At 47.4% G+C, this 60,948-nt stretch overlaps 2 long non-coding RNA genes and 1 pseudogene across 5 annotated transcripts; 1 reads left to right on the top strand and 2 right to left on the bottom strand.

Moving 5' to 3' along the window:
• Positions 1–1,087: 1,087 nt before the first annotated feature.
• LOC105486852 (uncharacterized) lies at positions 1,088–3,458 on the bottom strand. The gene is made up of 3 exons (XR_011613555.1): positions 3,333–3,458; positions 1,509–1,630; positions 1,088–1,427 (listed from the first exon to the last, which is right to left on the bottom strand). It is a non-coding gene; the product is annotated as an uncharacterized lncRNA (long non-coding RNA).
• On the top strand, positions 2,739–45,706 carry LOC105486851 (uncharacterized). 4 transcript variants are annotated; one of them, XR_011613554.1, is made up of 5 exons: positions 2,739–3,797; positions 18,940–19,089; positions 20,496–20,567; positions 36,590–36,773; positions 44,704–45,706. It is a non-coding gene; the product is annotated as an uncharacterized lncRNA (long non-coding RNA). The 4 variants fall into 4 exon arrangements; XR_011613553.1 differs by lacking the exon at positions 18,940–19,089 and adding an exon at positions 11,803–11,869 and having other exon boundaries at positions 36,593–36,773; XR_011613552.1 differs by lacking the exon at positions 18,940–19,089 and adding an exon at positions 11,803–11,869 and having other exon boundaries at positions 45,102–45,706.
• LOC112427572 (U6 spliceosomal RNA) lies at positions 12,203–12,302 on the bottom strand (annotated as a pseudogene).
• Positions 45,707–60,948: the final 15,242 nt, after the last annotated feature.

Below are 60,948 nucleotides of genomic sequence, written 5' to 3'. Positions count from 1 at the left end.
CGCTGCCTAATAAACAACTACAAAATCTTAGTGACATATAAAAGTAACATCTGCTTTTAGTCACAAGTCTACCAGCTGGTTGGTCGGTTGATTGGTTCTGCTGATTTATATTGGGCTCTGTTGACTTTGCCTGGGGTCATTCACTTGTAGAAAGGCAGCTGGTGGTTAGTTGGGGCTGGCAGAGCTTTTAGGACTCAGCTGGTATCACTTGGCTCTGCTTCATGTGGTCTCTTATCCTCCATCAGGCAGGCCAGATTGGGCTGTTCTCAGGATGGCTGGGCAGGGTTTTGCAACACGGCAGAAACCCCAGGCCTCCTGAGACCCAGGATCAGAACTGTATAATGTCACTTCTACCTCATTTTGTTGGACAAAGCATGTCACAAGATCATCTCAGTGGTGGTGAAATTATTATTATTATTTTGAGACAGAGTCTTACTTTGTCACCCAGGCTGGAGTGCAGTGGCGTGATCTTAGCTGCTCACTACAACCTCTGCCTCCCATGTTCAAGGGATTCTCATGCCTCAGCCTCACCAAGTAGCTGAGATTACAGGTGCATGCTACCACGCCCGCTAAATTTTGTGTGTGTGTGTTTTTTTTTTTTTTTTTTTTTAGTAGAGATGGAGTTTCGCCATGTTGGCCAGGCTGGTCTCGAACCTCAAGTGATCTGCCCGCCTCGACCTCCCAAAGTGCTGGGACTACAGGCATGAGCCACCCTGCCCGGCCATGGTGAAATTATTAATTCAACCTCCTGGTAGAAGAAACTGGGGCTATCTTAGCAATACCTCACAGTTTCTGTCCTTGATTTTTAGAGGCTTTGTTCAAATATCCACTAATCTTTTGTTATTTTTTGTTTGATTTTTTAAAATCCATATGCATATTTTACTGGGGTAAAAATATAAATTTAAAAGTATTTATACCTTGTATTTGGAATTTATATACCATATTTCCTGCAATGTTATTTCATTTTATTTCCTGTAATACAATGAAAACATGGAAAATTCTAAGTGTCCCAATAATGAGAGAACCATTCAGTAAATTATGTTATTTATTAAATGGAATATTATGCAGCCATTGAGAATAATATCCTTGAAGTTTTAAATGCTCAAGATCTCTCTCTCTTTTCTTTTCTTTTTTTTTTTTTGAGATGGAGTCTCACTCTGTTGCCCAGGCTGGAGTGCAATAGCATGATCTCGGCTCTGCCTCCTGGTTGAAGTGATTCTCCTGCCTCAGCCTCCCAAGTAGCTGGGATTACAGGTGCCCGCGACCACATTCAGCCAATTTTTTATATTTTTAGTAGAGATGGGGTTTCACCGTGTTGGCCAGGCTGGTCTCGAACTCCTGACCTCAAGTGACCTGCCAGCCTCGGCCTCCCAGTGTGCTGGGATCACAGGCGTGAGACACTGCACCTGGTCCAATGCTCAAGATCTCTTGTCAAGGGAGAGAAACAGGGTATAAAACTCCATGCATAGTGAAATCCACCTGATGAAGCCCCCAAATCTGTGGCTTACCCAGCACGGTGTCCTTCCTACCAAGAATCCCACTGGTCTGGTGCTCAACAACTGGGCTTGGTGCTCAGGGGTCTGTTATTCTAGGACTGCAGTGAAGGAGCCGTGGCTGGCTGGGGCAAGCTCTTTCCATGGCAGATGGCAGGAGCATAAGAGGAGGAGGGAAACATGCAAGACTTCCTAAGGTCCAGCCTTGGGACAGGCAGCCTGACACTTCTGCCAGCCGATTGGTCAAAACAAGTCACATGGTCAAGCCCAAGGGCAATGTGGGCAGGGAAGTCTTTTCCATGCCCTGGGTTGGGGTTGGGGAAGGCAGGAGGAGAAAATACTTATTGGACAGTAAGACGATCTACCACGCTTCCTCACAAACTCCTTCAGCTCCCTGGCCCCTCTCCCTTTGTAGAGCCCGATCCTGAATGAACACAAATATTTCCCTTCTCTACCTACATATCTGAGCAGCAGAATATTGCTGGAGAAAAGTTTGCAACTTAGCTAATCGGCTAATTTCTTTATAAATGAATTATCTCAAGCATCAACTGGATACTAAACACGGCCTGCCTAACTTCTTTTCCCTCCATGGGTGTATGTATATTTGTGTTAGTTTGGTTGTTTATGATGGTAAGAAAACATGCAACATAAATTTTACCTCAGCCAGTTCTAAGTGTACAATTCAGTAGTGTTAAGTACATTCACATTGCTGTTCAACCAAGCTCCAGAATTTTTTCATCTTTCCAAGCTGAAACTCTATTCCCATTAAAAATCTCCCCATTGCCCACTCCTCCACAAAGCCCCTGCTAATCACCATTCTACTTTCTGTTTCTATGGATTTTATTACTCTAGAGATGCCATATACATGGAACCATACAGTATTTGTCTTTTTGTGGCTGGTTAATATCATTTAGCATAATGTCCTCAAAGTTCATTCATGATATAGCATGTGTCAGAATGTCTTTCCTTTTTTACTTTTTTTTTTTCTTTTTGAGATGAGGTCTCATCTGCCACCTAGGCTGGAGTGCGGTGGCACAATCTCGGCTCACTGCAACCTCCACCTCTCAGGTTCAAGGGATTCTCCTGTCTCAGCCTCCTGAGTAGCTGGGATTAAAGGCATGCACCACCACGCCTGGCTAATTTTTGTATTTTTCGTAGAGACAGGAGTTTACCATGTTGGCCAGGCTGGTCTTGAACTCCTGACCTCAGGTGATCCGCCTGCCTCAGCCTCGCAAAGTTCTGGGATAACAGGTATGAGCCACTGTGCCTGGCTGTCCTTCCTTTTTAAGGCTGAATAATTTGCATTGTATATTCTATATTTTGTTTATCTATTCATCCATCGACAGACAATTGAGTTGCTTCCAGCTCTTGGCTATTGTGAATAGTGCTGCTGTGAACCAGGGTGTATGAATATCTCTTAAAGCTCTGATTTCAATTCTTTTGAGTATAAACCCAGAAGTGAACTTGGTGGATCATATGGTAATTCTATTTTAATTTTTTGAGGAACCACAATACTGTTTTCCACAGTTTACACTCCCACTAACAGTGTGACTAGCTTTTTATATTTCTCCAAGAAGCCTACTTTGCCACTGCCACCAATGACTTTCTCATACTTTCTCTTCCTCTAAACTCCCCTCCTCTCTTCTACTCTTACAGTCAGTTTCACCTGCAGATCTGCCTTATTTTACTGAGAAGACCATAAAATCCAAAAAGAAGCCATCAAATCCAAACACACTCACTCTCCCGATTTCAGACCATATTCATTGTCACCATCTTCTCCTTATTGTCTGTTACAACCAACGAAATGCATCTGCTCCGCATCAGGGCAAATCCCTTTACCTGTGCTCTGATGCCACCTCTCTTGCCAACTCAAGACTTCATTACTTCATTCATTTTTCTAATTTCCTTCCCCGTCATCCAAATTTCCTTCCAATTTCTATCCCCCATGTACTGGATCATTTTTGTTAGCATTTAAGTAGGCTGAGTGTTGTCCACCTTTAACAGAGATTCTCCCTTAAGAGTTCACACCACCTCTGTGATATTCTTGCCAAGAATGTTTAACCTGAATCCAATCATGATGAAACAATCAGGACAATCCAGAATATGGGACATGCTACGTGACAACCAACCCAAACTCTCCAGTGTCAGTGGCATGAAAGACAGAAAAATACAGGGGACTGTTTCTGATTAAAGGAGACTACAGAGACGTGGCAACCAAATGGAATGCATGACTCTTGATCAGATCGTGGACCAGAAAAAAAGCTACAAAGGACATTTTTAAACAGTTGAGGAAATGTGAATATGGTCTGTTTATTAGATAACTTTGATGCTAAATTTCTTTGAGTGGGATATATCATGAGGTCATGTGGGAGAATGAGCTTGTTCTTAGGAAAAGCATGCTGATATACAGGGGGCTCTGCAACTTTATTTCCAGTGATTTACCCCAAAATGAATACATGTGGGTATGTGCATAGAAATTAAATGTGGCAAAGGGTTGACAAATGATTAATTAAAGTGAAGGGTACGGAAGTATTCATTGTTCTGTCCTTTTAACTTTTCTGCAGGTTTTTCATTTTTCAAAATAAAAAGTTGAGCAGAAAAAGAACCTTTCTTTTTCTTCTTCTTCTTTTTTTTTTTTTTTTTTAAGATGGAGTCTCGTTCTATCACCCAGGCTGGAGTGCAGTGGCGAGATGTCGGCTGACTGCAAGCTCCGCCTCCTGGGTTCAAGCAATTTTGTGTTTTTAGTAGAGACAGGGTTTCACCATGTTGACCAGGGTGGTCTCAAACTCCTGACCTCAGGTGATCTACTTGCTTCGGCCTTCCAAACTGTTAGGATTGCCGGTGTGAGCCACTGTGCCTGGCTAAGAACTTTTCTTTGACCTATATCTGCCTATAGCTACATCCAATTTATCTGCTGGTCTTCTCAGCTAAATTTCTGAAGTCATTGACACTCAATGCTCCGACTGACTGCCTCACCTCACATCCACCAGTGGTTTCTGCTCCCACCGCTGCCTTGAAACTGCTCTTATCAGGGCCCAGACAAACTCCATGCTGGCAATTCCAATGGTGGTGTTCCACATAGGTGACTGCTTCCTCATTCTTGAAACAGTCTTGTCTCTTAGCCTCTGGGATAGCTTATCTCTTGGATTTCCTTCTATCTCACTGATCTCTTTCACTCTTCTTTGCTTGTTCCCTTTTCTCCACCCAGCCTGTAGATTCTGGGCACCTCAGAGCTCAGACTCTTCCTTCTTTAAATTCTCATTTGCTGATGTCATCAATTTGTATCAATTTAAAAAAAAACCGAGTTTGTTCCAGTAATACCCAAATATGTACCTCTAGGTTGGATCTTTCCCACACTTGACTACTTGACAACTCTCTTCTTGACACTACTCCTTAGCTATTTCACAGACATCTCAAGTTTAACTGTTAGTCATTTTTTCATTAACTGAGCCTATATTGATGCAGCACCTGCTGTGTACTAAGCAACTGTTCTAAACACTGGGGATATAGGGAGGAAAAACAATACGACTGTACCATGAGAGCACATTCTAGTTGGAAGAGAAGGATGATAAGCAAATAAGTAAGAATTCTTTTGTGGTTAGTGCTATGAAGAGAATAAAATAGGAAATATGTTGAATACATTGGATGGACAGTCTATTTTGGATGATCAGAGAAGACTTCTGAACCTGATGCAGGTGAACCCCAAAATTGGGGCTTAGCCTGGGAGGGTTATTGGCTTTGCTCAAGAAAGAATTGAAGAGTGAGCTGACACTGAAAGAAAGCAAGTTTATTAGAGCAATAGTGTATAGCAAAATGGTGGCTCTGTAGACAGGGCAGGGCTATCCCATAGACAGAGGAGCCCAGAGGAGCCCAGAGGAGCCGTGTACAGCAAAGTGGCTGCTCCACAGAGCAGTCCTGAGCAACAGCGGCAGTGTGAGGCAGCAGTAGCAATGTGGAGAAGGAGTCAGAGCAGGAGCTGCTGCTTGGATTGCTGGAGTTATATTTATACCCACTCTTAATGATATGCGAATTAAGGGGTGAGTCATTCAGAATTTTCTAGAAAAAGGGTGGAGAGTTCCTGGAACCATATAAGGTAACTTCTGGGTCACTGCCATGGTACATTGCTATGGTATTTGTAAACTGTCATGGGACCGGTGGGAGTCTATTTAGTAATGAAAAATGAGGGTAGCCAGAGGTCACTTTGGTGGCCATGTACTGGTTTCAGCTGGCTTCTTTACTGCATCCTCTGTGTGTGTGTGCGTGTGTGTGTGTGTGTGTGTGTGTGTGTTTGCGTATGACGGAGTCTTTCTCTGTCATCCAGGCTGGAGTGCAGTGGCATGATCTTGGCTCACTGCAACCTCCGCCTCCCGGGTTCAAGCAATTCTCCAGCCTCAGCCTCCTGAGTAGCTGGGATTACAGGCACGCGCCACTGCACCTGGCTAACTTTTGAATTTTTAATAGAGACGGGGTTTCACCATGTTGGCTGGGCTGGTCTTGAACTCCTGACCTCAAGTGATCCACCCACCTTGGCTTCCCAAAGTGCTGGAATCACAGGCTACCACGCCTGACCTTGCATCCTGGTTTTGATCACCAGGGTCCTTACAGGTGCTCAGAAAGTGAGTCCTGCTGATCTACCTCAAAGAGACCAAAATGAGACCAAGGTGAGAAGACAGGGCCAGAATAAGGAGGTTTAGAGAGGAGGGCTCTAGGCTGAGGGGAAGGCTAGTTTTGACACCCTGAGGGAGGAATTGCTTGGCTCCAGAACTGAGATGTGTCCAAATCTAGTTTTTAATGTGTCCCCAGGACAAGAGCTTTGATCTCTTCTTTCTCTGGTTTATATCTTTGAATTTCCGGCCACGTAAGACCTGCTCACCAACTCTGTCTGAAAAACCTTTGGTTGACCTTGAATTTCTATTCTGGAATCTTCTTCAAATTAGCAGCAGTTTTTTCTCTGAGCTAGAAAGCTCTTTGATTCTTTTATTGGCAACAAGTCAGGAATTTTAGAACAAGATGCAGGCATTCGTCAGAGTTTTACAGTCCTTCTTTTCCACATGCAAAGTGCAAATAATAATCCTGACGTCTGCTTGAAGGGGAAAGGTTTCCATTGTCCAGGGGGTCTTGGGTCCCACCCCCAGCCCATCCTCTACCCTCCACAGCTGCCTTTGTTTTTCTGGAGGCTGGAGGAGACTGGGGAGACAGAGGTCTTGGGACTGACAGCTGACACTCGCTTAAGCGTAAGCGTCCCTCCAAGCAAAGTAGAAAGGGCGACCTGACCCTGTTCTGTAACCTTCTCTGTAGAAAGTGCAGTGATGCTGACAAAGATGATGATAAAATCTCCTGCACCTCCCTCAGGGCTGACTCCCACTAGGCCTTGCTAATGAGGCACGATCCATTTTCTCCTAAATAGGGGGAAACCACTCCTTAAATAAATTAGAATCACTCTTAGAACCTAGGGTTTTTTGTTTGTTTGTTTTTGAATGGGCAATATATCCATATCTTTCTAAAATTTAAAAAATAAAGATAAAAAAATTTCTAAAAACGTCTTCCCGAGGCCCTGCTCACAACTTCTTGGTTTTCATTCACCTCTATCCCCTGCCCTTCAAATGTGTAACCACTATTATCAGTTTCTCGTGTATCCTTCTGTGTGCGGCCCACTTGGAACTGAAGACTGCCATACATTCTGCCTTTGGGACAGCTTCCACTTTCAGTAGAGGAACCAAGAATAAACCTACCACAAATCTTTTATTTAGGGGAATTTCATGGCCATGAAGAAGACACAGAGACCATTAGCACCTGCATAAATAAACCTCATCACAAACTTCTAAAATATCCTGTTTCTTCTCCTGAAAACCCATTTGTAAACCTATTTGTTCTTCCCATGGTAGCCCTCCTATTCCCCTTCTAAGGCATATAAGCCCCCAGTTCTAATCACTCCATCATTGAGCACTTTCATGGGTCTATGCATGTGTCTGGTAATTAAACTCTTTTTTTCTTGCTAATCTGTCTTTTCTCAGTTTAATTTGCAGTCCCCCAGGTATTGAAACTGAGAGTAAAGTTTGTATTCCCCAACACCTGCAAAGACTTTATGGGGGAGGGTGTATATAAACAAATATATTATTTTACATCCTACCCCGTACACCTTTTTTAAAATTTTGAGACAAGATATTGCTCTGTCGCCCATGCTGGAACGCCGTGGCATAATGACAGCTCACTGTAGCCTCAACATCCTGGGCTCAAGTGACCTTCACACCTCAGCCTCCTGAGTAGCTGGGACTGCAGGCACTCACCACCACACTTGACTTTTTTTTGTATTTTTTGTAGAGATGGGATTTCGCCATGCTGGCCAGGCTGGTCTCAAACTCCTGAGCTCGAGCAATCCTCCTGCCTTGGCCTCCCAAAGTGCTGGGAGGTGTAAGTCTCCCACACCAGGCTTCCATACATATACCTTAAAAAAAAAAAACCAACAAATGATTTTGTACTGTAGGCTGGGCACGGTGGCTCACACCTGTAATCCCAGCGCTTTGGGAGGCCAAGGCGGGAGGATCACTTGAGGTCAGGAGTTTGAGACCAGCCTGGCCAACATGGCAAAACCCTGTCTCTACTAAAAATACAAAAATTATCCAGGTGAGGTGGTGCATGCCTGTAGTCCCAGCTGCTTGGGAGGCTGAGGCATGAGAATCACTTAAACCTGGGAGGCAGAGATTGCAGTGAGCCAAGATTATGTAGCTGTACTCCAGCCTGGGTGACAGAGCAAGGCTCTGTCTCAAAAAAAAGAAAAAGAAAAAGGAAAAACATTTTGTACTATATAACTGTTATGCATCTTGCTTTTTTTTCACTTGGTAATATAACTTGGAAGACTTTTGATGTCTGTATATAGAGATAATCCTGTTTTTTTGTGCCTGAATAGTATCCATTGCATGCATGTGGCTATACATTTTCAAATAAATATTAAATTATGAATAAAGTACAATAAATATTCAATCCCCTCCAAAATTCCTGTTGAAATGAAATGCACCAGTATTAAGAGGTATGTCCCCTGGCAGAGCTCTGCACATCTGTAATCCCAGCTACTTGGGAGGCTGAGACATGAGACTTGCTTGAAACTGGGAGGCAGAGGTCAAGGTGGGCCGAGATTGTGCTGCTGCACTTTAACTTGGGCGACAGAACAAGACTCTGTCTCAAAAAAAAAAAACAAAAAACAAACAAACAAAAAAAACAAACAGCCACGCAAGGTGGCTCACACCTGTAATTTCAGCACTTCAGGAGGCTGAGGTGGGTGGATCACCTGAGGTGAGGAGTTCAAGACCAGTCTGGCCAACATGGCAAAACCCTGTCTCTATTAAAAATACAAAAATTAGCTGGGTGTTGTGATGGGTGCCTGCAATCCCAGCTACTTGAGAGGCTGAGGCAGGAGAACCACTTGAACCTAGGAGGCAGACGTTGTAGTGAGCCGAGATCACGCCATTGCACTCCAGCCTGGGCAACAAGAGTGAAACCCCACCTCAAAAAAAGAAAAAAATTAGTATTTATCTAATGGCCTTGTTGAGGGGTATTTGGGTGTTTTGATCAAACAGCATCGCAGTGAGGCAACAAATAACTATACATGGTTTCATCCATGTACAAGTTTATCTGTAGAATAAATACCTCCTATTGTATTTGTACCTCCAGTGTGTATTTGTAGTTCTGATAGTTTTTGCCAAACTGGCTCCCATGGAAGTAGAACCAAAGTACATTCCCACCAGCAATGCAGGCAGGCGGGAAAGACGGATTCAGTGGGGGCAAGCCAGCGGCATCCCTAGGAATTTGGGGTGGGGAATTCACCTGGCTTATTTAGCTTTCCTCGGTGTCAACATACAATAAACTTCTTATGGAAAAGGGGCATGGGGACTTTTAGCGCACCTTGCGCAGGGGCAGTGGTGAAAATAGCAATATCTATCCCTGTGTAGGAATGAAGATGTGAAAGACAGCGTCAGGAGATTCAGGCCACCAGGTGGATTTTCCCAGGGGTTCTCCTAGCAGCCTCCTGTTGGAGCTCACTCTGCTTCCCCAAGCTCCCTGACAAAGCTGCTGAAGGCTCCCTCTCAGCTCCCTCAGCCCAAGTCACCAACCCCTCAACCCACCTTCAGAACTGGCCTCTCAGGACTGACTTCTCCACTCGAGCCCCATCCTACAGCCCTCTCCAGGCGTTAATCTTACTGGCTGGCCCCCTTGGCTCTTTTGACTCTCTGCTGTCTGTGGCCGCCAAGTTTCTTACTTCTTCGACCCCCAGAGGACTTCATTCTGACCTCTGCCTGTGCATCTCTGCTCATTCTTCCTTTTCTATTCTTCAAGTTCGACAGCTCTTCACGGTTTTCACCTTGGTCCATCTCTCTTCCCATTCTATGTGTTCTTCCTATTTTACTGTTTTATTATTTTTACCACAAAGTCTCTTATTTTTTTCTTTATTTTTCTTTTCTCTATTTTTATTTTATTCTTGTCCTTTTTTCTTTTTTGCTATTTTTTATATTTTTATTTTTGATTCATTTTATTTATTTATTTATTTAGTTAGTTAGTTAGTTAGTTAGTTTTGAGATGGAGTCTTGTCCGGTCACTCAGGCTGGAGTGTAATGGTGCAATCTTGGCTCACTGCAACCTCTGCCTCCTGGGTTCAAGCGATTCTCCTTCCTCAGCCTCCTGAGTAGCTGGGATTACAGGTGCCTGCCACCAAGCCCGGCTAATTTTTTTTTTTTGTATTTTTAGTAGAGACAACGTTTCACCATGTTGGCCTGGCTGGTCTCGAACTCCTGACCTCAGGTGATCCACCTGCCTCAGCCTCCCAAAGTGCTGTTCTGGAGTTACAGGCATAAGCCACTGTACTGGCCAATTCATTTTAATAAATTTTATTGAGTTATAATTTACATACAATAAAATTCATTCATACATTTTAAGCATTCAGTCGGATGACTTGACAAATGCATACACCTAAACAAGATAGAACACCTGTCCATCACCCCAGAAAGTGTTTTAGTTCCCCACTTGCAGTCCCTTCAGTCCCAGTTCATCGTTCATCTGCTTTGTGTAACTATAAATTCGTTCTGTTTGTTTAAAAATTTTATGTAGGCCGGGCGCGGTGGCTCAAGCCTGTAATCCCAGCACTTTGGGAGGCCGAGACAGGTGGATCACGAGGTCAGGAGATCGAGACCATCCTGGCTAACACGGTGAAACCCCGTCTCTACTAAAAAAAAAATACAAAAAAATAGCCGGGCAAGATGGCGGGCGCCTGTAGTCCCAGCTACTTGGGAGGCTGAGGCAGGAGAATGGCGTGGACCCGGGAGGTGGAGCTTGCAGTGAGCTGAGATCCGGCCACTGCGCTCCAGCCTGGGCGACAGAGCGAGACTCTGTCTCAAAAAAAAAAAAAAAAAAAAAAAAAAAAAAAAAAAATTTTTATGTAAATGGAATCATATGGTAGGCACTCTTGCATCCAGCTTTTATTTTACACAGTGATTTTAAGACTCATCCATGTTGTTGCATCTATTAGTAATTTCAATCTTTTTATTACTATCCCTTTCTATGAAGAGACCAAATTTTGTTTACCCATTTCCTAGTTGATGGATTACTTGAATCGTTTCCAATTTTTAGCAATTATGAATAAAGCTGTTATGCACATTTGGATACAAGCCTTTTAAAAAGACAACCTATTATTTCCAGTGTAGACTTCCACCAGCTTTTGAGCAATCAAATGAAACAGCACTATGGTGGCTACTAGCTACTTATGCCTATTCACATTTGTGTACAGGTCATTTTGTGGGCCTATGTTTTTATTGCACTTCAGTAAATATATAACAGTAGAATTGCTGGGTCATATGGTGGGTGTTTGTTTAGATTTAAAATAAACTCCAGTAGTTCTCCCAAGCAGTTGTACTATTTTATTTTATTTGTATTTTTATTTTTTGAGACAGGGTCTTACTCTATCACCCAGGCTGGAGAGCAGTAGTGTGATCATGGCTCACTGCAACCTCGACCTCCCTGGCTTAGGTGATTCTCCCACCTCAGCCTCCTGGGGTGGTTGATATTACAGATGTGAGCCACCACACCCAGCTATTTTTTTTTGTATTTTTGTAGAGATGGGGTTTTGCCATGTTGCCCAGGCTGGTCTCAAACTCCCGGGTTCAAGTAATCTGCCTGCCTTGGCCTCCCAAAGTGCTGGGATTACAGACGTGAGCCACTGCATCCAACCTGTACTATTTTAAGTTCTTGCCAGTGAGCTAGGAGAGTTTCAGCTGCCCTACATTCTAACCAACACTGGTATTACACATCTTTTTAATTTCAGCCATGCTTGTGGTGTGAGGTACATCTTACTGTGGTTTCATTCTGCATCTCCCTGAAGACTACTGAGGGTGAGCATCTCTTCCTGTGGGTGCTGGCAATTTGCATGTCCTTTGTGAAGGGTCTTTGTGAAGTGTCTGTTCATGTCTTTTGCTCAGTTTTCACTGTTTGCCTTCCTATTAGTGAGTTGTATGGATTCTTTATGTATTTGGAATGCAAATCCTTTTTCAGATACAGATGCTGTGAACATTTTCTCCCAGTCTGTAATTTGGCTTTTCAGAGCAGTAAGTTTTCACCCTGATGAAGTCCGACCCTCTGCCATGGTAGGCCTGGCCTTTAGCCCCGCTCACTCCTTTGGGGTCTCCTTTAACTAATTCTTTAAAAAAATTTTTAAAATAATTTTTATTGATATGGAACTTTTCATGAATTTGCGTGTCATCCTTGCAGGGGCCATGCTAATCTTCTCTGTATTGTTCCAATTTTATTTATTTATTTAGAGACAGAGTGTCACTCTGTTACCCAGGCTGGAGTACAGTGGCGTGATCTCGGCTCATTGAAACCTGTGCCTTCTGGGTTCCTGCTTCAGCCTACCGAGTAGCTGGAATTACAGGCAAGCACCACCACGCCCGGCTAGTTTTTGTAGTTTTAGTAGAAACGGAGTTTCACCATGTTGGCCAGACTGGTCTCGAACTCCTGGCCTCCAGTGATCCACCCACTTCAGCCTCCCAAAGTGCTGGGGTTACCGACGTGAGCCACAGTGCCCCCGCCTTCATTCCAATTGTATATATGTGCTGCCAAGGAGAGCACTTTAACTCCTTTCAATCCTTTGCTTTCCTGCTTTGCACATCAGCTTGCCCAGCTCTTGTATCCAGTCTTGCGTAAAACCTTTCTCAGTACTCATTTTTTTAAAAAAGAGAGAGGGTGGATGCTCCTTGGAAAGGAGAGACGATCTTTCAGTCCTTCTCTCACGGTTCTTTCTCTTCCTCCCCATCTGCCCTCTCCTCCCCAGCCCTGCACATCATCTCTTCTTTTCATTCGCTTTATTCCTGCTTTACTTCCTCTCCCCTTCTAAATCTCATCTATCTTGGGCAATAAAATTAACTTTTTAAGGTAAAATCAGGTCCCCCTCCCCATAGAGGCTTTTGTGCAAAGTGTTCTAACAAAAACATCTCCAGCTTCAATATTGCCAGAACAAATTCTCAGGGGTAGGCACCTAGAACCTAAATCCTGCCTTACCAGGAACCCCAAATTGCAGTGTTATGGAAATGAAAAGAGACCCCAGACAGGTCAAATTGAGGAGATGGTATTTCTTCTCCTGTAACGCTCTCACCTGTGTGAGCTCCCTCTCCAGGTGTGTACCTCTTGTCAGATGAGATGATGAGCTTCCATGGCAATGCTAATTACTCTCACCTGCAACAGAGCCACTCACCTGGGTAGCTTTTAATTTCCCCCACTCTCTCCCAGAGCTTGGCTCTACCCATTATACAGTTAGACTCTGGAGGTTTTCAGAGTGTGGTCCCCAGAGCAGCCGCATCTGCACCACCTGGAAACTTGCTAGAAATGCAGTTTCTAATTAGGTCCCACGCTTGCACATGCATCAGAACTCCAGGCAGGGGCTGCTAGAACAGTCAGAACAAAGATTGCCGGGGCCAGCCACGGAATTCAGTGGGTCTGAAGTGGGGCCTGAAAATGTGCATTTCTAACAGGTTCCCAGGTGACAATGTTGCTGTGGCTCCTGGGGGCCCTCTGAGAAACACCACATTAAAAATTCTAATTCAGCTAGTGTGGGTCAGGCAGTCTGGGCATCCCATGTTCCAACGCTCCCCTCTGTTGTGCAGCCGAGGTTGGGAGCTCCTGGTCCATGGTCTGTGTTGCAGCATGGCTAAAGCCGCACATCTGCAGAAGACAAGAAGGATCCTCCTAAAGGGCTTCTTCCTTCAGCTAAGTTTTCATCACAAGCAAACTCCGCATGTCTAGTGTACTTGGGGCTTATAATTTTCCTCCAAGGACCTGTAGGACCCTCTCCAAGTTTGAGCAGGTCTGGCATCGCAGGGTGCTGGGGCCTGCTGGCAGCTCACATGCTTGGCCTCAGGTGCTCTGGGAGCTGTGAGAGTTCGACCCAGAAAGGTGGATCCCTTGAGAGCTCTGGGCAGGGCCATAGCCCCCTTGGTTGGAAAGGGATACGTCCCTTTTGGTGCTGGAGAGCACTAAGCATTGAAGCTGTTGCCAAGGGCCTCTGGAATGTGACTGTTTCTGAGGCTGTTACAAAATTATATTAAATTCCCAAATGACTGTATTCATTGTAACATATGCAAGCTTTTTATGTATCAGCCATGCTTATATCAGGTCACCTAAGAGTTTTGATTGTTTTTACTCTTTTATTGATGCATAATTTGCATAAAGTAAAATGCATAAATCTTCAGTGGATGCTCAGTGAATTTTTACCTATGTACACACCTATGTAACCACCACCCAGATCAGGATAGAGAACATTTCCATCATCCTAGTAAGTTCCTTCAGGTCCTTTCTCACTCAATCCCCATCTCCCACTGCCCTAAACAAGTAGACACTATTCTGACCTCTCTCAACATATGTAGATAAGTCTTGCCTTTTTTTTTTTTTAAGGGTCTTTCTCCTCTGTCACTTGGGCTGGAGTGCAGTTGTGTGATCATAGCTCACTACAGCCTTGAACTCCTGGGCTTAAGAGGTCCCCCCACCCCAGCCTCTCGGGGAACTGGGACTACAGGTGTACACCACCACACCCAGCTAATTAAATTTTTTTTTTTTTTTTGTAGAGATGGGATCAGCCTATGTTGCCCAGGCTGGTCTTAAATTCCTAGACTCAAGGGATTCTCTGGCCTCAGCCTCTCAAGGTTCTAGGATTACAGGTGTGAGCCACTGTGCCTGCCTTGTCTGATTTCTTGCAATCAATATTGTGTTTTTGAGATTCACGTGTATTTATTGTAAGAGCAACTCATTCATTTTTCTTGCTGTGCTGTACACCGAAATGTATTTATCTATTCTTCTGTTGTTGGGCATTTGGGTTGTATTTAGTTTTTGGCTGTTACCAATTTAGTGACAATGCACATTTTTGTACATGTTTTTTGGTGTGCGTAAGCACTCATTTCTTTCAGGGTATATACCCAGGAGTGGAACTGCTTGGTCACATGGTGAGTGCATGTTTAATTTTAGAAGAAACTGCCAAATGGTTCTCCAAAGTGCTTATACTGGTTTATACTTCCACCAGCAGCATGTAAGAGTTCACTTCCTCCACATCCTCACCAATGCTTGATATTTTCAGAGATTTAATTTTAGTCATTCTAGTGAGTGTATAGTCATGGCATATTGTGGGTCTAATTTGCATTTCCATGTAACCATTGAGGTTGAGCATCTTTTTTTTTTTTTTTTTTTCTGAGACAGAGTCTTGCTCTGTTGCCCAGGCTGGAGTGCGCTGGCACAATCTCGGCTCACTGCATCCTTCACCTCCTGGGTTCAAGTGATTCTCCTGCCTCAGCCTCCCAAGTAGCTGGGATTACAGGCGTGTGCCACCATGTCTGGCTAATTTTTTGTGTTTTTAGTAGAGACAGGGTTTCACCATGTTGGCCAGGCTGGTCTTACACTCCTGACCTCAAGTGATCCACCACCTCGACCTCCCAAAGTTCTGGAATTACAGGCATGAGCCACCGCGCCTGGCTGATGTTGAGCATCTTTTTATAAACTTACTGGCCATTTGGATATCCTTTTGTGTGAATGCCTTTTAAATTCATTTGTGCATATTTTTTTCCTGTTGGATACCCGACACCTTTAATAAAGGTAAAAGGGTTATGAAATAGCACCTTATTCATGCCAGCAGTTAAGAGGAAACTGAAGTGGGTTTGTGAAGAAAGTGATGAGGGAGAAAAGGACTCTACATCTCAGATCTCTGAAGCTTATTGGTCTCTGTCTCCCCAGAACCTAGCGCACAGCTCAGCACAAGACAGGAACCCAACAAAAGTTCATCAAATAAGGGGACTGTCCTTGTTTTGGGGGGCTGTTGTGGACTTTGCAATGCATGATCCTCTTTACTATTCCATCTCTCTGAAGCTACACAAGACCCTGGGACCCCTCCAATTCTGGACAGGTGGCCCATAAGTAGCCTCAGGCCATGGCTCACTAAGACAGCCCAGATTCAGTCTTGCTGATTAGCCTGCTTGAATCCCATGGAAAACCTCTCCTGGCACTGGAGTACTCTACAAGCCCCGGGGACTGCACTATTATTTACATCCCAATTTCTTTAAATTCAAGATTTGTATCCAATAGCGTTGTCTCCCTGAACCTGGATCCCCAGGTCCTCAGAAGAGTCAGGGACCACAAGTTGCCCTCACCAGCCCAGATCTCTGCTGAGCACTTGTTCTGCCTGGGATGAGTTCCTGGAGATAAACCTTGTGTGCATTGCGTTATTCTGTGCGCACAACTCAGTTAAGTGGCCTCCAGCGCTACTCATCGTCCCGCCATCTGGCTACCAAGAGGCCCAATCAGTATCTGTGGACCGAGTGGATAAAGAATAATTTAGGGTCCAATCCATTTTCCAATCCAGTAAGCCATCTTTCATTTCTACCATCTTGGGCAAAAGGAAAAAAGAAAAAACGGGAATGTCCTTCCTTCCTCCCTCCTTTCCTCCTTTCCTCCTTTCCTCCTTTCCTCCTTTCCTCCTTTCCTCCTTTCCTCCTTTCCTCCTTTCCTCCTTTCCTCCTTTCCTCCTTTCCTCCTTTCCTCCTTTCCTCCTTTCCTCCTTTCCTCCTTTCCTCCTTTCCTCCTTTCCTCCTTTCCTCCTTTCCTCCTTTCCTCCTTTCCTCCTTTCCTCCTTTCCTCCTTTCCTCCTTTCCTCCTTTCCTCCTTTCCTTCTTTCTTTCTTTCTTTCTTTCTTTCTTTCTTTCTTTCTTTCTTTCTTTCTTTCTTTCTTTCTTTCTTTCTTTCTTTCTTTCTTTCTTTCTTTCTTTCTTTCTTTCTTTCTTTTCTTTCTTGACAGAGTCTCACTCTGTCGCCCAGGGTGGAGTGCAGTGGGATGATCTCAGCCCACTGCAACCTCCGTGTCCCGGGTTCAAGCAATTCTTCTGCCTCAGCCTCTTGAGTAGCTGAGATCACAGATGTACACCACCATGCCTGGCTACCTTTTGTAGTTTTAGTAGAGACGGGTTTCACCATGTTGGCCAGGCTGGTCTCAAACTCCTGGCCTCCAGCGATCTGTCCTCAGCCTCCCAAAGTTCTGGGATTACAGGCATGAGTCACCATGCCTAGCCAGGAACATCTTTTTATGCTTTACCAGAAACTCAAACGTCTTGATGTTTTCTTGTTCTTGATGATTTTGTTAAAGTCCAGACATTCCTTGATCATTGAAGACTTCTGTGTCAGCTAAGTTGTTTGAAGCAGTAAATCCCAGCTCTACATTACCTTCATAATATGTGTGAAACTGAAAAAGAATGTTAAAGAAGACAATAAAATGCTCAATGGTAGAGTTCTGAAATAATCAGAATTAATCAATCAATCATGTATTTATTCAAATGACTAACACTTATTATTATGTATCTCCGTGGAGCCATACATGGCGTGAGGGATGTGACACTGGAGATTTAAGTCTTGTGGTGGATGGGCTTTTGTCTTGAACTCCTGACCTCAAGTGATCTGCCTGCCTCAGCCTCCAAAAGTGCTAGGATTACAAGCGTGAGCCACTGCGCCAGGCCTTGGATGGGCTTTTGTAACCAAGTATGTCTTCCTGGTGCGTTATCCATGATTGTTTCTTGGTATGGGATTTTCTCCCATTCTTGTGAATCCCCTGGTATTCCACCCAAGGCTGCTGAAGCCCAGTCCCTGGCTGGTTCCAGTGTCTGATTGTGCTAGGTTGTAATTCCATGTGCTGCCAGGAGGTGTCTCTCTCTAACACCTGATGCTGCCGCGGCTGAAATGTTGGTTTCTGTGTGACGAATGAGAACAGTGTTAAAGTCAATTTTGTGTTCGAAGTTTTATCTTAAAAATAAGTTAACTGTGAATAAAAAGTTATCTTGGTCAGTGAAGGGTATGTAAATTTTTTTGTTTATTTTTCATTTTTTGTATCTTCATGAACACATGTAAAAGTTTTTGGAATGGCATCGTCCAATAGAACTTTTTGCCGTGTTAGAAACGTTTTACAATCTGCTCTGTCCAATAATTGGAGCCACATGGAGCTAGTCAGCAGTTGAAATGTGGTGAGACTGAGAAACTGAATTTCAGATTTTACTTAATTTTAATTAATTAATTGATAAATTTTTAGAGACAGAGCTTAACTTGGTTGCCCAGGCTGGAGTGCAGTGGCGTGCCATAGCTCACGGCAGCCTCAAATTCCAGTCAAGCTAGGACTACAGGCAAGCATCACCACGTCCAGCTAATTTTAAAATTATTTTTTCTAGGGATGGATCTCACTGTGTTGCCCAGGCTGGTCTTGAACACATGGCCTCAGGCAATTCTCTGCTTTGATTTCCCAAAGTGCTGGGATAACAGGCATGAGCCATCATGCCCAGCCTTATTAAATTTAAACAGCTACATATGGTCACTCTATGGAACATCATAGCTTTATAATATTTTTTTAAAATTAATTAGTTTTGACAATTGACACATTGTCATTGTACATATGTATGGGGTGCAGTTTGATGTTTTAATACATACGTTGTATAATGGTCAAATCAGCGTAGTTAGCATATCAATCACCTAATGCATTTATCATTTCCTTGTGGTGAGAACATTCAAAAGCCTCTCTTCTAGCTATTTTGTAATATACAATATCTTACTGTTAACCATAGCCACCCTACTGTGTAACAGAACCCCAGAATTTATGCCTCCCATCTAATTGTAATTTGTACCTGCCAACTGACCTCTCCCCCATCGTCCACTCTCCCCTGCCCTTCCCGGGCTCTGGTAACCACTGTTCGACTCTCTGATTCTTCTCCTATGAGATCAATTTTTTTTTTTTTAAGATTCCATATATGAGTGAGATCATGCGGTGTTTGTCTCTCTGCATCTGGCTTATTTCACTTAATATGATGTCCTCCAAGTTCATCCATGTTGTTGAAAATGACAGGATATCATTTTTTTATGGCCGGTAGAATCATTTTTGTTTCTATTATTTCAGCAAAGGAGAATCAGGAGAGAAAATGTCAGAACAGAGTACAGCCAGTCGGTCTCCTTACCAGTGTCAGAGCAGATTAGTGTAAGACTGCAGAGTCCTAGAAATTTGTGGGTCAATTCTGGCCTTGCCACTTCATAGCTGCTGTGATGTTAGGTAAGTGAGTTCATCTCTCTGAGCCTCAGTTTCTCCATCTGTAGATTAGGGATTGTAATACCAACCTCAGAAGACTACTGTGAGGACTGAGTGAAGTACTGTGTGAGGCACTCAGGGTATGGGAGCATCGACTTACATAGTGAGGGCTCAGTGAAAGTCCCTCTGCCCCTGCTGGTGGTGATGGTGGCACTGACAGCGGATTGATTATTCACCAAACTGGTCTTCCTGCTCGCTGTCTCTACAGGGGCTAAATCAGGGGGAGGACACAGTCCAAGGTTAAGAGCATCAAGCAAAGAATTAGTCAGCTCACAGCCTAGGAGTCAGGCTCTTGTGTCAACTGCATTAACCCAGAGGTCAGAAGCAAAGGGACTTACAGAAAAATTCTAAGAACAGAAAAAAGGGATTTTTTTTTTAAACTCTTCACCGACATTCCCCAAATATTAACATTTTGCCACATTTGCCTTACTGTTTTCTCTGTCTCTGTGTACAAATATATATATTTTTGTGAACATAGGAGAGTAAATTGCAGATATGATGTCCTCTATCTCCCAAAGCTTCAGTGTATAATTCCTGAAAAGTAAAGGACATTCTGCTACACAGCCACAGTGCAATGACTAAGTCAGGAAACGAACACTGATTCAATACAATTAGCTAATCTACAGACCATATTCAGATTCAGATGTCACCAACTGTCCCAGTAATGTCCTTTATAGCAACACAATATCCCAGACCACATGCTGCAGTTAGTTGCCCTGTCTCTAATCTCCTCCAATCGGCGACAGTTCCTTGGGCTTTCTTTGTCTTTCATGACATTGACATTTTGGAAGAGTCCACACAGTTTTCTTGCATAATGTCCCTCAGTTTGGGTCTGCCTGATGTTTCCTCATGATAAGACTCACGTTGTGAGTATTTTTGGGCAAGAATACTGGGGAAATGATGGCGTGTTCTCAGTGCATCAGATCAGTGGGGACAGGAGGTCCATTTCTTAGTTTGGGAGAATAAATTCTGATGAAAAATATTCCCAGTGAGAAGGAAAATCGAGAGGATCTAAGGAGGCTGGTGTGGTTTGCACAAGCAACTGTGATTCGCTCCCATTTTCAAAGGACAGACGCAAAGGGTGGAAGGCAGAGAACTCCACTCAGAGAGCAAAAGAACGGAGAGAAGAGTGGCTGAAAAGCTGGCCCCAGAAAAGAGCTGAGGCCCTGAAAAATGCTGAAGGCAACCAAACACGCTTCTAAATTGCTTGCTTAAAAAACACTCATTTGTTTTCCTGACAATTAAAAATAGAATGTGCTCATTGTGGAAAATACAAACGGTATAAAGAAGGAAACAGTAACTCCCTAAATCCTACACACCCAGCTGTAGTCACGACTAATATTTTGGGTATTTTCCTTCCCCGCCTCCAGGAAAGGGTTTTAAAGCTGCGCTTGGAGCGTGAAACAAAGTGAGAAAGAGTTGAGCTTCTCGGCGTGGGGAAGGTAATGTCATGGCAGCGGGGGCGGCGGGAAAGGGCTGCCTGTGCTTCCCCTTCACTCTTCACTGTTCACGTGGCTGTGGGCTGGGCAGGAGGGAGCCAAGTCTAGGGTGCATTGGGGAGACTAGAACCACTACTATGCTCTGCAAAACTCTGAGGCGCTTCCAAAGTTTGGAGCTGGGCACGTATTTTACTGATGTCTAAAAATCGTAAGCGGTTGTCTGGGGGGAGGAGAAGGGTGTTGGGGTGACGGGGTGTCGGCGATGGAGACTCAGCTGTGTGCGCCCCTCATTCAGACGAGGGAGACCTGCCAGGGTGGGGCTGGGCAGGGAGCTTCGGGGGAAGAATCCGTCCTGAGGGTGGAGAGCTACAGGGTAAGGGGGCCAGGCTGTCGGCATTAGTGGGGTGTCCGTCTGCGTTTGATTGCAGCCCAGCCCCCAGGCTCCAGAGTCTGGGAACCGCGAAGGAGCCGCCCTTATCAGGCAGTAGGGCGAGCTGCCCCAGGAGACGGTCTCCGTGCTGAGGGCGTTCCTCGGCCTGGGTGGTGGCGCCTACTAGCAGGGGGTTCCCGGATTCCCAGGGCAGGTCTGTCTGGTGTGTGGTGTCCAGCTGGCTTGAGGCCTGCGGCCCTGAAGGCCGGGTGGGCCGGGAGGCTGAGAGGCAACCATGTTTAAAGGGAGCCAGAGCAGGGAGGGAAACGGAGCTCTTCCCCGGCCGTCCCGGGGCTGTTCCTGCCGATAGACAAGGCAGATGTGTACAATGATTGTAGTCTTTTTGTTTGTTTTAAGAGACAACCTTGCTGTGTTGCCCAGGCTGGAGTGAGTGCAGTAGCGTGTTCATAGCTCACTGCAGCCTCGAACCCCTGGGCTCAGGGGATCCTCCCACTTCAGCTTCCCAAGTAGCTGGGACTACAGGTGTGTGCCACCACGCCCGGCTCTTTTTTTTTTTTAGACGGAGTTTTGCTCTTGTTGCGCAGGCTGGAGTGTAATGGCACGATCTCAGCTCACTGCAACCTCTGCCTCCCGGGTTCAAGCAATTCTCCTGCCTCGGCCTCCCGAGTGGCTGGGATTACAGACATGCGCCACCGCCCGGCTCATTCTGTATTTTTAATAAAGGCGGGGTTTCTCCGTGTTGGTCAGGCTGGTCTCGAACTCCTGATCTCAGGTGATCCACCTGTTTCGACCTCCCAAAGTGCTGGGATCACAGGTGTTAGCCGCTGCGCCCAGACGCCCTGCTAATTTTTAGATTATTTATTTATTTTGAGACAGGATCTCACTCTGTCACCCAGGTTGGAGTGCAGTGGCACCATTATAGCTCACTGCAGCCTCAACCTCCAGGGCTCCAGAGATTCTCCTGCTTCAGCCTCCCAAGCAGCTGGGACTATAGGCGTGGGCCAGCCCATCAGACTAATTTTTTTTTTCCCCAAGTCCTCACATCTCAGATGATCATCCAGCTAATTTTAAAAAGTTTTGTAGAGATGGGGGTCTTGCTATGTTGACCAGGCTGGTCTTGAACTCCTGGGCTCAAGCAGCTCTCTTACCTCAGCCTCCCAAAGTGTTAGGATTACAGGTGGGAGCCATCACACCACCCAGCCTGATTATAACATGTTAACTGTGGGCCAGGCACCGTGCTAAGTCTAAGTCTGTATATGTTCAAAGTAACCTTTGCAAATGGTCTATCCAGGTAGGTATTTATCATCCCTGTTTTACAGAGGACTCAATGGTAAATGATATGGCAGATGTGGTCAGTGCCCCAATGTCCCCCGGGCACTGGGAGGTGACCTCAGACCATTCCATGTGTGCTTGTGGCTCCCTGTATCTCTCTACAGGGCATGCTCTATGGCCCTTGGAGTGTTGGGAGTTAATGCCTCAAGAGGGATTCTTAGCTGGCAGGCGAGGGATGGGAGTTGTATGAAAACCCCAGGGTGCTTGCTCCTTGATGAGACAATTTTATTTTTAATTGTGGTTTAAGAAAAAACACACATAGCATAAAATTTACCATCTGAACTGTTTACAAGTGTATAGTACAGTGGTATTAACTGTTTGCACCTTGTTGTGTAATAGAATTTTTCATCTTGCAAAACTGAAACTCTGTACTCATTAAACAACTCCCCATTCCCTCTCTCCGCAGGCCCTGGCAACCACATTCTACTTTCTGTCTGTGAAATTGACACTTTAGGTACCTTGTATGCAGTATGTGTCCTTCTGTGACTGGCTTATTTCACTGAGCATAATGTCCTCAAGATTCATCCATGTTGTAACGTGTGTCTGAATTTCCCCATTAAAAAAAAAAAAAATTGAGGTGGAGTCTCTCTCTGTTGCCCAGTATGGAGTGCAGTGGCACCATCTTGGCTCACTGCAACCTCAGCCTTCCAGGTTCAAGTGATTCTCCTGCCTCAGCCTCCCAAATAGCTGGGATTATAGGCGTCTGCCACCACACCTGGCTACTTTTTTTTTTTTTTTGTATTTTTAGTAGAGATGGGGTTTCACCATGTTAGCCAGGCTGATCTCGAACTCTTGACCTTAGCTGATGCACCTGCCTCGGCCTCCCTAAGTGTTGGAATTATAGGCATGAGCCACTGCGCCCAATTTCCTTCTTTTTAAGTCTGAAAAATATTCCATTGTATGTATATACTACATTTTCTTTAATCATCTGTTGATGGATATATTTTTTAATTTTTAATTTTTGTGGGTACATAGTAGGTGTGTATATTTATGGGGTACATGAGATATTTTGATGCTAGCATACAATGCATAATGATCACATCAGGGTAAATGGGGTATCCATCACTTGAAGCATTTATGTTTTTTTTTTTTTTTGAGATGGAGTCTCGCTCTGTCACCTGGGCTGGAGTGCTGTGGCACGATCTCAGCTCACTGCAACCTCCACCTCCCAGGTTCAAGCGATTATCCTGCTTCAGCCCCCCAAGTAGCTGGGATTACAGTCATGCACCACCACTCCTGGCTACTTTTTTTTCTTTTTCTTTTATTTTTATTTTTTGTATTTTTAGTAGAGATGGGGTTTTACTATGTTGACCAGGCTGGTCTTGAACACCTGACTTCATGATCCACCCGCCTCAGCCTCCCAAAGTGCTGGGATTACAGGCGTGAGCCACCGTTGAACAGAGCTGCAACAAACATGGAAGTGCAGATATCTTTCATTATACTGATTTCCTTTTTTGGGGGTATATTTTTAGCAGTGGAATTGCTGGATCATATGGTAGTTCTATTTTTAGTTTTTTGAGGAACCTCCAAACTGTTCTCCCTAGTGGCTGTACTAATTTATATTCCCACCAACAGTGTACAAATGTTCCCTTTTCTCCACACCCTTACAGCATTTGTTGTTGCCTGTATTTTGGATAAAAGCCATTTTAACTTGGGTGAGATGACATCTCATTGTAGTTTTGATTTGCATCTCTCTGATGATCAGTAATGTTGAGAACCTTTTCATATGCCTGTTTGACATCTGAATGTTTTCTTTCGAGAAATGCCTATTCAGATCTTTTGCCCATTTTTGGTTGGATTATTAGGTTTTTTTCTATAGACTGGTTTGAGTTCCTTATATGTTCTGGCTATGAATTCCTTGTCAGATGAATAGTTTCCAGATATTTTCTCCCATTCTGTGGGTTGTTTCTTTGCTTTGTTGATTGTTTCCTTTGCTTTGCAGAAGCTTTTTAACTTAATATGATTTGTCCATGTTTGCTTTAGTTGTCTGTGCTTGTGGGGTGTTACTCAAGAAATCTTTGCCCAGTCCAATGTCCTGGAGAGTTTTTTCCCAATGTTTTCTTTTAATAGTGTCATAGTTTCAGGTCTTAGATTTAAGTCTTTAATATGTTTTGATTTGATTGTTGTGTATGGCAAGAGATAGGGGTCTAGTTTCATTCTGCATATGGATATCCAGTTTTCCCAGCACCATTTATTGAAGAGACTATCCTTTCCTCAATGTATGTTCTTGGTACCTTTGTGAAAAATGAGTTCACTGTAGATGTATGGTTTTGTCCTGGATTCTCCATTGTTCTCCATTGGTCTGTGTGTCAGTTTTTATGCCAGTGCTGTGCTGTTTTGGTTACTATAGCTCTGTAATATAACTGGAAGTCAGGTTATGTAATTCCTCCAGTTTTGTTCTTTTTGCTCAGGATATCTTTGGCTACTCTGGGTTTTTGTGGCTCCATATAAATTTTAGGATTTTTTTTTTTTCTATTTCTGTGAAGAATGGCATTGGTATTTTGATAGGGATTGTATTGAATCTGTAGATTGCTTGGGATAGTATGAACATTTTAACAATATTGGTTATTTCAATTCATGAACATGTAATATCTTTTCATTTTTTGGTGTCTTCAATTTCTTTCATTAAGATTTTATAGTTTTCATTGTAGAGATCTTTCACTCCTTAGGTTAAGTTATTTCCTAGGTATTTTATTTCATTGGTAACTATTATAAATGGAATTACTTTCTGGATTTCTTTTACAGATTGTTTGCTGTTGGCATGTAGAAATGCTACTGATTTTTGTATGTTGATTTTGTATCCTACAACTTTACTGAATTTATCAATTCTAATAGTTTTTGTTGATTGATATTTTTTGTTTGTTTGTTTCTTGTTTTTTGTATGAGACGAAGTTTCGCTCTTGTTGCCCAGGCTGGAGTGCAACGGTGCCATCTCGGCTCACTGCAACCTCTGCCTCCCAGGCTCAAGCAATTGTCTTGCCTCAGCCTCTCGAGCAGGTGGGATTACAGGCACCCGCCACCATGCCCAGCCAATTCTTTGTATTTTTAGTAGAGACTGGGTTTCACCATGTTGGCCAGGCTGGTCTTGAACTCCTGACCTCAGGTGGGCCACCCGCCTTGGCCTCTCAAAGTGCTGGGATTACAGGCGTGAGCTACCATGCCTGGTTGATATTTATTTGTTTTAACATTTAATTATTATTATTTTTTAAATAGAGATGGGGTCTCAGTGTATTGCCCCAGCTGGTCTCCAATTCCTGAGCTAGAGTGATCCTCTGGCCTTGGCCTCTCAAAGTGCTGGGATTACAGGTGTGAGCCACCACACCTGATCTGTTGATGAATATTTAGTTTGCTTCCACCTTGTGACTATTGTGAATAATGCTGCAGTGAACATACGTATGGGAATATCTCTTCAAAATCCTATTTTTAATTCTTTTAGATATATACCTAGAAATGGGATTGCTGGATCATACAGTAGTTTTAGTTTCAATTGATCCCCTACCTGTGTTTCCTGGAATCACCACCCAAATAAACTATATGCACCAAGCCTTGGTCTCAGTATGTGCTTCTGGCAGGAACCTAAGGTTAAGCCTGTCACTTGCTTCAGTTTACTCAGTCAATAAATGGCTCTTCTGAATATCTATTGCTATAAAATGAACTGCCCCCAATCCAGTGGCTTAAAACAACACTTTGCAGTTACTTCTGCGAATTGACTGGGCTTAGCTGGGCAGCTTTCACTTGGGGTCTGCCATGGCTGCAGTCAGGTGTTGGCTGGGGCTGGAGGGTCTGAAGGCTCGTCTGGGCTGGAGGCCCACAATGGCTCACTTGCACACTGGCCATTGATGGCAGGAAGCTCAATTGAGGCAGTCAGCCAGAGCTTCTGAAAGGGGTCTCTTCATGTGGTGAGGCCTTCCTCACAACATGGTGACTGAGTTCTGAGCGAAAAGTCTCAAGAACAAACATTCCAAGAGACAGGAACAGGAAACTATTAAGGGCCTTGCCTTTAAATGGCAGTGTGACTTCTGCCATACGCATTTTAGAGCGGGATGAAGAAATGGACCCCCTGGTGAGGGTGGGGCAAGGCCTTGCTGCAGAAGAACATGTGGGAAGGGAGAGATTTTTGTGGCCATCTTTGGAAAACACAGTTGGCCATGGTAACAGGGCCAGTATTCAGACCCAGGCAGTCTGACTTGAGAAGCTGATTGCAACCTCTATGCTGCCTCCATTTAAGAACACATTCTGAGAATTCTTGACCTTTCTAAGGGGATGGAGAGCCAGCAATAATGGCAAACCTAAGAAATGCTATTTTTGTTTATTATGACCTCTTTTTAATGTCCAGACTGATGTGGCCTGGTGAATTACAGGTCTCAAGCAGATTCCAAAATGTAGAGACAGTAACCTTGATGTTGACTTTTGGAAAATTATAGAGCAGAGCATGACATAACTCATTTGTGAACAGCAGGGAAAAAAATGCAGTGATGGTGAGGTGGGAGAGTTTGGTGGGGATGAGCTCTGCCCAGCTGTGGTGGGTGACATAATGGCTCCCTAGAGATATCAAGTCCTAACCCTTGGAGCCTATAAATGTTACCCTGTAAGAAAAATGGGTTTTTGCAGAAGCAAATAAGAATCTTGAGATGAGAGATTATCCTGGACTGTCCAGTGGGCCCTAAATGCCATCACAAGTGTCTGTATAAGACAGAGGTAGACTTGACTCACACTCAGAGAAGAAAGCCATGTGAAGACAGAGCAGAGAAGGATTTGAAGACACTGGATGTGAGAATTAAAGTGATGTGGCCATAAGCCAAGGAATGCTGTAGTTCCCACAAGCTGGAAAAGGCAAGGAACAGTTTCTCTCCTAAAGCCTCCAGAGGGAGCACAGCCCCGCTGATGGATTGATTTCAGTTTGGTGGCACTGGTTTCAGACTTCTGGTCTCTAGGACTGTGAGATAATAAATTTCTATTGTTTTAAGACCAAAAGTTCATGATAATTATAGCAACCACAGGAAACGAACACACAAACCAACTTTCTTTTTAGACAGTACTGGAGAATGGGGTAAATAAATTTGTGTCCAGCCAGCATTTTATGTTACTGTTTTGGGTTTTTTTTTTTGTGAGACAGGGTCTTGCTATGTTGCTTATGCTGATCTCGAACACCCGGGCCCCAGTGATCCTCCAATCTCAGCCTCCTGAGTAGCTGGGACTAAGGCGTAGGCCACCACCCCTGGCCAGCATTTTAATAAAGGATTGACAGACTCACTGGTAATGATGGTGTTTTTTGGCGGGATTTATGGCAGGTTGCACAACTATCTGCAAAGTGTTTGCCATCAAGGAGTCTGTTGCCCTGGTGGTCGTAGAGTCTATAGAGGAGTACCTAAGGGCTCTGTGGTGAGCTCTGCCCTGGCCAATCAATGTTCAGTCCACTTTCTGGATGAAGATGGCAAGAAAGTGAAGCATCAGATGTGCAGGTGACACACGTTGGAGGGAACAGTGAAAGTGACAGCTAAATGGAGATGAAAGTGATTTTGATAGGTTGGAACTTTGGAGTAAAGCCAAGATGAATTGATATCAGAGAAAGGTTTTAAAGAGAAATCTGGTGCCCAAGCATAGAACCAGTTGAGGAGGTCTGGGCAGTATGTGTAAAAAGAAGCTCGGTGTTTCAGTCGTCACCAGCATGGTGCTGTTTTTGTAAGAGGAACCTAATTTGGGGCACTGTGGGAAGATAGTGTCCAGTTCATAGAAGCAGATGATCCCGGGGTGATCATGGCTGGTTGAAGCATACTGAACTACTTTGCCTCATTTTTAATACCCCTCCCCTTTTTGAAAATGTGTAGCAGGACAATATGGAATCAGGAAACCTAGTGTTCTGACTCTCATTGTCTGCCCCTCCGTGTTCATTCTCTGACCTCCTCTATTCTGACCCCAGGAGGCTAACCTCTCTGGACATTATCACCCAGAATATTAGCTAGCTAATGCTGTGGAACACATTATCCTGTGGAACAAAACATAGTGGCCTAAAGCAACAATAATCATTTAATGTCTCACACTTTCTGTGGGTTGGGAATCCAGGAGTGGCTTCTGACTCATGAGGTTGGCATCAAGATGCAGCTGGGTTTGTAGTCACCTGAAGGCATGACTGAGGCTGGAGATGGCTCCCCACCATGCATGATGAGTTCATGTGGCCGTTGGCAGGAGGCCTCAGTTTTTCACCTTCTGGACCCCTGCACAGGGCTGCTTAAGCGTCCTCACAACATGGCAGCTGACTCTCCCCATAGTGAGTGATTCAAGAGAGAGCAAGATGGAAGCCACAATATCTATTATGACCTGGTCACAGTCTGTCATTTCCACAACTGATAACACAGGTCTGCCCTATTTAATGTGAGAGGGGACTACATGAAGGCAGGATTGCCAGGAGGTAGGGTGCATCTGGAAGGCTGGCTGCCACAGGAACAGTGGCAGGGGGTGTGCTGTGGCCAGAAGAAAATCAGGACAGACCAGAGCTGGAGGGTGTGATCTGCCCCAACTCAGGTTGGCCAAGCTCAAGCCCCAGTTCCGGGATGGAAAGCTCCATGCCTTGGCCCTGCCAGTGGGATTTCTGCATGTGCTGGGAGAGAAGAAAGGTTTCCTTTGAGCCCTGCCAGGATCGCGTTACAGTCTCCACAGAGCAAGACTTCAGGGTCAGGGTGGTGCATTATGAAGACAGGAGCTGTGGAGCCTCCAGCAGGAGACAATGGCTTCCATTGAGGAAATATGACATAACGAGGCCACGAGTCCGCAGCCACCACTCAGGAAACAATAACCATTTCAAGAGGGCACAGGAGGTGTTACAGAGAGGTGCGGCGACACACCCTACGCACCGTGGTCACAGAGATGGTGCTAAGAGAGAAAGTTTGCTGGGATTTGTCTGAAAAGGTCAGTTATTAAAAACAGCTTCTGGCTGGGCGCGGTGGCTCACGCCTATAATCCCAACACCTCGGGAGGCTGAGGCAGGTGGATCACTTGCGGCCAGGAGTTCAAGATCACCCTGGCCAACATGGTGAAATCCTGTTTCTAATAAAAATACAAAAATTAGCTGGGTGCAGTGGCATGTGCCTGTAATCCCAGCTACTCAGGAGGCTGAGGCAGGAGAATCGCTTGAGCCCAGGAGGCAGAGGTTGCAGTGAGCCAAGATCATATCACCGCACTCCAGCCTGGGTGACAGGGCAAGACTCTGTCTCTAAATAAACAAATAAACATAACAGCTTCTTAAAAACACAACGTCTTCTGACTTCCATGAACTTTGTTATTGCTCAGGCCAGGGTGGTGCTTTCCTGATCCCTTTTCTGAGTTTATAAAGGCACCGTTACTGCTTAGCATCAGGTGAGAAGAGAGGGGTACATTAGGAATTAGAAGAAGGTTTGAGCATGACTTGTTTGAAACAGTCGCGTGGGCCTCTGTCGGTTTCCCTGATGTCTGTCTTTGAGATCTTGTGTCGAGCAGGGAGCTGGCTGACATCCGTCCCAGGAGCAGAGAGCGCTTTGTGTGGGTCCAGCCATTTGTCTGCTGGCAGGGGACTGGGGGTGGGCTTGGGCCTTGCCGTAGAGCACAGTCCCACCCCCCAATCGCCGTGCCCTGGGGCTGGCCTTCTAGGTGTCATATCTGGAATTATTATCAGTGAAGCACTACTCTGCCACGATGTCTCACAGCCAGGACGCGGAGAGCACAGAAAAATCTCCAAAGAAGGACCTCCCTTGGAAGATGCTTGCCAACTATCAGGTCCCCTAAGACAGAAGGCACACGTGGGTAGACCTGGGTGTTCCTGATGGGAGTGCCCAGAAAGAACCTGTCGTGGAAAGAAGGACCCTGCTGATCCAGGGCTTAGAGATCACAATTCCATGTGGAAGGCCCTCTGGAATATTTGTGAGGGCCGTTGGGGAGGACAGGCTGGAATTTCCACCTGAGCTTAGCCACTTACAGATGGTGTGACCTTTGTGAGTTAATGTGTGTCTTCGTGGAATGCCTGGCTAGCATTCTGTGGCCCTCCAGTGCCTTTTCCCCCTTCCAGCAGCCCTCTGATTTTCTTTTGGGGAACTACCTGTCCTCTCCCTGACTTGGATGTCATCTAGGAGGTTGCTGGAGGGGATGTCTGTGGATGTCTGTGGGAGATGCAATGGACTCAAAGCCAACACAAGCTTGCTCCATACCTTTATTTACTTGAATGTCCGGGGTCTGGAACAGCTCTGAGTGAGTAGAATTTCCTACAAGTGAAATCATATTTTAATTGCAGGGGGATGTTTGCTTTTTAAGGGGAACTAGGTGAAAATATTTATAAAACAACAAAAAAATCATTTAGTTGTGCGTGTAATTGCTCCCCAATTTCTGCACTAAATTCGTACTTTCTAATTGGGTTGTTGACTCTCAAGGCATCTGCACTGGGTGTGCCTTCGGTTTGCTTCTCCTCCCAGCTCCCCGCCCAGCCTTGCCTGCTCCCTGTCGGCTCTGTGTTCTGGGATCCAGGGCTCTGGAGCCTGGAGCAGTGGACTCCCATAACGTCTAGTTTCCAGCTGGGTTCACTCCATGGGATAATGTGTGGAAGACAGGAGGGGAGGGAGTCTGGATATCCACCTCCCCAGCCCTTCCTTTCGGATTCCCTGTGGGTCGAGTACCTCCTCTTCCTAAAGGCCCCGGCTTCTGTCCAGGGAGCTCTCATTGCCCCTACCCTCTTGGCTTCCTGTAATTACTTCTTCACTTTTAGGAATCGTCCCCTTATGTTGCTGGCCACAGGATTCTGAATTAGCCTGTACTGATTTCCTACATCCTATCTGCACCTTTGTAAATAGTCTCTTTATTAAACTCCCTCAAACTGCCCGGTCTGAGTGTGCCATCTTCTTCCTCAGGGACCCTGGAAGACGTGATATTCAAAGTTTGATTTTGTACAATATTTTTAAAAGCTTCGCGGTGTTCTCTTTCTCTTTTGAAGGCCTTAGGAAAGATTTAGGATCTGTGTGTTCAATTGAATTGCTATTGTTTGAACTTTAAAAACCAGAGCTGACCTTTGGAGAAGAGGAGAAGGGTAGCTTTGTGTCTTTCTTCAGTGCAAGACTCAACTGAGTTTGAAAAGTCACGGCTGCTGGACCAAATTGAAGATGGTTTCATTCCCAAGGGGCATAGCTCCGGAAAGCTCAGAGTAAGTTACAACAGGACTGGAGAGAGACGGCGCCATGTCTGCTGCTGTTTTCACTACTGTGAGCCTCACATGAAAGCCAGACCAAGTGTTGGGGGCTGGAGGAAAGAAATCAGGACAGTAGGATGGCAAGTCCCCTGTTTTCAAGGGGATCTTGGGATAGGGTTTTGAAGAGGGTAATGCATTCCAGAATCCACTGATAAGTTACTAAGAAAAGACACAAGTCAATAAGATAAATATTGGTAGAACATCCAGTGAATGTTTCGTGGCCGCTTACCGGGACGCCATCATCCCTCAGTGTAGAAGGTATTTAGGGACGGGAAGAGGTTCCTGAGGATGAGTGGATAGAAGTGGGTTGCAGTACAGTATGCAAGTATGAGCTCACCTTTGTGGAAGGAGGAATGGAGTCTATATCTATTTAGAGCATGTAAACTCATGAGCTGGAGGGGAGCCGTATGCCTCGCGTGTGAGGTATAGCAGAGAGCAGGGACAAGGGAGAGAAGCAGATACCTAGAGACAAAGAGAACCAGCCTTGAGAACCTGCATGGAGTCCGTTGTTCTTATCGGGGTCCCACAGCCCTTCGGTAAATCCCTCTTTGTCTCCTGGGCTGGCCTGAAGCAGGGTCAGTTATTTGCCACATTGAGAATTCTGAGACATTTAGCACTGCCGTGATCACGCCCATTTTCCAGACGCAGAAACTAAGGCTGAGAGAAGCCACACAACTTGGAAGTAAATGGTGAAGTTGAGATTCAAACCCAGGTCATCTGAGCTAAATACTGCTGTTTGCCATGTTGCTGGAGCCGGGTGCTTCCAGGAGTTACTTGGAGGTGACTCTGAGGCACCTGACTCCGTCAGGGCATCAGTGGAAAACAGCGGTACCTCAAGGGATTTCAAAAGAGATTTTCTTAAGGGAGGGTCTGCTCCCGGTCTGAGTTTAGGGAACCAAGGGATGTTGAGGCGTGCAGGCACTAGCAGCAGTGGGGAGCTGTTATGCCCTCCAGTGGAAGGCCATGAAGAGTGTTTCCAGCTGCTGGGGAGAAGGGCAGCATAGAGGAGGGCCACCGACTGGAGCCCCTATCAGAACCATGGGGAGGGAGGGAGAGAAGAATGTGGGGGATAAATACTCCACACTTTGCCTCCCCACTGCTCCCCAAAACCCCCATCTCCTGCCACTGTTGGCTATTGGCTGGATCAACCAGGAAGTGAAGGACCAGGGAGCCCAGGCGGTGCGGTCCCTAGGGCTCAGCCTTCCAGGGGGCAGGGCTAGGCAGGGAATGTTCGGGAAGCAGATGGAAATACCCTAACCAGCACACCACTCCCCCTGCGGAGTCCAGCTGAGTCCTAAATGCCTTTGTGAGCAGGACTCAGGGGAGCCAGGTGTGGATAAAGGGGCTTCCTGGAGAAGCAGCTGAGTGGAGAGAGGGAGGGGCTGCCCCAAGGGAGACATCCTCCTGGCTTGTCCCCTGGAGGTGGTGTCCCTCTATGCCACTCACCCCTCCCCCCACCCCTTGCCCCTTTCTCCCATTTTTTCATTTCCATAGATTTTACTTTCTTTCTCTTTTCCCATAAAATGAAACCCACAGAGGAAAAGGGCGGCAGGGGGCACTGCAGGGATCTCCCCTCACCCAAACTCCCCCTCCACACACACCTAACAGGCATGGGACACATGTGTGATGCAGCTATGATTATTTATTTATTTATTTATTTTTAGAGACAGGGTCTTGCTCTGTTACCCAGGCTGGAGTGCAGTGGCATAGTCATAGCTCACTGCAGCCTTGAACTTGAGCGATCCTCTACCTCAGCCTCCTGATTAACTGGGACTACAAGTGTATGCCGCTGCACCTGGTTAATTTGTCTACTTTATTGTAGAGACAGGGTCTTGTGATGTTGTCTAGGCTGGTGTTGAACTCCTGGGCTCAAATGGTTCTTCTGCCTCAGTCTCCCAAAGCGCTGAGATTACAGGCATGAGCCACTGTGCCCGGCCTTTGCACATATGAGTGAAGCAGGAGGGTGAGATCAAGGCTGGAAGAGACCTGGAATGGCAGTTCTGAGACAAGGATCTGGGCGCCAGAGGTTTGTGTGTCAGGTGATTCCCAGAGGCACAAGGGAGGGGAGGGGGAAGGGGGACAGGAGACGGAGAGCCAACAGTGGCTGCATTAAAAGCCTGTTACTAGTGTGGGCGCTTGGACTCCATTCTGTTGGAATCATCTGAGGACCTAAGCCAAACTCTTATTGGTGAGGTTCGCTGTGGACAGCGTTAAACCCTCATCAGCTCCGGGCTGTTCTACAGACAGTGGGAGTGACGGCACGTCTTTGTACCCATCACCAGTGGGTTGCAGGGTGGGGAAAGGCTGGTGGCAGGGACCCTGGTTAGGGGAGAGCCTGAATGAGCCCTTCAGCTGAACTTAGAGGAATGAGGAGCCTTCAGAGAGGCTGGAGGCTGTGCACACGTCGCCAGTGAGTGTCCATGATCCTGGAAGTGGCTGCTGCTTGCTGGACATACTGGAGTCCGGCAGGGTCAGCTGAGCAGCTCTTGTCTCCTCAGCTGTCCAGCCAGCCTGGCAGCCTCCTCGGACCTCTAATGACTTGATCCCAGTGCCTGGTGGAGGAAGGGAGGCGGTGGGCCCTCCAGGCCAGGCCACACAGACCAGCCTTTGTGCCGGGTGGCCTACGGGAGGTGTAGGCTGTCTGCACGCTCAGCGCGGCTGGGCCTCAACACAGGCTCTCTTTGTGGTGCCCAGGAACCAGGAGGTGCGGGGGTGGGACATGGTGGCGGGAGGCACAGGAGCAGGTTTCCCCGGGAGCAGCCACGTTGTGACGTGTTGGGGTGACTGCCCCAGCAGAGACTTGGGGGAAGGTAGCAGGCTGGGCCAAGGGGCACCAGCAGCTTCCAGGGGGTGGAGGTGCAAGGTTCCTGGAGCTGGTTCCTTCTGGCCAGCCCCAGGATTCCACACAGCAGGCAGATGCCACCTCCCACAAGCAGCCCTCCAGGCCCACCTGCCTGGCCTGAGATTAAGCCCCTCCTGACTCTAATTCTTGCTAATTAAACCTGCCCAATGATTCAGGGCCCTTGGAACCTGCCGCTGGGCCTTTAACATCTCAGGAGCCAGGGTTTCAAATGCACAAGCTTGAATGTTTATAAGGTTTGTTCTGGCAAGATTCCTGGTCGACTGAAAGGGTCTGTGTGGGTCCATGGCGTCTTAAGACCCAGACCAGCTCCTCCTTGACCATCTTCCTGGCCTCATCCCCTGCTCTGTAATTTGCTCACATGGTCCTGCCAGGCAGGACCAGCCTCATGGGCTTGTGACCTGTGGAGTCACACGCATGCCCAGATGAGCCCTTGCACTTGGCTTCATGCTCTGCTGTCACTATCTGGGAATTCTTAATACCTATTGAACACGGGGCCCACATTTTCATTTTGACTGAACCCACTAAAATGTAGCCAGTCCTGCCTCAGGGCTCAGGGAGGGGATAGGAGAGCTCTCAGTCACAGCTCGAGAGAGTCCTTAGCCCACCTCCCCAATCTCTCCTGGACTCAGGCCTCCACCACCATGTGGGGCTAAGTAACAGTCTCTCTTTTTCTTTGAGACAGAGTCTCGCTCTTGTTGCCCAGGCTGGAGAGCAATGGCGTAATCTCAGCTCACTGTAACCTCCGCCTCCCGGGTTCAAGCAATTTTCCTGCCTCAGCCTCCCGAGTAGCTAAGATTGCAGGTGCTTGCCACTATGCCTGGCTAATTTTTGTATTTTTAGTAGAGATGGGATTTCACCATGTTGGCCTGGCTGGTCTCGAACTCCTGACCTCAGGTGATCCTCCTGCCTTGGCCTCCCAAAGTTCTGGGATTACAGGTGTAAGCCACTGCATCCGGCCAAAGTGATAGTCTCTTAAGCACTTTGTGGACATCAACTTACTCTGAAACCTCTTGCACAATTTTTTTTTTAAAATAATTGCTTCATTAAAATTGTATACACTTATTGTGAGATTTTAAATAATGTAGAAAAATACCAAGAAGAAAGTGAAGAGAAAATGATTCAAATTCCGTTACAAAGAGATCACTGTTATTAGCATTTTGGTGAACTTTATTATGATGCTCTGTGTGTGCGTGTATTTATATATGTTTACATTCACACCCATATATATGTATCTATACACATTTACCTATATAAAGTTTTATGTCAATGGAATCATAATGTATATATGTCTCTGTGTGTGTGTGTGTATTTGACAATATATTAAGTTTTGGGCAGTTCAAAGTCCAAGACCTATAGATTTATTTCACTAATTCTGACAGTTGCGTGGAGTTCCATTGCACATTAAACCATCATAAATGACTGAGCCAGTCCCCTGCAGCTGCATGTGGCAGTGGCTGCCACATGTTCACTCTTAAAAACAAGGCCATGGTGTCTGGGCACAGTGGCTCACGCCTATAATCCTAGCACTGTGGGAGGCTGAGACAGGCATATCACTTGAGGTCAGGAGTTCGAGACCAGCTTGGTCAACATGGCAAAACCCCATCTCTACTAAAAATACAAAATTTAGCCAGGTGTCCTGGCGGGCACCTGTAATCCCAGGTACTCCGGAGGCTGAGGCTGGAGAATCACTTGAACCCGTGAGACAGAGGTTTTAGTGAGTCAAGATCGTGCCACTGCACTCCAGCCTGGGTGACAGAGAGAGACTCCGTCTCAAAAGAAAAAAACGAGGCCACGGTGAACATTCCTATAGATACACCTTTGGTGGGGAGGGCAGTCCTGGGTTTCCTGTTCCCTCGTTTATAATGGAGGGACTGAAACGTTCAGAAGCCCCAAGCAGTGGGCAGTTAGATGGGGGCATATTTCAACCCCTGGGGTTGAAGCTGTTGTTCCCAAATCTGACTGTGTTTTCACTCTCCGAGGCACGTGTTGAATATCCCAGCCCAAATCTCTGGGGGCCCAGTCACCCTGCTGCCCTCTGCACAGGCCCCAGAGACTGGTTCCCTTTTTTTTTTTTTTTTTTTTTAATTTTTGTTTGTAGAGATAGGGTCTTGCCATGCTGCCCAGGCTGGCCTTGAACTCCTGGGCTCGTGATCCTCCTGCCTTGGCCTCCCAAAGCACTGGGAATATAGGTGTGAGCCACCGAGCCCAGCTGACTTACTTCTTTAAATTCTTAGCAGACCTACTTGTGCTTTCCTCCTTCGCCTCTGGCCCTGGGTGTCCTCTCTGAGAAGGGACGATGACAGCCCTCTGCTCTGAGGAACTGGCTCAGTTGCCTGTCACTTGGATGATGCCCCATGCTGTAGCTTTGGACATCTCCATCAGCACCGCGTCCCCTGCCTTGCAGCATCTGACATAATGGTAGGTGCCCAACAAGTGTCTTTGCATTGGATGAAAAGTATTGTTGGCTGGGCACGGTGGCTCATGCCTGTAATCCCAGCACTTTGGGAGGCTGAGGTGGGCGGATTACCTGAGGTCAGGAGTTCAAGACCACCTGGCCAACATGGTGAAACATTGTATCTACTAAAAATACAAAAATTAGCCAGGTGTGGTGGCGCATGCCTGTAATCCCAGCTACTTGGGAGGCTGAGACAGGAAAATCGCTTGAACCTGGGAGGCAGAGGTTGTAGCAGTGAGCTGAAATCGTGCCACTGCATTCCAGCCTGGGTAACAAAAGTGAAACTCTGTCCCAAAAAAAAAAAAAAAAAAGAAAGAAAAAAGAGAAAAGAAAAAAGAAAAAGAAAAAGAAAAAGAGAAGTACTTTCACATCCTTTTTTCTTTATTTCCCCTCAACATTTTATTATAAACATTTTCAAACACACAGAAAAGTTGAATGCATTTTCCACTGAACACTCATATATGCACCCCCTGGATGGCATTTTACTATATCTCTTCATCACACAGCTCTCCATCTACCTATCACTTCATCTTACTGTTTTCTACCTTTCAACCAACAGGAGCCGCAAACCTCAGTACGCTTCACTCCCAAAGGCTTCCACGTGTGTATCAATAAGTAGTATTCAGGAATGCCTTGATAGTTCGTTTTAGGTAAAATTTACATAGAGTGAAATGTTCCAATCTTAAATGCACTATTTGCTGGATTGTGACAAATGCAGACATTTGTTAAATCAGACTCCTCCCAAGGGAAAGATGTGCCCATCCCCCAGAAGGTTTCTTCATGTCCCTTGCCAGTCAGGCCACCCCCACACTGCCCCCAGCGGCAACCCCTGTTCAGGTTTTTATTTCATTGCAGACGAGTGTTTCCTGTTCTAAAACTTCCTAGAAGTGATTCGTACTGCAGGTGCCCTTCTGAGTTCTGGCTTCTTTCCCTCCCTGTAGCGATTCTGAAATCTGTCCTCGTTGCTGTGGGTTTCAGTAGCTTATCCCCTGCTGTTGCTGAGCGGGGTTCCCCTGAGTGCATGTACCTACCATGGGGTGTTCATCCCTGCCACTCTGTATCACTCAGCACACATTAAAACACCCTTATATACTATCTCTCACTCGACTCAATTTGCCTGAGGTCCCACTGCCAATTCAAGGGCAGTCAGGATTTGTCTCTATGTTTCTAGGCGGGGAACCCATCCAAAGGTCACCAGTGGAGACCTGCCCCATCTCACTGGCCCTCCAGTGGCCTCTTCTCCCTCCGCCCCCAGCCCCAGCGAGCACTGCAGGGCTTCCTGATGGTGGTGGGTATGTTGGCTGCCTCGGCTTCCTCTCCTCGTGTTCCCCCTTCAATTCACTGCAGGCTGGCTTTGGCTTCCCCTTCCCGTCTTACCAGTCCTCCTAGTAACATCCAACGCGGTCATCCCATCCCCCTCCTCACAGAAACCTCCCATCTGTTGCCCTCTGTGCCCACCCGCCTGCCTCCACGGCTGCTGCGACTCAGTTTCCTTGGCTGTCTCTCCTCTCGGTGACCTTCAGCGTTGAGGGAGTCTTCAAGGCCTAGTTCTGGACAGTTGTCTCTGCTCTCTGAACTCTCACTTCCTACAAGGTTGCATCCAGAACCGTGGCTTTAAATTCCACCCAGTGCTGGTAATGCCACAGCCAGACCTTCCCTTAATTCCGGAGGCTCCAGGCTTGCATCACCGTAATCTCCACTTCGGGCTCAAATAATCCTCCCAAATTGAACAGCACCAGAAATGTAAGCCTTGGTTCCCCTCTCTAATCTGATCCTTCCCTGCCCTCCCATCCCCAGTAAGTGGTCCCAGAGGTAGCTCAAGCCTGAAGCCTGGGGATTGTTCTTGATTTCTCCCATGTCCTTGTCTCCTACATTCAACTTATTACCAATCCACAGAGCATCCATCTCCAAATCACATGTTTTTTTTTTTTTTAAACCATATAATGGAGGTATGATTGACACACAAAAAGCTGTAGGGTTGTTTTTTTGAGACAGAGTCTTGCTCTGTCTCCCAGGCTGGAGTGCAGTGGTGTGATCTCGGCTCACTGCAGCCTCCGCCTCCCAGGTTCAAGTGATTCTCATACCTCAGCTTCCGGAGTAGCTGGGATTACAGGCATGAGCCACCATGCCTGGCTAATATTTGCATTTTTAGTAGAGAGGGGGTTTTACCATGTTGCCCAGGTGGTCTCAAACTCCTGACCTCAAGTGATCCACCCACCTTGGCCTCCCAAAGTGCTGGGATTACAGGCATGAGCCACCACGCCTGGCCTGCAGATATTTAATGTATACAATTTGATGTGATGGAGATATGTACACACCTGCGAGAACATCCATCAAGGCCATAAACTTATCCATCACTGTAAGTGTCCCTCCGTCTCCTCTGTTTCTTTTTCATTTCTTTATGTGGTAAGAGGACTAAACATGAGATCTACTCTCTTAGTAAATTTGTAAGTGTACAGTACAGTATTGTTCATCACAGGCCCTAGTTGTACAGTAGATCTCCAGAATGTGTTCATCCTGCGTAACTGAGACATTGTACCCTTTGACCAACATCACCCTGTTTCCCCCTCTTCCCAGTCCCTGGCAACCATCATTCTACTTTCTGCTTCTGTGAGTTTGGCTGTTTTCCGTTCCATGTATAAGAGAGAAAGTGAAGTATTTGATTTTCTCTCTCTGAGTTACTTCAGTATCTCATCATGTCCTCCAGGTCCATCCATGTTGTCACAAATGGCAGGATTGATCCCTCCCTCCCTTCCTTCCTTCCCTCCTTTCTTTTTTCGTTCTCTTTTTTAGAGACAGGGTCTTGCTCTGTTGCCCAGGCTGGAATGCAGTGGTGCCGTCATAGCTCAGTGCATGCAGCCTCGAGCACCTGGGCTCAAGTGATCCTCCTGCCTCATCCTCCTGAGCAGCTGAAACTACAGGCATGTACCATGATACCCGGCTAATTTTTAAATCTTTTGTAGAGACACGATCTTGCTTTGTTGCCCAGGCTGGTCTCAAACTTCTGGCTTCAAGTGATTGATTCTCCTGCCTTGGCCTCCCAAAGTGCTGGGATTGAAGGTGTGACCAACCACCCTGGCCCTGGATTTCTTTCTTTTTAAATGTTGAATAATATTCCATCATAGATGTATACTACAATTTCTTTATCCATTTTTCCAGTGATGGATATTTAGGTTGTTTCCAGATCTTGGCCATTGTGAATAACACTGCAATGAGCCTGGGTGCACAGATAACATCTCTTCAAGATCCTGATTTCAGTTTCTTCAAGTACAGTCTTACACCTGTCCCCTTCTTAACCCCCATTGCCACTGCCCTAGTCCATGGGCCATGCTTAAACTACAAGTATTTCTGGTTTATCTGTAATTCAAATGTAACTGGCTGCCCTGCCTGTGAGGGCCCGCAGCCGGCCAGCACCTCCTGCTCTAACCTTGTTCCCACTAAGGCGTTCCTGTTCCTGCTACCCGGGCCAGGTGGGCTCAGAGTGAGCCAGAACAGCCCCCTGCCCCCCTTCCTTTCCCCCTGCAGCATCTGAGGGGGAAGCAGATCCTTTGCAACCTGCGAGATCTGAGATGTCTCCACTGCCCAGGCAGAGCTGGGACTCTGCCCTACTGCTCGGACACAGGCGTTCCACTTGGCTTGCTGTCAAGAGACTGACTCCAGTGCTCTGATTGTAAGAATCGAGGAGACTGACATCTGTGAGGATCCCAGCAGGGGGCCTGGCTCACTCAGGGCCAGGACACGGTAATGCCCCCTTGGTCCTCCTCATGCCTACTTCCCCCTGGACACAGACAGGGGCTGGGCTGGTGAGGAAGCCATTCTCCAGCGGGAGCAGATCTGACAGGACCCGTTTCTCCTCTCCCTGAGCAGGCTTCTTTGAAAACCACTGTGCGTTTGGCCAGGTACCATGGTTCATGCCTGTAATCTCAGAACTTTGGGAGGCTGAGGCGGGTGGATTGCTTGAGTTCGGGAGTTCCAGATCAGCCTGGGCGATATGGTAAAATCTCATCTTTACAAAAATATGGAAAAAATTAACCTGGCATGGTGGCAAGTGCCTGTAGTGTCAGCTACTCGGGATGCTGAGATGGGAGGATCATCTGAGCCTGGGAGGTTGAGGCTGTGGTAAGCCATGATCATGCCACTGTACTCCAGCCTGGGTGACAGAGTGAGACCCCATATCAAAACAAAAGAAAAAAACTCCCAAAAACCCCCCACTGCATTTTAAACCACGCACAGTAGTGAGCAGTCCTGTTTCAGGGTAGTTCTGGGAATTACAAGGACAAAATCTGGCCTTGTGCCTGGTGGAGCAATGTGGGGGTGTGGACGCTTGTGTGTGAACGCCCCTCACCCACGTGGGACAAAGTCCATCCTCCGTGCCAGGCCCCGGGCAAGCCAGCCTGGCTGATCCACCTTGCTCCTCCCCCTCTCTTCTTTGTCTTCCCTGCAAACTCCTGCCAAGTTTGGAAGCAGAAAGAGCTGACGGTTTGGGGTTGCGGAGAGCATTCCTTTCTAGAATAGAAGTCAGCTGGTGGGGAAGAGGATGCCCCTTGCTCTCGGTGCCTCGACTTCCTCATCGGCGTAACGGGGCTAAGGAATTCTGCCTGCTTCTCCCGGAGAGCACATGGGACCCACCAGGCCCTCAGTGCTCAGTAAGAGGGGTGCCTTCTGTCCTCGCGAGTGACCCTCCTTTGAGACCCAGCGCCCGACCGCCCAACAACTCGGAGCTGTTTCCCCCTTGCTCGTAGCACTTTCTGGCCTCTTCCCTTGCCGTCTTCAGCGTGTGGCATGGTGGCCCTTTCTCTTTACGTTTTTTTTCTGGCACTAGAATCTGAGCTCCTTGATCTTCAGGGATTGTGGTTTCCCCACACAGTGCCTGGTATACAGATAGTGCTCAATAAATGCTCACCATGGCAGAATTTAACTGTCTTTGAGGTATCCAGAATATAGAGACGGGTTCCTCCAGCCTCCTACTCCCTCAGGCCTATTCTAAAATAAAACCTTAATTCCTGTCCCTGAAGGCAGGTCCTCCTTCAGCCAACTAGGTGCCTACTAGGTACACCGTGCAAGGTGCTGGGGATGCTGCTGTCACCAACACACCCTGTCCTGGCCCACATGGGGCTGCCACCCCCGCCCCCAATGCTCTCCCGGGAGCCTGAATCCTAGCGACCCCTTCAGAGCCACCCCTCTGGCTTCCAAGCACCTGCGCTACCCACTCCCACCCTCCCTGGAAGGGATGGCGCAGCCTGGGAGCCAGCTGCCCTGGGGGGCTCAGACCTGTGGGTCAGATCATCCATGTGTCAGGGAAGGAAAGGGAAGCCAGGTCTCCTTAGGAAGAGTAAGATTCCAAGTCCTAATTCATCCTTTTTATACCTAAGGTGGACCAGCCCTGATTTTATGCCAGGCCCTTTACTTGTACTATTTTATTTAATCCTCACGATAACCCTATGAAGTAGGTACTGTTAATATCATCCCCATTTTACAGATGGAGAAACTGAGGACCAGAGAGATTAAGCAACTTGCCCAAAGTCACACAGCCAGCAAGCAGTGCACAAGGGATTTGAACCCAGACCCTTCTGATGCCAGAGCGAATGCCCTTGAACCTCTAGGCTACACTGCCTGAGGACTGTGGGGCTCTAAAGGGATAAGGAAGGAAGCTTGGAGGGACTGAGTGCTGGGGGAGTGAGTGGGGTGTGTGTATGTGTGTGTGTGTGGGTGGGGCTGTGCAGGGAAGCGGTTGCTACAGAGGGGCAGGGGAGGGGGGTGCTGGGGAGGTGGGGGAGGTAGAGAGAGGAGCCCCAGAAGCAGTCAGCTGTGCTGACAATGGATGGGGCAGGAGAAGAGAAAGCCCAGGCAAGGGAGGTGAAGCTCTGTGAGTGACTACACCAAGCTCTCCCTCCTGCCCAGGGCACAGTGCCAGGCCTCACTTTTGAAGCTAACGAGAAGCAGATGGAGGAGTGGGTTGGGCTAGAGGCGGAGACTGCCTGTGCTACGTGGCACCCCTCGGCAAGCCTGGAGCTTCTGTGAGCGGCCAAGAGTGAGGCAGGGCCTTGCGGGCTGGACTATGGGTCTCCCTCAGGGTTTACTACAACTTGGACTTGCCAGTGCAAGAGGGTGGATCTTGTTCAAAGATGGGTTCAAACATTAGCAGCCTCAGTGAACGATGCAGCCTGGGCTCCATGGAGTTGCTGCCACCCATAAGAGGGTATCCCTCCTGCCATGGGCAGTAGATGCATAATCAATGCTTTAGTTACGTCACATAACGGCTCTGTAAACAGGATCTGGAATCAGCCATGGGCTTGAACCTCAGTCCCACTATTACTAGCTCAGGAGAGGGCTTGACCCCCCTCCCCCAACTTTTTCAGTAACAGGGTCTTGCTCTGTCATCCAACCTGGAGTGCAGTGGCATGATCATAGCTCACTGCAGCCTTGAACTCCTGGGCTCAGGCGATATTCCAGCTTCAGCCTCTGGAGTAGCTGGGATTATAGGCGTGTGCCACCACACCTGGCTAATTTTTAAATTTTTTGTAGAAATGAAGTTTCACAGGCCAGGCGCGGTGGCTCACGCCTGTAATCCCAGCACTTTGGGAGGCCGAGGCGGGCGGATCACAAGGTCAGGAGATCGAGACCACGGTGAAACCCCGTCTCTACTAAAAATACAAAAAATTAGCCGGGCGCGGTTGTGGGCGCCTGTAGTCCCAGCTACTCGGGAGGCTGAGGCAGGAGAATGGCGTGAACCCGGGAGGCGGAGCTTGCAGTGAGCTGAGATCCGGCCACTGCACTCCAGCCTGGGCGACAGAGCGAGACTCCGTCTCAAAAAAAAAAAAAAAAAAAAGGAAGTTTCACTTTTTGCCTAGGCTGGTCTTGAACTTCTGGGCCCACGTGATCCTCCCACCGTGGTCTCCCAAAGTGCTGGGATTACAGGCATGAGCTACTGTGCTTGGCCAGGGCTTTAACCACTTTAAGCTTCAGTTTTCGTCTCTGAGGCTTCCAACTCAGGCAGCTCTGAGCCAGCTCTGAACCAGTCACCACTTGCTGCCTCTTAAAGGTTCAGAACTCAACACAGTGCCTGGCACATAGTAAGTGCTGAGTAAAAGCCAACATTGACATTTAATTCACAAACAGGTGGAGGATGCAGCAGAGTGTCCTGGGTCTTCCTGAAAGAAGTGAAGTGATGGCATTTTGTACTTTTCATCATTCATTCATTCAGTCTTCATTCAACTCTCCTACCAACCTGGCCTAAAATGCAGGCAGAGTCGGTGAGGCGGAAGGAGATGGCTCTGGGTCCGTCATACTCCGCGAAGCCTGTTGGAGGGAAAGAAGCAGAGAGCCCTTCAAGTGAACTGGAGGGAGATGGGTTCCTATTAGGAAACCCTGGATTCAGGGAACCGATTACCAGAGGAGCCTCACAGCAGCCTCCTGGGAACGGAAGGTTACCAGGCAACCTGGCGCTGGGTCACTTCTCTGCCGGCCTGTGCTAATCTCCCTGCGGACTGACTATGCCCCTGAGACTCTTCTGCTCCCCCAAACTCAGCATGCAACAGACTATGGGTTGCCTTGGTAACAACCAGGGCTCCATTTTTATATGTTCTTACTATTTCCGGGTCAATACCACTCCTGGGTCAATACCACCTGACTGTGATTGGATCTTTCTGAGTTCACATTCTGTCCCCCTCTCATAAGTAGGGCCCTTTCTGTCTCAAACCTGATTGTTTGCTTCTTCCTCCTCAGCAAGAAGGGGGATCACACTCCCAAAAAATGTAGGGTCACTAGGAAGGCACCCAAAATTGTCTACTATGAACAGAACAAAAGGCCAGCTACTCCCAGCAGCCTTTTCAGATAACTATCTTCACACCGTTTACACCATCTTTATTTATCCTCTTACCTCTCTTTCTCCAGGTCGGTTAAGAAGCTGAGAGCCACAGTAAAAAGCCAAAGGATGTCCCAATTTACATTTCCAACCTTGTCACCTGCAGTTTCCTGCACAAACCCACTTTTCTGGGCAGACAGGTGCACCCTGCCAGCAGAACACGTCTGGTTCCTTCCTCCCACCAAACTTCCGCCCACACTCGCCTCTGTAGCCAGATGTGCTCCTCTTCATATCTTTTTTTTTTTTTTCTTGAGAAAGTTTCTTGCTCTGTTGCTCAGGCTGGATTACAGTGGCATGATCATGGCTCACTGCCACCTTGACCTCCTGGGCTCAGGCGATCCTCCCACTTCAGTCTTTGGAGTAGCTGGGACCACAGGAGCACACCACCATGCCCAACTAATTGAATTTTTTTTTTTTTTTTTTATAGAGATGAGCTCTCACCATGTTTCCCAGACTGGTCTAGAATGCCTAGGCTCAAGCGATCCTCCCTCCTCAGCCTCCCAAAGTGGTGGTATTACAGGCGTGAGCCATTGTACCCAGCCTCCAAATCTTCACCAGCCCTCAAAATTAAGCTCAACTTCTGTCTCCTCCAAGAATTTTACACAGGATTCCAATCTGGAGGGATCAGTTTCCTACAAGTGTAGACTTTATTGACTCTTCCACCATTTGGTCTCCTATGTTACCATCAGGAAAAATTAATGAAAGACTTTCAAATGGACGAAGAAAGAGTAAATGCCACTGAATGTCCAACCTAGAGCACTCTTCCAGTTTATCACTGCCTTCCATTGCCTTTGAGCCATGTTACAACTCTGTAAGTCAGAGAGAACTGATAATAGTGCAAATGATTTGAGTTCATAGAAATGCAAATTCCTTGTGTCCCGTGGAGTGTACGCGATGGTTGCCCTGTGGATAAACTTCCTCTGCAAGTTCATTTCAGCCTCCTGTTGACTTACACGTGTGTGGTTTTTGGACTTCTCCTTTTAACCAGTTAGAACATCTTAACTACTTCCCATTAATTAATTAGTTAAATAAAATTTTTATATTTTAATAAGAGTCATAATTTTGTCTTTTTCCCAAAAATTATTCTTTAATGTTATTTAACTCTTGAATTAGAAAAGATAATGGCTTGGCACCCTGTATCCATCAGTGTTTTGGGGAGTAGGTAATAGAAAGGCGAAAGGGGCTGCCAAAAATAACTGTCTACCCGTCTTTCCTTGACAACTAAATTGTGCACCCTGGGCGGGGCGCAGTGGCTCACACCTGTTATCCCAGCACTTTGGGAGGCCATGGTGGGAGGATCGCTTGAGCCCAGTAGTTCAAGACCAGCCTGGACTCTGTCTCTACAAAAAAAATAATAATACTTAAGAAATTAGCCAGCTGTGGTGGTGCACACCTGTATTCCCACTTACTCGGGAGGCTGAGGTGGGAGGATTACTTGAACTCAGGAGTTTGAGGCTGCGGTGAGCTACGATTGCACCCCCGCACTCCAGCCTGGGCGACAGAGCAAGACCGTTTTGCTAAATTTTTTAAAATTGTGAGTTGTGTGAGTGCTATATCTAGAAAGTTCACATATTCCTTTTTTTTTTTTTTTTTTAACATAATGAGGGATTACTAAGGGGGCTAGTGTACTAGACTCTGTGGAATTATTATAAAGGAGGTCCAGGGAAAATACGAAATCAGAGAATGTCGGAGCTGGATGAGGTCAGAGAAGCCACCCTGAGCAAGTCTCTCATTTTTCTCCTGAGGACACCGGGCTGCCTGAGCTGGGGGGGTCTGTGTGGCCCGTCAGAAGGTAGGATTTGGGGATTCTCTGACAACTGTTCATGAGGTGGGGCACGCTCACTTACCCCAAATCTGGTTATGGTAACGAGTTGGGGGGAACGGCCACCAGCTAATTGGAAACAGATCCTCCTGAGGCGCACTGGGCTTCCGGGCTGTTTCCCAGCCTCCTTGGCAGCGGACTCCTCTTCCGAGGTATGTTTTGCTGACGTGGCTGGCCGCGGGAAGCTGGGAGGCACAATTTTCTGAAGATCCGTTTGCAAAATTGAAACCCTGCCTTTGAGAACCCTTCACAGTTCACAGCTGTGAGGAGATGGGAGCACGAGGCCAGGGGCAGCCTTCCAGCAGCTCTGAGACTCACCAGTGTAACCCAGGATGCCCTCAGCTTGGTCCGGGGCTTCAGCAGTCATGCCTCCAGCGTGTGCCCCTAAGGGGTCCTTTTGGGGAGAACACTCCGTCTTCTCTTTGCTGGGGCTGTTGACCTCTCTTCTCCCTCTTGGTTTCCTCCACTTCCGCTCCCATACCTGGTTTCTGGAAGGCCAGGTGCAGCTGCAGCTATGGGGCTTCCATTCACTCGCCCCACCTTGGGGAGACAAGGGTCCCCCACATGGCTGTGGCCACAGGCCGGACTGGGGTGGTCTGGGGTGGGGTGGAGGGCTTTCTGGCAAACAGGCTGCGTGGTCTTCTGCCTGAGGAAGGCAAGAGCAGGAAGCCAGGCGTCCAGCTCTCCACTCACCATTATGGTAACTCTCCCAACTCCAGAGGGACCCAGTCTGTCCCATTGTGGCCACCCACCCCGCCCACAATAACCTGTCTGGAAACAGAAGAGGAAAGGAGGAACGGTGCAGGATGGGATCGACACTATCGATTTCTGATTTATGTTGACTGCTGCATTCTACTTAATCTTCATCACCATCACTGCACTGCGAGGTAGGGATTATTACCCATCTTACAGATGGTGAAACTGAGGCTGAGAGAGCCCGAAGGCAGTGAGCTCAGTCCTGCCAGCTCCAAAACCCACAGTCTCCCTATGATACCAGGCTGAATCCTCTCCTTCACAGCCCTCACCAGTTCTTCAGTTCTGTTAATCAGGAAACACCCAAAGTGTCATGGACTGATTAGCAAGAGAGACAAGAAAGGGGGAGACAAGATTTTTCCATTTTGTCTTGTTTTGAAAACTCTTGCACACTTTTGCTTTCCTATTTGAAATGGTCTTGGGTATGGGTTTAGGAAGCAGCTCCAGATTCCTAAGTGGGGACTTTTCTTTGCACTTTTTTGCAGAGGTTTTCAGCTGGATGGGTGGAAATTGCCATTTTCTTTCCTCACTCAGGAAAGTGGAGGGAGCTGAGTGAGGACCTCAGCACAGCTGCTGGGCCAGCTGGGGCTTTTTGCTCCTTAGCATTTGCTGGTTGGCCCAGGAGTCTACCAGCTATGCCATGGGCACAGCTCTCCCCAATCAGGGGTGGCCGTGTGGTGGGGGAAGGTGTGCATACCCCCAAGTAACACCCACCACTGTCACTCCACTGCTTATTGAGCCACTCAAGCCTCAATTTCTCCATCTGTTAAATGGGAGTAATGATAGAACCCACTTCCTGGGGTGGTTGTGAAGATTAAGATGGGTTTATGCATGTGACTGTCAAAACCACTATCACAATTGGATACTCACCAAAGTTCTCCCCTCCCCAGATCTCTGGAATGAGACATTCTATTTTCAAGAAAGACTCACATGGTCTTTCATGTTGTGGGGTGCTCCCAACTATTTTACTTTAAACAACCAAGTGCTGTTTAGGCGAGACGTTATCTGAAACAACCTTGATCGGTGGTTTTTTTTGGCTATTTGCTAAGGTTATCTTGAAGGAATTGCTAAAAAGGAAGCTAGGAAATGTAACCCAGATTTGGAACAAATTTCCAAGGGTGTGGCATCACAGTGTTGCACTGTGAGAGTGAGCGAGTCTTTTAAGGACACTTAAGAAAGCCATACCATCCGTGGTTACATTATGGAGAGCACGCATTGGCACCTCCGAGATGAATGGAACAGCCAGCTGCCCTAATGTTATGCAAATAGGTGCTCAAGGCTTGGGATAAAAATTTCAGTGAAAGCATCCTACAGATTCCAAAAATGCTGTATCGCCAAGAACCCAGAGGGAAGGAAAGAAGATGTGCTTGGGAAATTAAGATGATTCAAAAGGTGGCTTTGATGATGACAAAGATCATGACAGCAATGACGAATTGGAAGAGCTGGAATAAAACTGAGTCATGGAATGAGAGCAGAGATAGCAACTTTCCTAAATTAATATATCATTAACATATAATATGTGATTATAAGCATGTAGGATACATTAAATGTTATAAATAGATATTTAACTATTTTATCTGCTTATAAAAAGATTGTATATTCAATTAGGTCACAAATCCCCTGGGTCGTTTGAGTGGTGAAGTGGGCAATGATCATATTTTGGGGTTGTGTCCTATTTGGGTGCTGTAGGGATGCTGCTGGTGCCTTTGCAGAAGGCCTGACTTGTGGCTCTTTTGCCCCAGGGCTCCGTTCTTCGGGCTGCCTGTAGTGGAGATGGCTGGAAGTGCCCGGGAATTAACACAGCCTAGGAACAGCCCTCAACCAATGGCTGATGGGATCTGGGGCATAAATTCCCCAGTGCCCTCATCCCTGGATGACATGATGCTGAAGTGTGCATGCTGCACTGACTCCCAGAGTCCCCAGGGGGACTGAGCTCCAGCGGCCCCAGCCGTAACTTGCTTCCCTGGCTGTCTTCCATTCTCTGTCTTTCTTCCTTATGCTTCCAGGATTCTCTCCAAAGAAAGTCAACGGACTCAAATCCTTGTCTCAGAGTTCACTTTTGGGGAATTCCAACCTACAAGCACGTATGATAAAGGACAGCGATTGTTATGATCACTCTTGTTTTGATAAAGATCAGGAAAATGAAGCGACTGCTTCATATTCTCTGTCCGCAGAGCTTGTGGGAGTCAGGCTAGGAGAATCTTTGAGATCTGGTCAGGAGGGGGAATGTCTGACTGTATATTCATCTCAAAGCAATCTCAAAGTGATATTCTCTCTCCCTCTCGCTCTCACTCAATTATATGCTTGAGCAGCTAAGCCAAAAATCGGTCCATCCAGAGCAATTAAAAGCTTCCTTTGCCAGACCTTGGGGATTTCTCTCTGATCAATGAGAAAAACACTGCAGCTGGAAAACAGCTGAAACCAAGAACAGGGCAGTCAGGTCTTAGCTGTTCAGATGGGCTAAAACACCACTAAAATTTGTTTTTAAAAGATCCTTTTATATTTTCAATATGGGATGGTGGGAGGAGGGATGTTATATAAATGGTCAGAAATTTCGTAGTTTTCCAGTCCTTTTGCCTCCAAACTGGACTTTATTTGTGAAAATTTCTGTGGGGCCCCACATACCAGCTCATGAGCTACAGTAAGGTAGTTGTTATTAGAATTATGCTTAATAATAAAATAATAGCAGGAATCATGTAACACGTAGTTACAATGTGCTGGTCTCTGTGCTAAGAACTTCACTTGCATTCAGCTGACTGATACTATAGACTGGTCACTGTTATTATCTCTGTCTTATAGATGCAGCTACTCAGGTTCAGAGAAGTTAAGTAACTTGTCTGAGATCACACAGCCAGGAAGTCAAAGAACGGGGTTACAATCCCAAGCAGTTTGACTTTAAAGCCTGGATTCTTTGGTACCTGACTTTTTCTAACCTGGTGGAAGGGATGTCTTGGCTGACTTCATTGCCCAAGGCTGGACTCACCCCGAGCTGCCTTCCTTAAGGAGTTGAAACAAGGTGGGTTTTAGTTCTCATGCTATTTCTCCCTGCCACTCTCACTTATATAGATGTCAGAGAGTTTTGTAAACTGGGTTTCCCCGGGTCTTAGCTGCCTGTAGCTGCAGAAGGTGGCACAGCCTAATGGTGGTGGACATTTCCTGGGCCTGTGGTATGCAGCTGCAGATGCAATCCTCCAGCCCCTAGGAGGCACCTCTGTGTGCAGCCACTGCGGTGTCTGGGAACAGCGGAGTGATCGCTTATCTAAATACAGGATAAATGCAGAAAATACATGATGCTAGTCATGTGCCATCTTAGGTGACCCCCTTTCAAGAAGCGGGCACCAGGAGACTTGGGGTGTCCATGGAGCCAGAGTGTGGATAAACAACAAGGAAAGTCTCCCAGGACATGTTGGGATGCTACAGGGAATACAGCTGTCCCAGCTTCTCCTAGCCATTGTTCACTCTGTGACTGGGGCCACATCACCCCTCTGCTCCACCTCCTTCTCTGTGAAATGGGCAGGTGTTGGCCAGGTGCGGTGGCTCATGCCTGTAATCCTAGCACTTTGGGAGGCCAAAGTGGACGGATCACAAGGTCAGGAGATTGAGACCATCCTGGCTAACACGGTGAAACCCCGTCTCTACTAAAAATACAAAAAAATAGCTGGGCGTGGTGGCGGGCACCACCATGCCCAGCCACAGATTACATGTATCCTAACACAAATACAGGATAGGAGACAATTGTTTCCTGATTTGTACTTATCTGTTTTGCTTTCAGGGAGTACAGCTTGTTGTGCAACCTCGATTTATCCCCATTGCTAAAGGCAGGGATGAGGGGGCTGAATCCCAGGGGCCTCGGAGGTCCATCTTCAGGAGCAGTCAGCTGCCTGCAGTAACAGGGTGATGATAGAGTAGTCCCAGCTACTCGGGATGCTGAGACAGGAGAATGGCGTGAACCCAGGAGGTGGAGCTTGCAGTGAGCCAAGACCATGCCACTGCACTGTACTCCAGCCTGGGTGACAGAGCAAGACTGTCTCAAAAAAAAAAAAAAAAAAAAAAAAAAAGAAGAAGAAGAAAAAAGAAATGGGCAGATGTTTTAGGGGAGACCGAAAGGCCTCTCTCTATGCTCAGGAATCTGTGGGCAACGTTTCCTGCAGGAGACATTCTCCCCCTACCCTTGGCTCCATGCAGCGTCTGCTCTCTCTGTGTCCTTAGTCCTTTGGCCCAGGGCATGGCCCGTCTGTGGGTCTGTGTCTCCCTGAGGATCCAACTGGGCGATAGGTCCCTGAGGTTAGTGAGTGGGGACTTCTTTGTGTTTAGATTTTCACAGAGTAAATATAGCACAGTGGTTCCCAACTAGGGATGTTTTTGCTCCCCATAGGACATCTGGAAGTGTCTGGAGACATTTTGGGTTGTCGAAACAGGGAAGAGAGTGCCACTGGCATCTGGGGAGGGAGAGGCCAGGATGCTGCTGAACATCCTGCAATGCATAGGATGGTCCCTGCAGGAAAGAATGGACTGGGCCACCATGCGCTGGTGCCAAGTGGGGACACTCGTCTAGAGGAAGACTAGGTGGATTCAGGACTGTGGGTCCCAGGTACTGTGGCAGGCCCTTGCTTTTCCTCCTCTTTAAATTCCTTCCCCCAGCAATCAAGAGAAGACCACCAAATAATTATGGCTCAGTCAGGTCACAGTTATTTTTTGCTAAAAATAAGTAATACATGCACTTCATAGGAGACTCTACAAAATGCCCTTCCTCACAAGGGCCCACGGGGAAAACCAATGATTTTGCCTACCGCTGCACACTGGCCCCCTAGTCCCTGCAATGGGGGTGTTCACTGTGAGCACATTTCTTGTGTATCCTTCTAGAGTTTCTCAATCTCAGTACGAATGACACTTTGGACCAGAGAAGTCTTTGCTATATTGCAGGGGCTGTCCTGTGTATTGCAGGATGTTTTGTAGCATCCCCGGTCTCTCCCCAGTCGATTTTAGTAGCACCTTCCTAGTTGTGACAGCTAAAAATGCCTCCACACATTGACAAACGTTCCCTGGCAGCCCTGGTTAAGAACCACTGTTCTAGAGACATCCTTTGCATATTCATGCATGTATGTATTTATGAAAATATATGGTGCTTGGCACATCATAGGTGCTCAAGACATATTTTTAAGATAACTCGAGAATAAGACAATAAAACAGGTCTTACTTTAAATGCTCCAGAGGTACAGATTACATGTGTCCCCCCTTTTTTTTTTTTTTGTAGTTTTGCTCTTGTTGCCCAGGCTGGAGTGCAATGGCGTGATCTCGGCTCACCGCAACCTCCGCCTCCTGGGTTCAAGCAATTCTCCTGCCTCAGTTTCCTGAGTAGCTGGGATTACAGGCATGTGCCATCACACCCGGCTAATTTTGTATTTTTAGCAGACAGGGTTTCTCCATGTTGGTAAGGCTGGTCTCGAACTTCCGACCCTCAGGTGATCCGCCCGCCTTGGCCTCCTAACGTGCTGGGATTATAGGCATGAGCCACCATGCCCAGCCACAGATTACATGTATCCTAACACAAATACAGGATAGGAAACAATTCTTTCCTGATTTGTACTAATCTGTTTTGCTTTCAGGGAGCACAGCTTGTTGTGCAACCTCAATTTATCCCCATTGCTAAAGGCAGGGATGAGGGGGCTGAATCCCAGGGGCCTCGGAGGTCCATCTTCAGGAGCAGTCAGCTGCCTGCAGTAGCAGGGTGATGATAGTCCTTACACATGGGGTCTCCGTCTCTCCCCGCACCCCGCCCGCCTGGGCTGATAGAGTGTGAGAGGCATCAGGTATGTGCCTCCTACACCCCGGCAGGCCCTCCCACCTGGCATGTCCTACTCTACTGACATCTGGCTTTGGTTCCAGGCTATGGCCTTGGTTCCGGAAAGAGTGCCCTTTCTAAGAAGGTGGGGGCACTAGTCCAGCTTGGGCAATCGGCCCAAAGTCCATTTTGTGTAATTCTTGGCAGCATGCCCGGTTTCTTCCTGGAGCACAGCTGGGCCTGGGATGGTCCCTGGATTTTCCATGTTTCTGGAGTGGGGTGGATGGGGAGCTGGGAGCTGGGCAGGTGACCTGTGCAGACACTGTTAAGGCCTGCTCAGGAGGCGCTGTACCCAGGGCCTGTTTGTTGATCCCCGCTGGGCCCAGGCAGGTGTATGGTGGTGGGGGGCAGTGAAGCTAGTCTTCCCAGGGAGCGTACAGCAAGAGTGGGGAGTGGGGCCTTGGGGAGCCCTAGAGAGCAAGGCAGGTTGTGGCCATTGTGAGTGCTGTGGCCCGGATGTGATTTGCTAGGAGCTCAGGTAGGGCTAGGGACTGGGGCTGGAGGCCTCAGTTTCTCTCCACATGGGCGTCCCTGTGTGGTGGCTTTAGGATAACTTATTACATGATGGCTCAGGGCTTTGAAGGCTCATGTGCCGAGAGAGAAAAACCTGCAGAAGCTGTGTGGCCTTGTCCAACCGTGAGGATGAGGTTACCTGACATGGTTTGTGGTGGACTTCACCAGTCAAGGAAGTCACAGAGGCCAGCCCAGGTTCGAGATGAAGGGACACTGACTTTACCCCTCGATAGGAGTATGCCAAGGTGAGTGGTACAAGAGCAAGTGGAATGGGAGATACTGTGGTGGCTGTTTTTAGAAAATGCCATCTGCCACAGGCTGTAAGGGGTTCCAGTCCTGGAGAACAGTGAGAACCACGATCTGCCATCCGCAACCGAGTAGCCCCCAGGGCTCCCCAAAGTTCCCACTGAGTACCTCCCTGTAAGTTTTTCTTGGTAGCTAGGACAAGCCCAAGGTTGGGGCAGGTTCAACAGACCCAGATGTCCTTGAATGTGTGCTCAAGTCTCTCTTCTGTTTCTCCCATATCCCACTGACAGGAGGGCGGGGCACAGCAGGGGAAGGGTACTCGGGTGGAGTTTGCTGGGCTGCATGTTTAGGCCAGCAACTTCTGTCCATCCCAGAATCTCCTTCTCCCACTCCTGGATCTGTCCTCTTCCCTCCCTCCTTCCTTCCCACCTTCCTCACCATCAAATCTGTTCTTGCCACTGCCTCGCGTTCCTTCTTTCTCAGCCTCTCATTGACTGGAAACCTCCACTTCTCTGAGATTCTCTCCCTGTGGTCACCAGTCACCCTCTACTCACCAAGTCCTTCCACACCTCACCTTGTTTGCCCTCTCCATAGTTTGAACAGGACCTGCCTTCCTTCTTGGAACTCTTTCTTGGGGACCCCAGAGTCTCCTCCTACCTCGCAGACTGGCTCCTTCTTTCCCAGGGTGTGTCCTTGGTTCTCGTCTCTCTCATTGAACCCCACGACTTCATCTATTCCCTGTTTGCACTGACTACATAATCTACTCCCTTCTCTCTTGCTTACCTCATGAGCTCCGGATCTCACATTTCTAACACCCACCTTGCTCTCCCTACCTGGCTGCTACCTGGATGTCTCAGGTCCACTAGACCAAAGTTCAATCCAGATTTGCTTCCCATTGTGACCTATTTCTTCGCATGTCACTGAGCATCACCTTCCAGTCTGTCAGGGCATCTCTAATGGCCCTACTTCTTCCTCTACCGCCTTTTAATTATGGGAAATTCTAGCAAGTCTACTGCCAGAAGATCTTTTCAATACATACATTCATTCATTCGTTTAGTTAGCAAATATTGATTGAGTAGGTACTGTACCCCAGGCACTGTTCTAGTGGCTGGAGATACAGCAGTCAGCCAAACAAACTCCTTCCATTCTACAAGGGAGAGAAAGACAATAAACAGATAAAGAAGCAAACACGTGGTGTGACATGTGCTGGTAAGCTGTGAGACAGTAAGGCTGGGTGAGGGCTTGAGAGAGGAGGTGGGCGGGTGTTTTATGTCAGTTGGACAGGGAAAGGCTTACTGATCAGGTGACACTTGCATAGAGACCAAGAGGAAACGCAGGTCAGCGAGGCAGACACTGGGTCTTTCTTCTCCATCCCATGGCCACAGCTCCTCATCCTTTCCCCTCCCAACCATAGAAAGTACCTTCAGGCTGGGCGCTGTGGCTCACGCCTTTAATCCCAGCACTTTGGGAGGCTGAGGCAGGCACATCACCTGAGGTCAGGAGTTCAAAACCAGCATGACCAACATGGCAAGGCAGATCACCTGAGGTCAGGAGTTCAAAACCAGCATGACCAACATGGCAAAACCCCGTCTCTACTAAAAATACAAAAATTAGTCAGGCGTGGCGGTGTGCACCAGTAATCACAGCTACTCAGGAGGCTGAGGTGGGAGAATCACTTGAACACAGGAGGCAGAGGTTGCAGTGAGCCAAGATCGCACCACTACTCCAGCACTCCAGCCTGGGCAACAGAGCGAGACTCCATCAAAAAAAAAAAAAAAAAAGAAGAAGAAGAAGAAGAAGAAAGGAAAAGAAAATTAATCACCTTCCCCTTGAACTTTTGGCCTCTAATCTCATCCTTCCTTCCTCATCCCCTTTCTGTGACTCCCTGTCTCCCGTACATTTCAAACTGGCACTCAAGGGCATTCATAACTCTCTCCAAGCCTCTTTTCCAGTGAAGTTTTCCCTCAGCTGACAGAACTTGAAACGGCCCTGTGATCTGCATTCTTGGCTGTTACGACCTGTAGAATCCCCACCACTTGAGTGCAGGTAAAACCTGTGACTTGCTCCTAGCAAGAAGCAAGAATATGGGCTATCACTCTCTTTATAGGATAGAAGGTTCAGTCTTAGCACACTTTATAGAGACTCTGCCGGCCTTGAAAAGGCAGCAGCTGTGTTGGGAGCTGCCCATGGAGAAGGCCCATAGCAGGGAACTGTGGTGGCTTCTAGGAGCTGAGGGAAGCTTCCAGTCACCAGCCGGCAGGAAGGTGGGGCTCTCAGTTCTACAGTCACAAGGAGATGAATCCCGCTAAAATACTGAATGAACTCAGGTGCAGATTCCTTCCTGTCCAGGTCCCTGTGACCCCTGGTGCAACCTGGGGAGCCCCTGAGCAGAGGACCTACCCTAGCTGGGTGGACCCCTGGCCCACGGAAGCCGAAATAATATGTGTTGTGCCGAGCCTCTCGGTTTGTGGTAGACTGTTACACAGCAACAGAAAACGAATCCACTCAGCCTTCGTGTCCCCGGCAAACCCTCAGTTTTTTCTTTTTCATGCCCTACTAGGAGCACAAATTCTATGTACACAAATTCTCTAACCCTACACTTTCTCCTGGTAAAATCGGGTTTGTCCTTCAAAGCCCCATTCAAATGGACCCTTTTCTCCATATTCTAGTGACACCCTGGTCCATCTTCCCCCCACCCACCACCCCTGCAGCCCTGAGGCCCCAGTCCTCACCTCTCTTTAAACATGCACATGGCATTGGTGGCATTTGCATGTCCAGCAGTCCCCCATCTTCCTCATCTCTCTATCTCAGGGTCTAGCTCATTGCCAGACTTCCAGCAAATCAAGCGTTCTGCACTCAGAGTGTGCGCATGTGTGGATGGGGTTCATGGTATCCATTTCCCTAAAATCCAGTTCCCTAAAATTGCTTGGCAATTGCTGCTTAGGAGCATTTTTTTTTTTTTTTCTGAGTCCCTGTCTTTCTTCAGACTCTCAAAGAGGCTTGAGGTCCTGGAAAGATTAAGGCCTATAGAAGCAGGATGTCAATGCACATTTCTTGAATTTAAGAAATTCACAAACTGGGTTGTGGCCCACTAAAAGGATTTTCATTTTCAGCTTTACGGCGAATTGTAGCTTCGCTGGAGGAATCGGAAGCATTCTCGGTGTTTTGCAGGAGAGCTGCTGTTTTGACATCTGCAAAAGCGCAGTCATGTAGGCAGCCCGAGGCTCCAACCAGGGGTGCAGATGGTCCAGCCTGGGGAAAGAGTGGGCAGGGGCAGAGCAGGGGTGCAGGGAAGCCCGGACTATGCTGCAGGAAGAGTGCAGAGTGGGGACGACAGGTGCAGGCGGGGCCCAGGGGACTGGCTAATCCTGCGATGCTCCTTTAATAGTGCCAGGTGCTAGGATAGCTATTCCCCACTGCCAGCTCCCCTGGGCTCTCAAGGACTGCCTTTGGCAGTGCCAGTGTATTTTTAGCCCTGCAGCAAGTGGAACAAAGTGCTCGGAGAGGTGCTGCTTCCCTCTCGGCTGCAGGCGATGTCTGCACCTGTCTGAGCTGGTGCAAGGCCCCCCTCCAGCCGCAGAGGGGATGTGGGTCCGGCTCCCACCTCCCTCCCAGACCCTCCCTCAGGATCCTGGGAGAGGGACATCCTCATCTGTTGGAGAGAGGCCAGGTGTGTGTGCCCCCAGTTGTCTGGGGGAGAGCGAGTGGGGTGGCCTTTCCCTAGGAGAGGACCCAGGACAGGGCAGGAGGCTCCCCGGTGGGATCTGGCCTCTGCCAACTGCTCACTCGGAGGAAAAAATGATGCGTCCCAAGACCACCTCCAGTTAGGTGGGCAAGGCAGGGCACTCTAGGCCAGGGGCCTAGGTGGATAGGTGAGCCCCTGACCACAGCCAGAAAAGCCCCCATCCCTGAAGGCTGCCATGAGGGGAGGCGTGGGTGAGAGTGGCAAGAAGCCACTTCCTGGTGACCCAGTGGTAAACACTCGAGGTCAACCTTGAGCGTTGATCTGCCAAATATTTGCTTGGGCCACTGACCTAGCATACTTCCTGCCTTCGCCTCCTCCCCAGCTGCAACCCGACTGCCCTACCCCTTGATCCTGGAGGGGTAGACATCATTTCCCAGAGAGGCCCTTTCCAGGCACAGTCCCCTCCCATGGGGCGTGGGCTGTGGGTGAGGGTGGATGGGCTGGGGACTGGGGCAGGCATCCTCACAGGCCCTTTGAAGTGGCTACCTCAGTGAAGCTGGTCTGAAGCGGTCAAGGTTCGGTTCACACAGCTGCCCACACGGAACCAAACTCCACAAGGACCAGGTTGCCAGGGCTCCCTCCCCAAGAGTTCCATCACCCAAGCCTGGGAAAAGGAGAGGCCTTGCCTCTCCCAGCAGGCAGGAGAAGGCCAAGGAGTCTCTGACCAGGGCCTGGAGAGGCTCTCTCTTTCTCTTTCATCACATGCACACACACACACACACACCCTCCTTCCCCTGAGTGCCCACCCTGGGTCGGCCACCATGCTAAGCTCTGCACAGACACTATACCCTGTGTTGTTGTAACCCTCTGTGAGTTACGTTGCTCCATTTTACTGAGTTGGAAACCAGGATTCAGAAAGCTTAGGCAACCTTTCTGAGCTCACACAGCTGCGAGTGGGGAAGCTGGGTGTCAGATCCTGGGCTGCCGGATGGCCTGCAGCACCCAAGGAGGAGAGAGAAGGACAAGAAGATCATGCACCTGTTCTGGGAGATTCTGGTACAAGAGGAGATGTGAGGGCTGGTTGGAGGCAGAGCCGCTGTGCCTGCAAAGCACCGATCATTCATGATCATTTCCCAGAATCGCTTATAGGAAGAGAATTAAACCAACGTGCTTAAGTCATTGTTGTTTGGGATTTTCTGTCACTTGAAGCAAAAGTGGTACTAAATAAAACACCTGTGGTCTAAGCACCTTCCACTAGGCTGGCTGCCTGCTCTCTGAAGGTGCCTCTGCCTGTGCCTGGTTATTCCGCAGGCTGCAGCCTTCCCTCTGGCTGTGGCTATCTCTGCATTTCCTTCAAGGCCCAGCTGAAAAGACCACCTCCTCCATGATGCCTTACATAATTTCTATGCGCCAGAAAGGATGAGTTCCTTTCCCCGCTGCCTCCAGTCTCTCAGTTTATTCCTTGTATTGAAATCATCATGCTTGATTGGCATGTGATAATCTTTCATTGCATATCTGTCTTACTCCTTAGGTTGGAAGAGACAGTATTTTCTTCAGCTTAACGGGGATGGTGTGTGGGTAAACCAGCTCTCCAGGAGAAAACGCACACTGATTTGTAGTGCTGGCCAGTTCCCATGGTGTAAACACTCCCACCATGGTCAGTTTCAAGCTATGATGGTTTAACAACTGTCACAAAATTCCTGAGCATTTAACAGTTGGCTCTCATGAGCCAGGGCTAGCGGGCTCCAGCTTGCTACTGCTTAGAATCTGCCCACTGCTGAGGCTTAAGACTTGCACTTAGTAGGTGTACAACAGGCTGGTGCCACAAACTCTTACTTGGATGTATTATTTGATTCAATACTTTTTTCCTGAAACCCCTACTTTGTTCCTAGAGGAATTTTGGATGGATATAGGGGAAGATCATTTGCAAACATGGTGACAATCCTTCTCCCTCTCTAAATCTATGCCCCTTTCCAATGTGACTTTGCAGCTTCTGGGGCTGGTTTTCAGTCCTTGAATCAGGGATGGCCTTTTGACTTGACTTAGCCGTTGGAATATGTTGGGAGTAACCTTATGACAGTTCCAAGCCTGGGCCTCAAGAGGCCCTGGGTACTGCTGCTCTTGTCTTGGGAGCCTATTGGTTACCATGGATAAAGCCCAGGCTACTGTGCATAAAGCTCAGGTTATGCTGCTGAGGATGAGAGACCATGTGGAGCAGAGGCATACCATTAGCTGAGCCATCCCAGATCAGACAGGCCCAGCAAACCCAGCAGCTGGCCAAAGACATACGAATGAGCCCAGCTGGGCACAACCCAAATGGCTAATGTGAGGACTCATAAGTTAATAAACAATATTTATTTTAACCACTACATTTGGAGTGGTTTGTTATGCAGCAAAACTGATACACCATCTTTGCGTTTGGAAGTAGCTTAGCTTTTGACTGGAATGTCCACCTCTATCTGAGTGAGATATAGATAGCTTCATGTTCCCTGCTATTCATCAACCAAGACCAAGAGGACCAAGTGTCAGCACCGTTGGCCCTCCCAGCACGTAAGTTCCAGTAGAGTCTTACATCTCTCCCTAAACACAGCCTACAGAAACCCGGAAGATATGGGTGTTCTGGCTCCCTGATGGAAGAGTTGGACAAGAGGCATGGAGTCTGTGTCTATACACCAGAGTTAAGGTGAGCTCTCCTCGCCTTTGACTTTGCCTGTGCCATGAAGTCATGGGGCTAGAACCGCTCTTTTTCTATTAGTCAATGAAGACTTAACTGCCATTTGTGGGAAATGTCCAGCCAGGAATGGGAAACTCACAAATTCTTCCCTTTTCTGTCTCATAGGATTATTATTATTATTATTATTATTTTGACAGGACAAGAGGATCCTAATGTAGCTGGGGTGGGGAAGAGAGAAAGAGCTGTGTCTTAAAGCAAACAATACATTTCTACTTTCAGTTCGAGAGTAAAATCTCACCTGTAATCTGTGAAGGAGTGTGTGAAAAACCGAACAAAACCCAACCTACCCTTCAGGTTTGAACTGTAGAAACTCTGTGGTAGGAAAAAAAAGGCATTCTAGGGAAAAAGAGAGGAAGCAGGCCATGAAACAGATTTGCAGCTGCACGCAGTGGTGGTGTGTGGTTCCCCTCTAACCAGCTGTGTGACCTTAGGCAAATCTCCCGGCCCCACTGGGACTGCGTATCACATGGGGCTGGACTGGAGAGCCCCACTCGCTTCAGGATACAGTATTTTTATGAGGGAGAGCTGGGGAGGCTCCTGACTTTGACCGTTTATCCCTGGAGGTGTGTACAACCACGTGCCATTGACAGACAATGTACCCATTGTATGACAAGGAGGTAGTGGTGCCTTCCCCAGGTTATATTTGGCCTTAGGACCCTGTCAGAACATACACACCCAA

Source organism: Macaca nemestrina, chromosome 15 (genome assembly GCF_043159975.1).
Source record: "Macaca nemestrina isolate mMacNem1 chromosome 15, mMacNem.hap1, whole genome shotgun sequence".
Taxonomy (NCBI): Eukaryota; Metazoa; Chordata; class Mammalia; order Primates; family Cercopithecidae; genus Macaca; species Macaca nemestrina.
Note: the sequence above shows the minus strand (reverse complement) of the source record. Positions and strands in the feature narration are given on the sequence as shown.